We start from the raw sequence: 72089 nt of genomic DNA on the forward strand, positions 1-72089 counted from the left end.
TCTCCCTCATACCTAAGGTATAAGATAGATTTTGGAGATGAGTTTCATAGGACTTATCTTGATTTGAAGTTCTGTCCGAGAGATAGATAAATCCCAATAAAAACTCAGTATGTAAGAAAGGCTCCCCCTAAGTGTGTGCAGGATTATTTGAAGCTGAAGATATAACACACATAATATATCGGAGTTTGATGGAGACTTTCCTACAATCATGGTTATCGAGGCATACAAGAGATGATCCGTAGAGTAAGCGCAGCAATTATAATCACTCCTCGATTAACCACACACAGAGTAATTTGAACTAAAACATAGTTCAACCCACAGAATATTACAGATAATTGTCCACAGACATACGACATAGAGTTAACAGTTCAAGCCAGTTCCAAATGCATAAGACATAAACTAATGCATGCGACATAAAAAGGTAAATATGCATATGCATGATCTTAATGTCCACATAGACCAACAACTCCCCCTGAAAGTGACACCTGACAACTTCTCTTCTCATCACTTCTCTCCCCCTTTGGCATCAATTGCCACAAAGGAGAGGCCTCACTGATCACTGGGCGGAGGATGCATGTTGTAGTAGTGAGTGCTGAATGTGTCAAATAGAGAGGAGAACTGGCCAAAATCATGCTGGAGTTGTTGCTGCCTCTGACTGATATCATGCATGCTGTCATTTGTAGAAAGATTGTCAAATTGGCTGGAGAGAGCGCCCATGTTATCTTGAAAACTCTGCTGCATATTATTCAGCCTGGTCATGATAGGATCAGTGACATTAGTGTGAATGTGATCACGAAACTCAGAAAACTCAGAGTTGAGCGCATCCCAGTTACTGTCAAAGCGAGACTGCATGTCATCTAGGCGGTGATCCACATGTGACATCATGCCCTCAAAGCGAGTATCAATATGAGTCTCAAGCCCCTGCTACATATTGTGAAAATAAGGATCAAAGTAGCCTGGACCAGGCTGCCAATACTGCTGAGGCTGAGGAGGAGGAGGCATCTGCTCGGCCTCAACATCAGGAGCTGCTCCTGCATTATAGCCAGGGTCTTCCTCATCATCTGGGAAGGGAGTGAGTGGCCTGGTGAGAAACCCTATCTCATTCTTAAAGGGTCTGAACGGTGTGTGAACAATCTCGCAGGGCCCCTCAAATCTGGTCTTGGCTTTGATGAGAGCCATAATATAAGGAGCATACGCTAAATTTTGGTTCTTGTTCATCTTCAAATCATTGAGCTGTCTCATCATGAATAGAACAACATTCATTACCTCACCGTTCATGATGTGATGGATAATATTCCAGAATTTGTCCTGTATTTTGCTCTTATCCCCACTCTTGGGAAGAATAGTGACTCTGGCAATTTTGTTGATCACAGCAGGATGATGTCTGAGTCCTGCTGTCTCTCCAATCCTCCTGGGTATTCCCAGCCGTGCTGGCTCATAGAATTGCATAATGTCCTCAAAATTATCCTCAGTGTAGAGATCCAGTCCAGCTGAAATGGTGCCATAATCTAGACTGTCGGCAGTGGCAAAGTCAGCAAAGGAGGCGGAATAGCGCTTGAAGCCAGTCATCCAGGTGATGGATTCTTCTTCTATATCAATCTCTGAGGTGGCCAGGAATTGCTTGACGGCCGTTTCACTAAAGTCTGTTTGTTGCCCCATAAACTGATACAGGCCACACGTCTCAAACTTAGGGATCAGACCCTCCATGACTGATTGACCTAGCATGAAGGACCAATCAATCACTTGATGTTTATGAAAATTTGTATCCACCAAGGTGCCCCAAAAAAACATCAAACTGCAGCTGAGTGTGGAAAAATTGAATATTGGTGTCAGATGGCAGAGTGTATTGGTTCATAGTCCGCCTTGAGCAGTACTTAGCCATAGAAAACCTCCGCTTTGGATATGTCCATCCTGAGGTGTCAATGGGATAATCGGGATGAACATGAGGAAAGTCTTCAGCATCCATAGATTCAGTGCCCCCAGCTGAGGATTGGGCCTCTGAATCAGTGGTTGGTGTATAGTCAGCATCATCTCCTCGAGGGCGCTTTGATTTAAAGCGACCTGCAAGTTTCTTGCGGAGACCACCAAAACCACTGCAATAATGTGACAGACATCCATAGATGAGAAGTTGATACCAAACACCACAATAAAAGCAATAGAACTGCACTGCTCTGCCAGGGTCCGGACGGTCCACGCCAAGGGGCCGGACTGTCCGCGCCAGAGGTCCGGACGGTCCGCGCCCACCATGCGGACGGTCCGCGACCGACCAGGGGCGACTCCAAAGAACCCTAGCCACCACAAATGTTGAATTGATGATTTTGCAGAGAATACCCATCCAAACGAGTTCAAAATTTTGCCAGCATTCATAGTGAGTAATACTAACAATCCCACCAATCAGATTTGTAAAACTACTGCTCAATTTCAGATCGGAGAGGAAACCCAAATAATCTCAAAACTTGAAGAAATTTGATGAAATCCACAAGATTATGAAATACCGTGACGAAGACATGTTGATTGAACGTTGCCACAAGTTGTCGGACTGTCCGTGCGCAACGTCACTTCTCCGTCCGCGCACAATCGACAAAGGAGACTATTTGGCGAGTGGAGAGCAAGAGAGAAGGGGCAAGTAACACAAATGACAAGTCTGCGGCCTCTGCCCGATTTTACTGCCTGTCGCGAACGGTCCGCGCAGGGGCGGCGGACGGTCCGCGCCCTGATGAGTTCAGACGGTCCGCATTGCTGATCGGACTGTCCAGTTCCTGATTCTGCGGACGGTCCGCGGTCCATGGGCGGACGGTCCGCGGCCTGATACTCAGTTTTCCAATGTTTGTCCACTTTCTAATTTTGAATTTCAAATCCAAATTGGTGCTCATATATGAACATTTCGACCAATCCAAGAGTTAGTATGCATGCATATTCATATTATGTAATTTAGTTATGCAAATTTTTGTATTAAACTATCTAGAGCAATTTAGAATGAAAAATGCATCAATAATACCAAATAAATAGCATAAAGAGCATATGTAGAAAGGAGATGCAACACGACACATGCATGATCAACTTCAAGCCACATTTGAGAGATCGATCACATTCATTTCACTTCTTAGAGAACAAAATCTTGTTTCATCCAAAGGCTTTGTAAAAATGTCTGCTAATTGATCGTCCGTGCCAATGGAATAAATAGAGATATCTCCCTTTCCAACATGATCCCTTAAAAAGTGATGTTGTATATCAATATGCTTAGTTCTTGAGTGTTGGACCGGATTGGTAGCCAATTTTACCGCACTCTCATTATCACACATGAGAGGCACATTCTTGAAAATAATTCCATAATCCAATAAAGTTTGTTTCATCCATAATAGTTGAGCACAATAATTTCCGGCCGATATATATTCCGCTTCGGCGGTAGAGAGAGCAACCGAATTTTGTTTTTTAGAAGACCATGAAACAAGAGATCTACCAAGAAATTGACAACAACCGGAGGTGCTTTTTCTATCAACTTTGCACCCCGCATAGTCCGAATCCGAATATCCAATTAATTCAAATTGAGCACCTTTGGGATACCATAGACCAATATTGGGAGTGTACTTCAAATATCTTAGAATTCTTTTAGCGGCTTTCAAGTGAATCTCTCTAGATGAAGCTTGAAATTGAGCACACATGCATACACTAAACATAACATCGGGACTAGATGCGGTAATATAAAGCAAACTACCAATTATTGAACGATAAAGTTTTTGATCAACCATAGTACCTCCTTCATCTAAGTCTAGATGACCATTTGTTGCCATTGGAGTCTTGATAGGCTTTGCATTTTCTAAACCAAACTTCTTGAGCATGTCCTTCAAATATTTTGACTGAATTATAAAAATTCCATCTTTCAATTGTTTGATTTGAAGGCCAAGAAAGAAGCTCAATTCTCCTATCATAGACATTTCAAATTCTTTTGACATCATTTTTCTGAATTCCTCACAAAATATTTCATTAGTAGATCCAAAAATAATATCATCAACATAGATTTGACAAACAAATAAGTCTTTGCCAATTCTTTTAGTGAATAGAGTAGTGTCAACCTTCCCAATTTTGAAGTCTTTGGAAAGCAAGAAATCTCTAAGCCTTTCATACCAAGTGCGTGGAGCTTGCTTAAGCCCATAGAGAGCTTTAGAAAGCTTGAACACATGGTTAGGTCTTTTGGGTCCTCAAAACCGGGAGGTTGTTCAACATACACTAGTTCACTAATCTTACCATTTAGAAAAGCACTCTTTACATCCATTTGGTAGAGCTTGATATTATGTGCACAAGCATAAGCAAGAAGAATCCGGATTGCTTCTAATCTTGCCACGGGAGCAAATGTCTCCCCAAAATCCAATCCCTCAATTTGAGTATATCCTTGTGCAACTAATCTTGCCTTGTTTCTTACTACCACACCATCTTCATTGTGCTTGTTGCGAAACACCCATTTTGTACCAATAACATTGTGGTTCTTTGGTCTCTCAACAAGCTCCCAAACTTCATTTCGAGCGAAGTTATTTAATTCTTCATGCATTGCATTCACCCAATCAACATCAAGTAGAGCTTCATCTACACGGTTAGGTTCCATACAAGATACGAAAGAGAAATGTTCACAAAACGAAGCTATGCGAGAGCGAGTTTGAACACCCTTACTAATATCACCCACAATTTGATCAACCGGGTGATCCTTCACAATGGAATGATGAATTCTTGATACCGTTTGATAATTGCTAGTTGAAGCATTAGGAGGAACCGAAAGTCTTGAAGTACCTTGATCATGAGTATCCATGGTTTCATCATGTTGTTGGCTTTGGTGATCTTCCTCATTTAGAGTTGAGGATGAAGGAATGACAACCACACTATTTTCATCATCATCTTCCTTTGGTTTTATTTCACCAATGGCCATTGTTTTCATTGCATTTATCAATTGAGTTCCCCCAACATCGTCGAGATTATCACTCTCATCTTGAGACCCATTTGTTTCATCGAATTCAACATCATATGTTTCTTCAATAATACCATGAGTTTTGTTGAAGACTCTATAAGCTTTACTATTTGATGAATATCCAAGAAGAAAACCCTCATCACATTTCTTCTCAAATTTAGAAAGTCGGCTTCCCTTTCTCAAAATATAACATTTGCAACCGAATACCCTAAAATATGAGATATTTGGCTTTCTACCAATGAGCAATTCATATGGAGTTTTCTTCAAAAGCTTGTGACAATATAGTCTATTTGATGAATGACAAGCGGTATTTATTGCCTCGGCCCAATAAGAATCCGATATATTATATTCCGCTAACATAGACCTAGCCATATCAATGAGAGTTCTATTCTTTCTTTCAACAATACCGTTTTGTTCTGGGGTATATTTGGAAGAGAATTCATGTTTAATACCCTTGTCATCACAATATTCATCAATTCTAGCATTTTTGAATTCCGACCCATTATCACTTCTAACCTTTTTTATGTCGAAATCAAATTGATTTTGAGCCAATATAGCAAATGACTTGAATGTTTCAAACACATTAGATTTGTCTCGAAGAAAATAAACCCAAGTAAATCTTGAATAGTCATCCACAATCACAAGACAATAAGAATTACCACCAATACTTACAAAAGATGTGGGCCCAAATAAATCCATGTGAAGTAATTCCAAAGGTCGATGAGTGGACATTTGACTTTTATTTGGATGAGTGTTTGCCACTTGCTTCCCGGTTTGACAAGAGCTACACAATTTGTTCTTCTCAAACTTCACATCTTTTAAGCCACGAACTAAGTCATGCTTGGTTAACCGATTGAGTTGCTTCATTCCAGCATGACCAAGTCTTCTATGCCATAACCAACCTAGTGAAGCTTTTGAGAATAGGCAAGTTGTGAGCTTTGCCTCATTAGATGAGAAATCAACAAGATAAAGATTTTCATGTCTAAAACCTTTAAACTTAAGATTGCTACCATCAACACTAGAGATAATAACATCTTCAACCGTGAAATTGCAACAAAATCCTAAATCACATAATTGAGCTACGGAAAGTAAATTAAAATTCAAAGACTCAACCAAGAGCACATTTGATATAGAATGATCATTTGAAATAGCAATTTTACCCAAACCTTTAACCTTTCCTTTGCGATTATCTCCAAATGTGATACTATCATAATTTGAGCAATCTTTCTCACTCATTTGGGTAAACATTTTCATATCTCCGGTCATGTGTTGAGTGCATCCACTATCTAACACCCAATGATTCCCTCCCGCCTTGTAGTTTACCTACAAAAGGAAATCAATCTCTTTTAGGTACCCAAACTTGCTTGGGTCCTTGGATGTTAGTGACCAAGGTCTTTAGCACCCAAATAGCCTTCTTTTTGTTTCCAACAATTGAAGTACCAACAAATTTAGCATGAACACCTTTTGCATTATGAGAAAGAACATAACAATGCTCAAAACAAGTGGAGGATACATTTTTGAACTTGGGACAATTTTTCTTAACATGTCCCTTTTTGTGACACTTGTGACACACTTTGTCACATTCTTTCACAAACAATGTCTTTTGCTTTACAAAAGCATTCTTTCCTTTCTTGGGAACATATCCAAGACCTTCACGGTTAAGAGAGCACCGTTGACTTCCCAATATGAAATTTTTAGCCTTACCACCATATGCCTTTTCTAGGTCATGAGTTAGAGTGTTTACTCTATCTACTAACACTTCATTCTCAACAATAATTTTTGATTCATCAAGAGCAATGTTATCATTGAGAGAAATTTTGCATTTATCACAAATAGAGTTAGTAGGTAGTGGTTCACTTGTAAGACTATCAAGTAAGTCACAAGTGACTCCAACATCCTTAGTGACCACCTCAACTTCATGCACAATAGATGATTTTTGAGCATCCGCAAGCTTCTCACAATTTTCTTTTAGGTCATTGTGAGAGGTCTTGAGCTCCTCAAAAGACACTTGGAGGTTTTTATACAATTCCTTCAAGGTCTTAAATTTTTCTTTTTCTTTGTGCATGTAGTCATCGGCCTCACCTAACATTCTAACAAGATCATCATATGAATAGCCATCATTATCAACATCATCGATATCATCATCATCTTTTATATCATTTAAATCGGTGATGATTTTTACCTTAGCATCTCCCTTTGCCATGAGACAATGGGGGGATGAGAAGAGTGAGGGAGCTTCCTTGATGGCAATTCCGGCATTAAGCTTGGATGAGGTGTCATCATCATCATCATCCGAGCTATCATCCGAGTCCCATTCAACTAAGTAGGCTTTGTCATCTTTCTTCTTGTTATAGTATTTCTTTTTCTTCTTGTCACTTTCATCTTTACCCTTCTTCTTCTTGCTTGGGCAATTCATGGCAATGTGACCGGGTTCCCCACACTCAAAACACTTTCTATCATTGAAAGCATTTCTTCTAGATGTTTGACCTCTTCTAGGTTGACCTCTCTTCATCTTCATGAATTTATTGAATTTCCTTACAAATAGAGTCATGTCACCATCACTCTCACTTTCATTTTCTTCATCATTACTATCTTCCTTTTCAATTGCCTTTGAGGCCTTAGCTTTGAGAGCAATTGATTCATTTTTCACCTTCTTTGCCAAACTTAAAGCATCGGCTTGCGACTTCTTAAATATATCTTGAGTGAGAATTTCTCCCAATACTTCGGTTGGAGAAGTTGTAGATAGATCACTCCTTACTAACATTGTCACAATGGTCTCATATTTCTCCGGAAGTGATCTAAGGAACTTGTGAGTGAAATCCACATCCGGTACATTAAAACCAAGTCCCTTGAGTTCATTTACTATCTCATTTAACCGATTGAACATATCAGATACACTCTCATCTTCTTTCATAATAAATTGCTCAAACTTCCCTTTGCACACATATAGTTTGGCACTCTTCACAATTGTAGTTCCTTCATGAATTTTCATTAGCTTAATCCAAATCTCATGAGCGGTTGTGAGATTCTTGATACGATTGAACTCATTTATATCAAGAGCATCATAAAAGACATTCATGGCTTGATCATTTGTGAGGATATTCTCATTATCACTAATGGATGGTTCATCTTCTTTCAACACAACAAATCCATCCCTGACAATTGGCCAAATTTTTCCACCCATTGCTCTAAGCTGCATTGACATTCTTATTTTCCAATAGTCATAATTATTTCCATCAAAATGCGGTGGCTTCCCAATGTGCACATTGTTGTTACTAGTCATTTTGTCCCACTCCGGGATGATTAGATCCACAAACAATGGAGTCCTCGGCTCTGATACCACTTGTAGGATCTAGGACACCGGCTAGAGGGGGGGTGAATAGGCGGTTTTGACTAAAATCAAAAACACTAGGTAAATTTAATCAATATAACAAGAGGAATAAATTCTCTAGTGACAATAAGTAAACAATGTATGAGAAACAACTACGGTGATTGAATACTTGAGGAACAATATGCAAAACACTAATCACTTGCAAGGCAATAAGTAATGCAAGAAGGTAGAGACACCGAAATTTATCTCGTGGTATCGGTGATTTGCCGATCACCCCTAATCCACGTTGAGGTGGACTTCAAGCTCTCACTTGCTCCTCTATCAAGACACGGCTTGATCTTTGAGCCAAGTGGACGAGAAATCACTCAATACCTCGATTTCACTATTGTCACCTTTGCCGCTCCGGCGAGGTAGGCGCGAACCCCTCACAATCAACACCGTGGCTTCTCCACAATCTTCTTGGAGAGCTCGACGGAGACAATCACCCGAGCCGTCTAGGAGGCGGCAACCTCCAAGAGTAACAAGCCAATGACGCTTGCTCGGTGTACCACCTAGTGCCTCAAGAATCACTGAATGATGCAAATGCACTAGGAACCCTCAATCTCTCACTATAATGCAATCTCAAGCAACGAGTGTGAGAGAGTGAGTTGGAGGATCACAAATGAGCTCAATGTGTGCAAGGAATGGCCAAGAGATCTCTCTCACACGAGCTACCCTTCTATTTATAGTCCCCCATCAAAATCCAACCGTTATGTGCAAAAAGCACCAGTTCTGCGCACACGCGAACGGTCCGCGCCCTAGGGCCGGACGGTCCGTCGTACGTATAACGGCTATAATTCCCGTTTGAAAACTGTCAGAGCTGTCAGAAAAGGTGGATCTGGACAGTCCGCCCTCCAAGGCCGGACCGTCCGCGACCTGGCAGCTTGAGGCACCCGAGCCTCGGACCAAGAATAGTTAACACAAGCGGACCGTCCGCCTATAAAGCCGGACGGTCCGAGACCTGAGACAGTACTGTCCGGACTAGTCCCCCGGACAGTCCGTAGTACAAATCTACAAAATCACACAGTCCCTGTCCAAAACATGTTTGACACTTGCGGACTGTCCGCCCATCACAGCCGGACGGTCCGCGCTATAATTCAGGGACTGGCCCAAAACCAGCCTTCTCTGGTCATGACTGCGGACGGTCCGGCCCTAAGGCCCGGACGGTCCGCAGTGCAATGGAACAATGTGGCTGCCGAAGTGGTCAGACTTCGGACCCCTCTGGTGGATCGCGGACGGTCCGCCCTCAAGGCCCGGACGGTCCGCGCATTCAACACTTTGCAATTTTTCAAACTTGCTTTTGAAAGAACTTTTAACTCAATAAATTTGAAGCGTTGTTAGTCCTCATGCAAATGCAACTACTTGATGCTCTATGAGGCACTAAGTTTTACACAGATCAAAGACATTGACCCCTCTTAATAGTACGGCTATCTAGCCTACTAATCCGGTCAGGTATCTTCTCTAAACTCCTCAAGACCGGCAAAAACGAAACCTATATTATACCTTTGCCTTCATCTGATCCACAACCAATGCTTATGATTCTCCAATATTTCCTGTTCTATGTGGTCCAACCCTGCATTCTTATTTCTCCAAGAATCGTTAGTCCACAAGCAGTTGTCATTAATTACCAAAACATCACCAAAGGGGCCTAGATGATTCACAACCATGTGTCACCTTCGATTCCTGCTGGAACCGCCACTAGCCCACTACCGACTTTTGAGGCCAAACTCGACCGAAAACCCGTCGTCCGTAGCGTTGGGAGGTTTTCAAGGATCAACCACCAAACCACCATGAGTATCGCATCGCGTGAGTGTCCCACATGTCCTTGACATGTGTCCCACCAATCCTCGACCTCGTCAGCAACATGGCCCGCTCTGTCACATCCTCACACAAGTACTTGTCCTAGGTGTCAGCCACCACATCTAGTCACCTGGTGACTCTAGTCCCTCGATCAAGTCACAACGCTCATCCTTCATCGCTCCTGGTCCATCGGCATGAACCTGTATGACCTTCACCTTGGTCGTTGACCACCGTATCTGTGCTCCACACTTGCACACCACAAGCCGAGAGACATGGTTGCACAACATATAACTCATGCCTCGATAGTCCATGACTCAACCCGATATGCTGCCCATTTACAATCACCCATCATCAACCCGAACCACAAGGAACAAATCAACCTTGTGTTCATAGTTTCCCCCTCATACCCTTATCTATTATTGTGTTTACCATCGTCTAATCATCAGTGTGTACACTTAGCAAAGTTTATATTTCGATTCAAGTTTGAGTATGGTTAATCAATCTATAGCCTATCTCTTCCATGTGGAAAATACGATACCTAGAATACTCCTGGTGAAGGGCTACAATTGGTCTCTGTGCGCTTGTGGAGTAAAATCCAATTGGCATAAAGCTGCCAATAAGCCTTTCTAGCGTTGTTGCCAGGGAAGCAATATGCCAAGAGAAAGTTAACCACTCAAATTTTTTAATTTCATTTGTATCTTCGTTAAGTTACTACTAGTTTTTAGTGGGCTTATATTGCTCTATTATTCATGGTGTAACAGAGAGGTGTGTGACAGGTTTTGACCTACAGGCAAACTTCAACCACAACCTTGAGGCGCTACTCTAGAAAGCTCATCAAAAGCTTACTCTGGTAAAGAGCTCTATACCAAACCCGTCCGGATCGAGTGAAGACTCTTTGTCTAGCACAATGGCAGAAAAGATCATTCGTGAATTCTCAACTCCATTTGGCATGAACGTCCCCAAAGGGCTTCATGTGGAGAGAGGCAAGAACTTTGAACTCAAGCTAGGAGTCATTCACATGGTCCAGGTGATTTCCTTTTGTGCAAATACCTCGAAAGATGAGAACAACCATCCCCAGCAATTCCTGGAGATATGCAGCACATTTACTATCATGGGTGCAACTTATGACATTATTCGACTATGTTTATTCCCATTCTCACTAGTAGGCAAGGCCATGCAATGGTTCTACCTCAATCATGCGCGTATGGTGTCATGGGAGGCATGTGCTAGTGCATTCCTTGTGAAGTACTTCCCACTAGAGAAGACTAGCGCACTGAGAAACCGAATATTGAGCTTTCAGCAGCTCGCAAAATGAGACAGTGGTGGAAGCATGGGAGCGACTCCAAGAATATATCACTGATTGTCCCAACCATGGAATGGAGAACTAACTCATTATTCAGAGTTTCTTCCACGACCTCAATCAAATTGCACAAGAACACCTAGATGCTATAGCTAGAGGATCCTTCCTATCTTTACGTGTCACTGTCGTTAAAAAGATGGCAATCAATCAAGGGTGAAAGGAAGAAATGGTTAATACACTAATACCCATACCCCGGGGGTTCATCAACTCGAGAGTAATGACATGCTTGATGTGAAAATGGATCTCCTACAAAAAAATACTAGAAGAGCCACCTGCAAAGGAAGCACAACTCGTCCAGGCTCTGAATACCCATATGACATGTGAGGTCTATGGGAAAACGCATCACTAGGGAATAATTGCCCTCAGACTCACCTAGAAGAGGCGAACTTTGTAAACACTAGAGGCAACTTCAATAATGGCAGCTTCAATAATGAAAGATGAGATTCATGTGATCAGTCAGCGCACTACAGACATTCAACGCTAGGTAGACCACGACCACGATATTCTCTAGGAAGCCAGGGAACTTACATATACGTTGTGCCAACACACCCATCAATACCACAAATTACAAGGTTTTTACCCCCAATAGTAGCTTGTTTCAAGCTTGCGGGAGGGGAAAACCTCCTTATCATGGGTACTTCTGTTGCCTCCTTTCCATACCAGGTTGCTGTACTTTCTATGTTTCCTTTGGACTAGTCTCATCGAGAGAGACAAATAATAATTATAAATAGTAATTAAATAAATAATATATATAATAAAAATATATTTATTAATAGTAAAGTTAGTAGTTTAGTTAACCTCCCAATAATAAATGCTTTGTTCATAAGTTTAGCTTATCCTTGGAAATGATGTATAGTTGCTCTACGATTATGATCATTTTGATAAGTATAAATGGTGTGATTAATATTGTTTTGAATGTGCATATATTAAGTGTAAACCAAGTATTGTACTTTGTGGTTGCCATTCATTCCTATGCCAAGGTTGTTTTCAGAGAGTTTTGATTCTTTTTAAACGAGCTAGTCATCCATGTGTTTTTGAGTGTTTATATGGGTAGCTAGATTTTGTTTCAGGTGCGTTCCTAGTAAAAAAAAAATTTAACCGTTCTTCCATCCTATTTATGTGCCCGGTTCTTAGCAGTAAAAAGACTGACGCATACAGCTAACTGATTTTCCATCTCATTTTACGGGCAAGTCGTTCAGACTCTCATTTTACAGGCAATATTCTCTTATGAGTGACAAACAAGCTGTGACGCGGAATTTGAGCGTATAACCTTAAACACCTTAAACAAGTGTGCTTAAACAAGTGTGGCACAAAAATGTGTAGCAATTTTTAGCAAGTAACCAAACAGGCCAAGTGTCACGGGCGCCAGCGGTGTGTCTCCGTGGATTACCTCTCGACAGTGGCCAAATAGACAATGAATGCCGATAACCTGCCATTGATCCATAAACGCACGGAACATAAGAAACTCGGAAACAAAAGAAATTGCACCAACTAGAGAACAACCAAGCTTCCCAGATCACAGTGCGCACTGCACACTCGCAGGGGCAAAGACTAAACGCTCCGACACCAGTGCGTCCATTGGCCTATGTAAAAGTTGACTAGCAAGTAGTAGTACTGTAGTAGCTTGTTTTGAATCACTGGAATCTATGCATAGAACTTTGGCTGTTTAGCGTCGTACACTCGTACTCATCAAAACAAATTGTATCCCCATCAGACGAATTAGTGAGGCCTACAATACAATAATGTCACAGCTTGTTTACACCGACCGAAGCTCAAGCCAGTTCATCGCCGCGAGGACCCTTCTCTCGTGATGTATCCATTTGCACTCAGTCTACCCATCATCAGAACATATTGCGGAGTATACCAGGAGGAGGAAATTAGGTACCATGGATTTTCCTCACTCTGCCGCTGTGGTTGATTCCTCCATTTGGTCGTCTCCAGGGAGGCCAAATATCCGTAGATTGCGGTCCATAGAACCTACGGCTATGTACTTAGCATCTGCTCCGAACTTTACCGAAGTTACTTTCCCTGTGGAAGGGCAAATGTCACAACACCATGTCAACATATACTCCAAGAAAGAATGGCAACAAGAAGACTACGTCAAAAAGAGGGCCATACCTGTTCCAGATAAATCTGGTAATGTCTTGATGAGATTCCATTCGGCCTTAACATTAGCTACTTGGTAGACCCTAGACACAGTCATGAGTCTTTCAGCTTTACAACATAATGTGATCAATCTTCTGTATTGCATAAGCTTTATACTAGGTATATACTCCCTCCGTTCTTTTTTATTTGTCACGGTTTAGTTCAAAAATAAACTAGCGGACGACAAATATTCAAGAACGGAGGTAGTATAATACTGGCTACATCAATGAAAGATTTTATATATGGACCAAGGAGTTCATATTTTTATGCAACATAATATTATTATGATGCAAGTACAAGAAAGTGTCTATTGAGCTTACAACTGTGCCGGACAAAGCAATCAATGATGCATGCTACTTTTATGTTAAACAACATAAGGAACCATAGCATTTCAAACAGTTTCTTGTGGAATAAGCACAATTATACTATATAAAGCACACCAAAAACAACAAATTCGAAAGTAACACCGTTTAAACAAATAATTTGAAACGGATATTTGAAACAAATGCAGTGCACAGTGTTATTAAAACGTCCTTTAAACCACGTTTGAACGTCAAAACGCTAATCAGAGGTTGAGACTCTGAAACTTTAATAAATATGGCCTAAAACAACATTTTACAACGTTTAAACTCCACGTTTTGGCGTTTAAGCGTTCTAAACTGTAAAACGTAGTGTTTCATACGTTTTAGACCATTAGCTACATTGGACCTAGTCCATTAGTTACTTTTGGACCCAATCTCCACGCGTTTGCCCTACTCCCCTGTCCTGAAGCCCGATGGCTAACAGCACACAGCTTTCCTCGCTGCTCTCTACCATCGCCGCCTGAAGGTGCTACTGATGTTGTACGTCGCGCCTGTGGGTGACGATGGGCTCTAAATTTTACACTATGGGCCCGTTTGTTTCGTTGGAATTGAATTCCATTTTAATAATTATAATTTAGACAAAACTAATTAAGTTTATATATTTATATATGTAATATATTTGTATATTATCCTAAATCATATGAGAGAGATAGTTATATACTACATTTATGTTATAGAGGCGTAAGTAGAAGAATGTGCTATAAGTTGTACATCGGAAAAATAACATGTAAATCTATAGAATCAATTTCCATATCTCACCCCATGAATTTGAGGTAGGCTTATATGATAACTTTGGAAAGTGGTGGAATGTCATATTCTAAAAAAATAGCTTATTCCATTAGTAAGATTCCAATTCCTCGAAATGAAAGGAAACAAACGGGGCCTATAAGATTTGAGAATCGGGTCCTATTTCTATTTATTTTTTAACTAACATTTATTTAGGGCCCTACCATTTTGTGAAGAAGCATTTAGATCGTGATCCATTACCACCCCTAGTCGCGCCGTGTGCGCCATCTCCCTCCACGCGGAGTGCGCCCTCTCCTTCTGAGGTGCATGCAGTCATTTCTCCGCGTCCCGTAACGCTGCGCCACCCCTCTCCGTCCATGCCACCTCTCCCCCCACGTCGCCCCTCTCCCTTCGCGCCTCTGTTTGCTAGCAGCCGGTGGCCAGAATCCAGCAGCTGGCTCCGACCATCCTCTATTTTGGTATTTAACTTTGTTATTGCCTAAAATTATGATATATTAATATTTTCCTATGTTGTTTAAACGTTTAAAAGTCAAAACTTCACCCATGTGTTTCAACGTTTTGTTGTTTCAATAACCTAGGCAGTGCAGCCAAATCATCTAAATATGCTCAGAGGAGATAACGCTAGGCAATCAAGTAATCAGCCTACAAACTGGAGGTCTACATACCCTGTCTAGAACTCTAGATTACACAAAGGAATCCGAGACAACATTGGCAGAAAATTCTTGAACTCTCAAATGCCAGTAATTACAAGTTACTAGAACATACCTTATATCTGAACCACCAATGGCAAGATAGTTTCCACTAAAATCAAATTCCACTGCAGGAAAAAAAATGCCATGCATCATATGATTAAAGTCACTCTTAACTCTTAAGAACCAAAACTTTCCAGTTACAAGAGAACAAATAAATTCTACATGAAACAGGCACATTCAAAATCCAACAAAAAGAACAATACAGTATGAAGACAACAAGTCGATAGTGAATTTCATAAATCAAATGACCCTCTCCCGTTAGCTCTAGCTATGCATATGCAAGCATGTGCACCATTCTTGGTTTTCACAGCCAAGTTACTTACCAGTATTTGTTGGCGTATCTGAATCATAGGGAGAGAAGGTCCTAAAATTTCTTAATTTCCGAAGATCCCAAAGCTTGACACCATCATGAGCAGCAGTCTGCAAAGTGATGGCAAAATATTAGAAGCTAAACAAACTTAACACTGTGCACATAGCTTTTATCTAAATTACATACCGCTAGGAAGTAACCATTTTCAGAGAAGGACATAGCAGTGACTGGTCCTACATGCCCCTCAAACTTCGCGACATTCGACTACAGATAGAAAAGTCATTACCAGTCATGTTTCGAGAGCATGACTGCCTAAAAACGATCTTGAATAAAGTGATACCATAGTACCAAATCATACCTGAGTCTTCACATCCCAAATTTTAACAACAGCATCAGTAGTTCCTGTTCCAAGGATAAGACCATCTGGATGGAAAGACGCGGATGTATATCCCTCTTGTCCTGAAGCCTCGCCAACCTGATCAAAACAATCATACACATTGGAATGCATAGTTGCATACTTATGTGTAGTAAGAAAATGTGTGAATGTCTGATGGAGGTAACCTGTGTCAGGCAAGATCCTGTTGAAATATCATAGAAGCACCACGAATTATCCTTGGAAGCACTCACAAAATACTTCTGAGTCGCATGTACTGTAACAGCTTCAACCTAAGAGATTACAAAACAAAAATTAAGCCTTTTAATAACAAGCTACTAATAGTTAAGACAGAAGGCACCAAGCACTGATATATATTATAAAAGTATGGAAAATCAACAACACTGGAGCATTTCACATTTCTGTAATTAACCGCACACACAAATGAGCCAAAACAGTTAAGAATGCAAAAGTAAAAAATGGTGAAAACTATTTACTAAGTTCTTGATAGAAGCATACTATAGACATCCATCAGAAGATGTTTTGCAAAATTATTTTATAATATAAGTTTCACATCTGATAATTTATTCTTACATAAAAATGAATCCAATTAAATATACAAGTAATAAAAGTAAATTTGTAAGTCATGCCAAAAACTAATTACAGCAATTGCAATCTGAATGCAAAGAAATATAAATCTGTGCATATACTAATAGCTGTCTGACCAAAACATTTGTCTAAAGATAGGAAAATACGTAGAATTAAGAATACAATTGTTATAGGATCCTGGCCACCAAAATACTAACCTCAGCAGTATGATCTTTCAATGTATGGACGCAGTTATAGTTTCCATTCTCGTTCTCTTGCCAAATGCGAACAGTCTGCAATGTTTGCAAAGAAATCAGTAATGTAATTACTATGAACTATTATTCCAGTGGTTACTTGAACCTATGGTAAATGGAAATTGCCTTATCTGCTGATCCAGTTACAAAGAGTTGATCCCGTGGAACAAACTTTAAAGTGGTTATCTGTGTAATGGAAGTTACAATGTTACAACTTGCAGGAAACTATATAAGATACAACAAAATTCAAAATCACATGGGGAAATACCTTCTTTGAGTGACCAGTAAGCGTGCACAAGATTTGACCAGATGACCGATCAAAGATTACTGCATTTGTATCGATACCCCCAGTTGCAACAACATCCTGTGAATCCACAACAAGGTAACTGGATAAATAGAATGAAATTCCAGATCAATTCAACTACATTGAAGTTAAAAAACAAGGTTCCCATTAAAGCTACAGCTACATAAATAATCTTGATGAACTGATGACAACTGAAAACTTGTGAATATAATTTGGCATAACTCTATTTTCTGAGAAGGCTCTTGCATCAAGAACAAACACTGGTTTTCCTGTTCAGACATATACATCATCCAGGCAAATTACACTTGAAACACTAGGCATAAAGTAATGGGACACAAATCATCCTTAACCGCTTAAAGCTAAATATGCCAGCTAAAACAAGGATTTTGTAGCATTTAAACAGCCATGTGTGGGATGCTAATTTGTCCATAATTAAAATGCATCACTGCCAGTTATAAGCGATTTATTTTTGTGCCATTACAGCAAATGGATATACAATATCCAAACAACACATAGTAACAAACTAACCTTTGAAGGATGAACATCCATGGACAAAATGCCTGGTTTGTTTGTCTTATGAAGGGGATGGCTGGAGATTTGAGTGTATCTCTCGAGTGCATCTAATGGTGCCAGAGTTGGAGGAACCTGAGAGAAAACAGAAGCAATTACTCCGTAGCAACTAACTCAACAACATGCAACTAAAGCTTAAACTACAATCGAAGGATATGGAACTAGCTCATTAACATGTAATCTACAATCAAAACAACTCAATGCAGGACGAGCTCATGAAGCAAGTTAACTATAGAGAATTCAGTTTTTTATAAAGTACAGCTACCAGTCTACCACAATGAATGTTTGACCATATTTTACCTTTTAATTTAACAATGAATATGGAACACAACACATACCTGTCTTTTCTTACGCTGTGCTGAAAGCATGGTATTACACTCTGTAAGTTCATCAATCATGACAGGGTTGATACCAGGACGAATCTTCTTTCCGTCAGGGCCAATTTCATCTTCCATTGCTGTATCAAACAAAGAATTGAGATACCTAAAACTTAAAATATCAATTTAGATGGAAAACATCAAACAGCTGGTACCTCTTTTTCCATTGGAAACAACAGCTGCAGGAGCAGCTCCTGCAACTGATGCTGGAATCTGTCTCTCAGCTTGAGCCAAAAGTGCTCTAGCCTCATCTCTTTCCTTCTTCAACCTGGCTATAACACGGCAGGCAGCGTCATGCTGAAAGGGATAAAAAAGCAAAGTAAACAAATCAGTTGACCAGATAATGCCCTTTCTGTTTTTCAAAAAAAAGATATACAACCAGAATATATCAAGGTTACAAAAGGCACTATGTGATCTCTAGGAGTGACCTACCCTCAGCCTAGAGCCTAGACACGCCTAGGCGTTACGTACCGACGCATGCTACAACTAAAAGTCTAAAAGAAAAGAAGAAACAGGATACCAGCCCAAGCCCAAGTCTGGAGCCGTATCCCTAACCTCCCCCACCTTATCCATTAACTGCTCCCAGCTCCACATGGCTCACAACTTGCCATGCTGTTGCCACCTTCTATCCCCGTCTCTGCTGCCTGACATCCATACTTCCCCTGACGCAGCTTACCCCACCACCTCTGCCACTGCCCCCAGTCCCTGTCTCCTCCACACCGCCCACAGCCCCCCGTCCCTGCCTCATCCGCCTGTTGTCCCTGCTTCTCCGCCGCCGCTCAACATGCCCGCCTCCTCTACCATCGCCTGAAGTCCCAACACATCCGCATGTTGTCCCTGCTTCTCCGCCACCGCTCAACATGCCCGCCTCCTCTACCATCGCCTGAAGTCCCAACATCCCTCACGTGTATGGGCCTGGGTGGATCTACATGTAGTGTCCATCAAGGACAGCATGTCCGACCGCCGACGCGCAAGCACCATCTCCCCCTCCCCCCACTTCACAGTACCCCACTGTCTAACACGTAAACCTAAGAGTGCAGAATGGCACCTTTTGGGACACTGAAATATATCGTTTAGTTGAGAAAGAGCTCTATAACATCTAATCTTCAAATATGGGCAAAAGGGCCTCTAGCTGAGTTGGTTAGGTGGTCTAAGTAGCACTCCTTAGGTCCTGGGTTCGACTCCCCGTGGGAACAAATTTCAGGTTGTGGTTAAAAAATCCCCTCGTCTATCCCACGCCAAAGCCCAGGTCTAGGGCCTAGCTATGGTGCCGATGTCTGAGTGGGGGTGGGAGTTCGGGGAGTTTCTCGACTTATGTGAGGTCTTCTTCTTAATACAATGACCGGGGCTATCTTACCCCCCGCAGGTCAAGTTTTTTTAATGAAAATCCTCAAATATGGCAGATAATTCTGCCGGTAATAAGAAAGTGGGCGTAGTTCCTTTTACCGAAAAAATGAAGAAATTAAGGTAAAAATAGTACTCAGTAACTGAAACTTGTTGACCACTAGGCGTGACTTCTTCAGATGCTAATTGGCAGTTTACACTAACAATATTTATCATTCAGTTTATTCCAAGCTTAATATCATTGTTACTGCAGAACCATAATCATCATTCTGTATATCTTATTATGCAAAATAAAACAAGAATAGAATCACACATCAATGGTTCACTTTATAAGAACATAATCAGCAGAACAATTTTATTAAAAGAAACAGTATGTCCAGTGCCATTAAGTCAATAACCATTACATATAGCATCCTCAAACTGTCAAACATATGCACAATTAAAGTATACGGCTATACGCAACAGATTTCGGCAGTCAAAACTATTTTTTCAAGATCAATGACTGAAATGCAAGATGAATAGTTTCTCTTAAGGACAGCCAGCGAAAAACCTAGAGTCCTAGACAAATAACAAATGCAAAAATTGACGCTCCCTCCAGTCGCAAAAGAAAATATATTCTCGGGTTGTGAGCAGTCAAACTATCCATTGTCCATAATGTCATTGAATTCAGAAATGCATATGTTACGATTATATTTGGGGGGGGGGGGGGGGAGAAGATTCATGGTATTATAATTTCATCACATTTGAAAGAAAAATACATTCTGGTAGAAACTACGAGTCAGAGTAAACTTTGGGCTTGCGGCAATGTCCAAACTACACTTTTTCAACAACAGAAGGCCCAGCTTTTACTATCCAAAATATACATTATAATATGGAGCTACCAATCCTGATTCAAAAAAAAAGTCACTTTAAAATAAGCAATGAAACATAGTTCAACTACCCAATGATTCGGAATCCTAGCACACCTAATGTTACAATGAGAACTTAAGGAGGGATACTCAGAATCCTTAAGTAAAGTGGTATATTCAACCTGAATCCACTAGACTACTATTCTCCAGCTACAAAGGCATGGAGAAGATCGAATACAAACCCTTGATATACTGAAATCCAAAATTAAAGACTTCAGCTATGCTATAAAATTAAACATTGATAAAATGTTCCAAGCAAATTGTAATATATAATTAGACAGGATACAGAGATATAAATAAGTGAATGTAAGACCTGGTAGAGTGCATGACTAAGTTCTTGTCTTGCTGTGTGTAGCTGCTGCTCCAAAGCAAAATTAGAAAGCATGAGAGCATCCCACTCCTGCAAAATTCAAGAAAAACAAGTTCGGGTAGAGCTATAGAATCATGATTTGCATCTTTGGACAGGCCACAGTAATAATGATGTGTATCACAGATCTATTGTGTATCATGATGATCAGTGCATCCATGGGTGGTAATGGCAATCAAAGTATTTCAAGTGATTCCCAAATAAGGTCAGTTGTTAGATTCACTTAGTTTATTCTTAAAATAAGGTCAGATATCAGGTTCACTTTCAAATAAAAGCCCAGAAAGGCACTTGAGCTGCAAGGTTATTAATATCCTTAGGAACAAGGCGCAGAAAATGCACGTGACACATTGCACTTACACCCAGAAAGGCACGTGCCTGAGCAAGTGTGCTGCGGTCAGAGTGCATTTAGATAGTTATGCTATGCCATACCTTGGCACATACTTTTTTTGCTTTTACCTACCTCGATAACACCACACTTAATAAAACAAAGAAAGGTTGACAACACCTCATTTAGATATTCTAAAATAAGCTCAGAAAAGATAACTGGACCCCTTACGTTCTGAAAAATCCCAAGGAGTCCTGGAATGCTTGCAGCCTGCAAAGGCCTGGGCTTCACGACCTGCAAAGAATGTAGTTCTTGAGTTTTGGCAGATTGGGACAGCAATAATAAAATACTTTAGGTGTACATGAGACTATCAAGGTAGTTAATGAGTATACAATATATGTTGTTGTCCTAATCAGAAACACTAATCGATGTGGATGCAGAAGTATAAACAGAGTGCACAACATCAAATTCCACCATTGATTCAAAAACATATCAATTTAGTTCTTGAAAGTTTAGCATAGCAATCTAGAATTTTAACTTTTACAGGTGCAGATAAAAATATCGGGTGAAGCTATTTCGTGGATTTCATAAGTTCATTTTTTTAAAAAAAAATGCAAATAGCAAATGAAGCTTGAGCATGTCTTTTCAGCTACTTGGATAGGGTCTTCTAACATCATCAGAAAAGAAAACACTAAAGAACCTAAAATGGATCTAGGATTGACCATGTATATGTCATTATAGTCCCATAAAAGTAAACTACAACTCCGCATCATTTTTTTGACACATGTATCTAGGTAGTTAAAGTGAAAACACTGCCCAACCAATGAAAATATCGATATACAAAAGATTATGCAGTGGAAACAAATTGATCCCTAACCTAACAGCCTTTTATGTGCTTTCTTTTACACAAAAGATTAAGCACTACAAATTGATCCCCTAACCTCGCAATCTTTATGTGCATTCTTTTGAATTTTAGATGCATGATGTATAGGCATAGTATGCTGACATTGTCCATTAGCAGTACCCTATCGTTACTTCCAATTAATCTTATTGTGTAATATCTAATTTGGTTTCATCGTATGATGCCAGGGGATCTCCTTGCCACCTTGCGCCCTTGCTCAAAAAGTATCGAGAGCAACCATAGTTATTAAGGCGAGTTAAGGCGAGCGACCCCCTGTCCCCCTTTTTAGCTTTTAAGCGGAAAGGCGTAAGGCGTGGCGACGCCTTACTCATATATAAAGATAGGAAAATATATATAGTTAAGACTAGGTGTTTATAGAAATATATAATATAATATATATGCATGCAAAATTAGGTCCTGAACACTAAGAGCTGATTTGGTGAGCAGAGATCCATGGGGGAAGAATCCTCTTGCTATTCAAAATTGAATTGCAAGGGGATTCCTCCCCCATGGATCCCCTCGGGAGCCCTAATCACCAAATCAGCCCTAATGGATCTCTAAAATATGATATAAAGACCTAATACAGAACTCAAAGAATACAGCATTTTTAAATTATAAACTGTCAAAAGATGCTAGAAAGAAAAAGAGAATGATATGGACTTTATTTGGTAGCCCATTAACTCAGCACAAACCCAGTTTCCACCACACGGCACCCACACGTTTCTTTACCCTAACCTTTTCACTGCTCCAGCAAAGGACGTAGCCACCACCTAGTCTTCCTCTACCAGCAAAGGACATAGCACCGCCCAGTCTTCCTCGCAGCACCGGCGCTCCATCTTCCGCTCCCTCCCCCACTCACGCTCGACACGCAGGCTCAGGTGCGTGTCGGTGGCTCCCATCCCGCCAGTAGCCTCGCCTCCAGTCCTCCGCACACCGGTCGGCGACCTTTCATGGGTGCCTCCCGCTCTCCTCTCCCCTCTAGTGAACTGTTAACAGCGCCGAGCCCCAGCGGCTGCGCTGCGCGCAGCCGGCGGACAGCGGGAGCCAGTATCCATTGCTCCACTAAGGCAGCTGCACTGCTTTGGGAGCGCTTATGCCCTGGTAAATCCCCTCCTAAACCCTACCATTTGGCCAAGGTGCCACCCCATAGATGCCCCGTGGACACCTTGGAGATGCCCTGCTGCTAAGGCGACGCCTTACGCGTCCAAGCAAGGCGATCGGGATGCCTTGCAGGCCAGGCGCGCCTTACCGCTTAAGCGACGCCTTAACAACTATGAGAGCAACCATACAAGACATAATTTCGCTACCGATGTTCATCGCCTACCTCACTTAGTATCAAGAGCAACGTTGTGAAACACATATTGCCTACTGATACTCTAAAGCCCATACCACATGCTACTGGAAACTTTGACTCAACATATTGATAGCATACCAGAGAAACCATACCTTGTTGGTATTGACCGGCACGATATCATCCATAGTAAGCTCATCCTTGGTGATGGGGCACTTGCCATGGTCCTGCAATGTTGTGGGCATCGCCATCACGACATGAATTTAGCATAAACATTGGGCATCGCCACCATGACATGAATTTAGCACAAACATTTTTCCCAATCCCAATAAAAAAATTGCAGCGCGAGATCTGAGGCCAAGCTACGGACCTCAATGTAGCGCTCGATGAGCCGCCGCTCGAAGAGAAGCCCCGACTTCTTCGACACCACCGGCTCGTCCGGCACCTCACCGGAGACTACAGGGAAGCGACACGGGACGAGTTAGCTCACGAAACGACGGATCAGAGAAGCTAGGGTTAGTAGACAGACATGCGAGGGAGGGAGAGGGGCATTACTCGCGCAGATCATGGCGGCGGCGAGGGCGAAGGTCGCGGCGCGGGAGAGACAGCGCGGCTCCTCGAGCAGCCTCCCCGACGGCGAGCTCCTGGGCGGATGTGGTGGCGGGACGGGAGCAGGCGACGGCGGCGCAGAGCGAAGGTTTTGCCGCTAGGGTTTTAATTCGAGTGGAGTGGGAAATTTTGTCATCCTGGCATCTTTTTCGTTTTAGCCCTCTTCAAGTCTTCATTGGCGCCGGTGCTTCGATGGCGGTCTCGACTCTCGACTTGCAGAAAATTGGAAGCATGCCCCCTCGATAGTTTCGCGGTGCCAGCAGGTGTGGGCTTGGAGATGAGCTGTAAGGTCAGCCTAACTCTTTGGTGAACAACTACTAGTGGCTCGTTAAACACTCTAAGGCCTATGTAACTCCTTGAATGGGACTACCTGCACTTTACGGCCCATGTAACTCCTTGAATTGGACTAACAGATAGGGTGGTAATAGATCACGATCTAAATAATTCTTCACAAAATAGTAAGGTTCTAAATAAATTTTAGCTCTAAATAAATATAAATAAGATCCGATTCTAATCCGATTTGATCATTAAATCTTATAGTATAAAATTTAGAGCTTATTATCACATCTACTGTCGGGACGTTAGATCCCGCGGCAACTCAACTCCGATTTCGCTCGTAAAAAAATAAAGTCGAGCTAAACAGTCTATTATCTCTACTAACTATTAAGAACCTATTGTAGACTGCCCCCGCCTCTACGCCCGCCTACCTACGCCCGCCCGCCATCCTGCCCGCATGCCGCAATCCTGCCGCCGCCGCCGCCGCGAACCGCCCGCCCGCATGCCATACGCCCATCCGCCGCCCGCCTACCTACGCCCACCCGCCATCCAGCCCGCATGCCGCAATCCCGCTGTGGCCGCTGCGAACCGCCCGCACGCCCTACGCCCATCCGCCTGCCCGCACGACGCAAACCCCGCCGCGACCATGGCGAACCGCCCTATAGCTCGCCCTACCGCCCGGTTGGGCCAGTCGGCGTGTCAATCTTCGAGATCCACAGGGACGCAGGACGCTGCCGATGGCGAAGCCGAGGAAAACCTGCACCTCGGCTCCAGATCCGCCCGTAGCCGACGTTCGGCTTCCGGGGTGTGTTGTGGTGGGGACAGCGGCGACGGGGTGGCCGGGTCGGGGTCAGGGGTGATGGTGCGGGCAGGACGGTGGTACAGACGGGGTGGACATCGGCGGCGGGCTTCTCTTCTTGTGGACTTACCGCCGCCTTGACCGCGACTTGAATTGCTGGTTCGGTGTCTGATGTGGGCTCATCTGCTTGTTGCAATCCGCTTTCCCCCGATTGATTCTTACGATTTCCATGTAGTTTTGTGTTATCTTCTCTCTCTCTTTTGGGAAAAAAAGGGGTTTCAATTCTGTTGGGCATCGACTCACCGGGTTTTGAGGTTTTTCGTGGGAGGTTTGATCCTCGGTCGATCCGGTCTGTGGCAGGCTTTCATCAAATGTTGCAAAATCCGCTCGCAACTGTAATCGCAGCGCTATTGTCAGCCACAAACAGTCCTTTTCTTGGTTGTACCGCGCTTTCCCCACTGATGCATCTATTCGATCTAACCGGCCTTCGCTTCACCTTGGGCTGCCGCAGATCAGCGACCATGGGAACTGGCAGCGGAGCTGCTCCAGGCGCTCCTCCCCGCGTCGTCGGAGGGCCTGGTGCGGGTCACGCTGAAGAAACAGCCCGTCGGAGGGCCCAAGGAGAGGTAACGCCTCCTCCTCCGCGGCGCCAACGCCCTGGGCTCAGGCGGCGACGACGACTCCGACGTCATCGCGCTCAAGAACTACATGAACGCGCAATACTTTGGGGAGATCGGCATCGGCTCGCCGCAGCAGAAGTTCACCGTCATCTTCGACACCGGCAGTTCCAACCTCTGGGTGCCGTCCTCCAAGTGCTACTTCTCGGTGCGTCCTGGTTCCTCCCCTAGCCTGGCCGAGGTTTTCCTTTTTCAGGACTTGGATGTGTTTTGTGCTAAGACTAGAGTGTGCTTTTGTGCTGATGTGATGCAGATCGCTTGCTACTTCCACTCGCGCTACAAGTCAGGGCAGTCAAGCACTTACAAGAAGAACGGCTTGACTCTTCCTTTCTTGTCTTGTTACTGTATTGTTTTCCCGATTTGCTCGTTGTGGACTAAGATTTGCATCACTTTCGTCATACGTTTGTATTTCCCAGCTGGATTTTGATTGTTAGGTACGCAGTACTGCACATCCTCCTTGATGTGACGTCGACGGGATCTCATCTATCTTCCCGTCATTAGAAGGCGCTACAACAGTCCATGTGTTATCAGGGGAAATGTGAAAGAGACTGTCATTTGAAGTTGGGATATGTCGTTTCAGCAATGTACAGATTTTAAGGCTTCCAAGCCTCAAGCTTACAGTTACCCCCTCAATGTAACTGAGCATTTGTTCATTTTCTTGGCAAATTTAGTGCTTCTGTGATCAGGATTTACTTGTATAACACTACTTCATGCAAGCAAGCTTAGCCTTCTGTAAAGTGACCATTCAATTTTAGGCAATAATGCAGTAGTATGGTAACTATGGTTGGTGGTATTTGAGACATTGGGGGTATGACAAGACTTGTCATCTTCTTTTCCTTTTTTGCATGGCCGGTAACACATGGGTGAAGCAGTTTAACTTATCCTTTTAAAGCTATGTACAGATTTAAGGTCTCCCTAATCCCAAGCTTACAGTACGCCTTCAATGTAACAACATATATTTCATTTGCTTGGTAACTTGGCTGCTTACCGCGGTCAGGGTTACTTGTACTGTTGCATTACTCCATATCAGCAGACTTTTTTTGGTAAAGCTGACCATTCAAAACTAGGCACCAATGCAATATATCATGATTGAACAATTTAAGTTATCCAGTTTTATTTGCTTTCAACGCCATACTTAAACTACGTGCTTTCCTGGAAATCTGGTGTATGGCCTTTGGATCCAACAACCAATTGTCCTAAAATATAATGCATGGTCTTTGGAGTATCATTTTCGTTGTTTCTTAGTGGTAACTTGGCTGCTTACCGCGGTCAGGGTTACTTGTACTGTTGCACTACTCCATATCAGCAGACTTTTTTTGGTAAAGCTGACCATTCAAACTAGGCACCAATGCAATATATCATGATTGACCAATTTAAGTTATCCAGATTTATTTGCTTTCAACGCCATACTTAAACTACGTGCTTTCCTAAAAATCTGGTGTATGGCCTTTGGATCCAGCAACCAATTGTCCTAAAATCTAATGCATAGTCTTTGGAGTATCATTTTCGTTGTTTCTTAGTGGTTCCTTCAATATTGCTAGGCCTGCTTGTGTACTTGCTATGCATTGTTTCTGTACCTTCACCTTAAAAAACAAAACACCATGTATTGCCAGGCTGATAGGGTTGAAATGCAAATGATAAGGTTGCGGTCGGGTCAGTAGACATATATAGTACTTTGTTCATCTATTGCCAAACTGGAAAGTTTGAACATTTTTATCCATGTACCCAGACTCTGACCGGGATAGGTGACCTGTTCACTGATTCGTCCCAAGTGTGCTTGAAACTCTGGTGGATTTTGCCCATCAAATTGAAACAACGTATTGAGACGACAAAACATATGTCAAATTTGAATTTTATCGGAGTCTACTGCTCAAAGAAGCACATACAACGTCGAAAATAGAAACACATAGTATTATTGTTCTAAAATCTGATACATGGTCTTCGGAGTATTATTTTCGTTGTTTTTAACGGTGGTTCATTCAATATTGCTAGGCATACTTGTGTACTTGCTAGGCATACTTGTGTACCATACACAGGCGGTAATCCAAGTACTCCTTCCGTTTCGTTTTAGTTGTCGCTCAATAGTGCAAAATTGAACTATCCAGCGACAACTAAAAAGAAATGGAGGGAGTATTATTCACAGAGCATAAGGACAATGGCCACTGACCACAGAACATTGTTGAATGATAATATCTCTGCAAATCCACCAGTGCAAACAAAGACTAGACCATACAGGTAGGTAAAAATGAAATACTTGTCGCAGCACAAGCCAGTTGCTACACCATTGTCAGTTTGTCACTAAACTTGGAACGACAAAGAAACTTAAGCAGGCACTGTAGCCACTAACTCCATATTACCTTGCAGTGGCCTCGAACTAACGGTTGCCTTTGTAGCACCTAACAGAAACCAAAAAAATAATAATATCAGTAAGTGGTTGCAAACACGAGAAAGAACTTTTCAAATAAAGGGGGTGGGATAAATGATCCCCATATAAATTATAACTGTGTAGCAAATTTGCAACAACAAAAAAAAACACTAAAAAACCAACATCATATTCTCATTTACTATATAATGAAACCATATAAACTTTTAGTATCAATTTATTATAATTCTAATTTCTAAACACAGAGCAAGAGGAAATCTGCCCCAGCTAAAGATTATCCTGGTTATCTACCAATTCCAACCAGGACAAAAAAATCTCTACTACTTATTAAGGCAGTAAGGGGTAGGCTGTCATTCCGTGTTCTGCCATTCTCATTCCCTCCTCCCCACAGAGTCTATTCTCATTCTTGGCTACCATTCCGTGTTCTGTCATTCCCATTCCCCTCTCCCCGCAGAGTCTATTCCCATTCTCGGCTGCCATTCCGTGTTCTGTCATTCCCATTCCCCTCTCCCCACAGAGTCTATTCCCATTCTCGGCTGCAATTTCGTATTCTGCCATTCTCATTCCCCTCTCTCTGCACTGTCTTTCTCATTCCCCCTCCCCGCAAAGCTCATTCTCATTCCCACGTGCATCTCACGTCTAGCTAAAATTAAATTAAAAAACACAAATGTGGTCCCAATAGAATTCGAACTCGTGACCCCTCAAGCAAATATGCTCTTAGCTACCACTACACCACATGTGTGTTTATGTCAATATCTGTTACAGTAAAAATATCTACTACATCTCTCCCAAAGCCCACCTGCTACCCTTGCACAATGTGTAGTAGTAGATAATTATCAATGAGATTCCTGAATTATATTTTTGGATGGAGAGAGTAGTATTTAAAGAAGAGCCTTGCATGCAACTTCTTTTGTTTGAATAATGTTTTCAACTTAAATTCCTTTTTTATATGTGTGACATTTATTCTCAGTAATATTTTTTTCATGGATCGGACTTGTGAGTCATTTTCATAAACCAACGCCAAAGATGAATCCATGTTTCTTACTTGGAAACCCCGAACAAACACCACTGGCAGGAGGCGCTCGTGTTGGCGTCGCTCATCGTCGATGAGAAGAAGCTTGGCGACTGCCAGTTCGACCTCTGGAAGCAGTCCTATGTGGCCGCATGTGCCTCTATGTTCGGCAAGCTCCGGCGCAGCCACCGCTTGGACGCGATCTAGAGCGGCTGCACCGCACTGTCCATCTTCAAACAGGGGACCTCATGGTCGTCGCCAACGCCGCCGACTCCCGGGTTGTTCTGGACACCGCATCCGACGACGGCGCCGTCACGCCGTCTAGCTCATCATCGCCCTGAAGCTCAACCTGCCACGTAAGTCGCTACTGACCGGCCATGAATTCTTGTGCGCTGGGACGACGGTCGTTGCTGACGTTATGTGAGTGTCCTCGAACAAGATGTATGTAGAGGCGGTGGTGCAACATCTAGGTGTACTACCTCGCTGATGAGCCCGAGATGCACTTTGTTTGGCAGCCCAGCCAAAAGTCATCGGTACTCGTCATGTCTCGCGCGTTCGACGACTACTATATCAAGGACTGTGGCGTCATCTTGGCGCCAGAGGTGACGCAGAGGAGGACCGACAGTAATGACCACTCGCCATCGTCGGGGTAGCTTTTGTACCGGTCTGCCTTTAATTCACTTAGCAAACACATACACTTGCCTTTTTGTTTAAGCAAACGTGTATGGTGGTGTGTGCCAGATGACTAACGATGTACGAGGGAACTTTTACCAGCACACGTGCTCTCCAATGATGAGACCATGCAAATCATGACATATATCGAAGTTACATGATACTGATGACTGCAATGTAGTAGTGAAACAACTAAATTAAAATAACAAAATTTATGTATGACCAGAATCACGAATAGATTATGAAACATTTTTTATAACAATATAAGACACATTTTGTATATAAATTATCATGATTTTATATGTTCTCGTTGCAACACACGGGCACTTATCTAGTATATATAGAAGCATCAGTTTTTATGGTGATACCACAATCAACAATCCATAAAAAGTCCCACCACTTCTTTCTAATCTAAGTCGCGGTCCCTCCCTCTTTTATAGCAACGCAATTTTCGTAGTTCAACGATTCCACGGTCAACTATTTGCAAAAGGCCCTATCACTTCTTTCTAATATAACATGTGGTCCCTCTCCTCCCACACAATCACGGCTGCCAACAAGACTGAGCATTCGGATATACCCAAAAATTCAGATCGGATTGTTCGATTTTTAAAAGTTTCGAGTATTGAACGGTGGAATCCGAACTTGACTCGAATTTTCGACGACCCGAGATTCCGGATACCTGACAAACTCGTGTTCGGTTTAGATACTAATAACTACCCAATATTTTCAAGCACTGGCAGTCGGGCGTATGCAGTGCAGGCCGCAGCCCACTCGCCCAGCACGGTGAACTGTAGCACTTGTGCAGTACTGCAGTCTGCAGGCGCCAGCCTAACGGCTGAACAGCAAGTCAGCAAGGCCAGGTCCGCATCAAAGCATCAAGCAAACAGCAAGGCATCAGCCATCAAGGCTCAAGGCATTGCGGAGGTGTACGCAGACTGCTGGCACAAATCAGCCAGTTAGCCACTCACGGTCACAAGTGCTCACTAGTGCTCGGCGTCGACGGAGGTGGACGCAGACTGTTGATATTGGAGGCGGACATTGCGGCGCGGCGGCGGACCACGTACCGGTCACCGGTGCTCGACGAGAGTTAGCGCTCGTGGCTCGGCGGCGGCGGCTGCCGGCCTGCCGCTAGGGTTGGATGTGAAGAGAACTAGAGATGTTGACTTGGGCTGGAGATGGAGCGTTGGAGGCTTGGAGCCTTGGCCCGTTGGTCGTTCGACTGACACTGACACGCTAGGTCGCTGGCCGGTGACTGACGCGTGAGCCCGTGAGCGCACCCGACGGCCGACACCATGAGGCCGCGGGCCGCCCCTTCCGAAGACCGCAGTTCCGCTTGGGTTATTAGGTTCGGGTACCGCACTGTTAAACCCGAAGTTCGCTGTAAAAATTCGGGTACCGGGAGGCTCTATCCAAATAGTTTTTTTTTTTGGCTTTTCGGGTTTAGATTCGGGTTTTCGGGTTCGGGATTAGGGTAACGGGTTTTCTATCTAGCCCTAGGTGCCAAGCCAATGCGCAACAGTGCACTGGCGTTGGACACAAACCTATACAGCGTCCGCCGCCCACCGCCTACACGGCTACACCTTCCTCTCTCCGGCGACCTCCCGAAACAGAACTGACTCGCATGGTCTTCGCTCCGTCGCGAGGCCCACGTTAGCGGAGCCTCCCACTCTCTGGCTCAACTGCCTACGTCTGGACCAGATCCTCCATGAGCTCGCGGGAGTGCATTGGTGGCGCGACGCGACCAACGTCGTCTCGACCCTCCTTAGCGGCAACCGAAGACCTGAATCCTACAAAGGCACATGCATGTGGTAAGCAACCATGCCTAATAAAACTTGCATTTTTTACTTTGATTTAGTTGGTGGCGTTTTTTTATGTAAATGATATGTTGGATAAAAGGTGGCCAGGAGGAGGCTCAGATCTGGAATCCAGTCCGAATGTTCCTGACAAGCCAACTGCAACAACGATTATTGCTTCAATTTTAGCGATCTATTTTTTCTAACTTGCAAACCAACATGCTCAAAATTGCAGTCAAATTAGCAATGTTGTCAGATACCAATCCTCCAACTCTGAAATTCGTGAGGTTGCTGCAACGACCAGACTGAACATTATTCATTTTGTTTAAAAGTATGTACTACAAGAGAATAATCGGTTGTCATATGAATGTCATAAACAGGGTATGTGCTTCTAACACTTGCATATTTGGATGGATGATGTTTATGGACGGATAGAGATGTTCCCCTAATACTTTGTACCGTCAAAAGATGCTATGGACACTATAATGGTCTATTAACAAGTAAGAATAATTTGGATAGTCCTCCAAGGTGATGTTTGTGGTGAATCTGTAGTAGATGCATGCAACACGAGAGGACACACATTAAAAATTTCCTTGCTCGTGATTTTTTTCAACTTTTATGGTGCACACAAATGATATCTTTCTATAGCAAAAAATTTTGTCGTGTGTTTCAGTTTGATACATCATGAAAACCTATTGCATATGTAAGACCGTGTCCAGCAGTTCACTCATACACTACAAGAAACTGATAAATGTTCGTGGGTTTTTGTTAAGAACGTGGGTACCGACGTTCTTACATTAGTTAAGTTCATGAGGTTTTTAAGAATGTGGGTACCCACGTTCTTAAATTAAGTCCGTGGGCCTTAGCCAAAACCGTCGAACTTAACCTATTAGGAATGTGGGTACCTACGTTCTTAAATCAAATACGTGGGCCACGTGGACACCGTCGAACTTAACCCAAAAACCTAAATCCCTAACCCCGCACGTCTCTCTTCCTCTCTTTTCCCGCTTCCCACCAGCTCGCAAACGCCGCCGGCCGCCAGCTCGCGCGCCCCGCGCCTCCACTCCCGCATCGTCCCCGCATCGCCTGGTATGGTATAAAAGAGGAGCCTCTTCTCCTCATCGTCCCCGCATCGCCGCATCTTTCCCCCTTCCCTCCCCTCCACTCCCGCAATCTCGTCTCCGCCGTCCGTCGCCGCGCCGTAGCAAGGTGAGTCCCCCAGTGCAGTTTCAGATTTCAGTACTAGTTCGACGCACTGCTCTGTATGTTCACCAAGGAATCTAGTCCCCCCCGCCCCCCCAAGATAATCCGTGTACATATAGGGAGCCTGTTCTTGTTCTCCTGTAGGTATACGACCATCAATTTGGTCTAGACGGACGGACACCGGTAGGTATACGGCCATCCAGTGCAGTCTTATTTCGTCGAGGAGGCGTTTATATGTTTTGTATAGAGGGCGCGAGATTTTTGCTGGATTAGTGTGCCCTCCCTCCCTTGATAAAGCGCTTCGCCGCCACTTGCGTCCTATGAAGTTCTTGACAGATGTGAAATGGTTGGACTCACGGCTGTCGTGGATGGATTCACTCTTTTTAGAATGCCATATGCAGATGTGCTAGGGATATGCCCTCGCTATTGTTTCTGCCTTATCTTCTTTGTATGTAGCCCACTTGTGTTTCTTTTTCTACGGATGCATGATGCTGTTGGAATTTTCTGATTCATTCCAGTAGGGAAACATTGTATCTTCTACTATTGATAACCCACATAGTCGTGTTCATGTTTACTGTAACATGATTCGCCGTTTCACCTCTCATTTTCTGATATGTCTAGGTTAATACATGATTTGCCTACTGTCAGCCTTCTATGGTAGGGCCTAAAAGCTGGGAACAAAAAACAAAAGTATGAAAAGATCAACGAAAGGAAAATTGCTACTTCAACTGAGGTCACACATTGTTCTCTACTAACTGTGTTGCCTTCCTTCTTTGGTGTATCTGTTCTTATTGTGTTTCCCCAACTGTAGGCTCTCTGCCATGGATATCCTACCGAATTTGCTTCTTACTTCCATTATTGTCGCTCACTGCGTTTCGAAGATGCACCGGACTATCAGTACCTGAAGAGACTGTTCAGAGACCTTTTTATTCGGGAAGGTTGGTTTAATACACCCAATATTTCATTTAATGACTAAACCATGTCTGCATTTCTCAGTGTAGCAAAAATGCTAACTCGGAATTATGTTATTGTCTGTAGAAGGAATAAACTTACCCTCCTACCTTAAGTAGTAGTAGAGATTGTATTGGGTATAGAAATGTACTTCTTTTGTTATGTTATATTTTATTGCCCCCTCTCTATTTTGGTTCCTGACCTTGATTTTTGTTTCTTGTATTTTTTTCTGGTCGTCTAGCTGCATGATGAAGTATAATTCCGGATGTATCCTTGAAGTGTAAACATTTAAGGATTGTGTAATTCTTTGGGTACCAAGACCCATTTTTTAAATTTTAAACAATCCAGTTTCTGCTTATTTTCTGAATGACCTGAAAGCTAGCGATATGCCCATATATATAACTACTTTTGATCAACCTGAACACTTTCTCAAGTCATTGCATACAGAGCAAAAATCTTGATATTTGCACCCACTAACAAGATTTATTTCTGTGTCTCAGTCCCTCTGCATGGTCCACAATGATCTGATTCCTTTGGTAACTGTTGTTTATCTGCAGTCGAGGATTCCAGTGTTGACGTATCAGCAGCGACAGAAAATTTCCAGAGCTTAAGCCTACATAATGATGAGTTAGCTGCAAAAAAGACTGCTGAAGATAACCCTGTAGTGTTAATTCCTGGTCATTTGCAAGTTACCAATACAGAATGTGTTAGTTTGAGCTTTGGCAGTTTTGGATCTGGTGCATTTTCTAGGCTACTCCCACAAAAGACCACTGATAGCAATGTGGAATTCCTTGTTTGAGAGGATTCTGCAACAGTAGATCCAATAGATGCCAGGTGAAGCATTTTACTTTTTTGTGGCACTTTCCTTGCCCCTTTGTGCCGGGAATGTTGACATCGTGGAATTGTCTGTTGCAGGAATCAAGATTACTATGAAAGTGGTGCAATAACTTCACCAGCAGAAGAAAATCTTGAGGCCATGCTAGGAACTAACATGGAGAAGTCGATGCACCTTCTGTTTCACAGGCTAATGAGCTCAGTCAGGACGTACTTGATCCTTTTGTACTTAAATATGACGTGCCATCAGTTTCAAGTCATGCTTATTCAAACATGAACACTCCACAACCTAGCACAATAGAGGACCCACAAGGAAACAACCAAGCACATACTCTTTCCCATTTGTCTAACATGATGGTATGTTGTCTCTTCTTTCTGTATTTTTTCTACACATCCTTGGTAATTGATCTTTTGTTGCCATCGATATTTGTGTCTAGTTGGTGTAATTCCTCTTTAATCATTGTTCGCTCCAAACACATAGCTGGTGCTGTCTAGACCTGATAGGTGGGTTTCTTTAAGCATTAGGAACATTTTGAAGCATTAGGAACCTGATAGGTGGTGATGTCTAGACCTGCATGTTCAATTTTAATTATGCAGTGAAGTAAATCATGTTTTCTGTAAAAGTGTTATATAGAAAAGTCATAGCTAACTCCTTTATCTTGCTTGTGCTAAAATTTCATGACCATCGGTCTAGTAGTTTAAAAGTTATGATTTTTCAAAGTCCAATCTCAGAATCTGCCCAGATTCTGTACTGATTTCGAAAATAACCTTGTTTGCCCAAGTTAAACTTAGCATCCGCTCTTAGTAGTTATAGGAGAATTGTAGTACTTTTCTTAAGATTTCCAACAAATTTTGGAGCACACTTTTTGGTGGTCTAGAAGTCAAGTTATGACTGTTTGAAATGTGATGTTTGAATCTGTCAAAAGTCTGGACAATAATATTTGTTTGTATTAACTGACTTTGATACACATTGAATCACCTTGACATTATTATAAATGAGTTGTAGACAATTTTATTAGCTTTCTAAAAAGTCTATGATCACTTGATTTGGATGCCTAAGACTCCAGTTATAGATTTTTGAAGTGAGTAGTCGAATTCTGTCCAAATCTAGACAGAATTTACGTTTAGCACTGTTTGATCTTTCTAAAGGTCGAATCTTGTTATTATGATAATACAAAATTGTAGAAGACTTTATAAGCTTTCTAGAAAGTTCTAGTTTACTATTTTTGGATGCATATCTTATGAGTTATGAGCTAAACAAGTAGTTGTTGTCCTGCTGTCCAAAAATCAGCAAATATTAAAATGATTGCTTGGAGTCTCTTTTGTGTGGGTAACTAGATTTGGTTAGTTCTTGTCTTGATTAATGAAGTCTTGTGATATGAACATACATACTATGGTGGCGCGAGTGCTTTTTAGCTCTGTCTTTCTTCTGTGTCTATCAACCACTCTAATCCTACACGTTCCAATGCCAACTGAATTTGGTTGGGATCATGTCAGCCTACAACAACCCAAGTTGCCGACCTGCTTTGCTGTCTGTTAGAGGACATATTCTTCCTCCCCCACAACCAGGTATGGCATATTGGCCGCCACCACCATGGGGATATCCTACACATCCAATGAGGCCTTGGGGACGCCCCCCATGGCCAACACAACCACTTCCATCACCAGCGGTACGTTCATGATTCATGCTGCTTGCTACTTGTTCATGCTGCAACAAATTGGCCTTCTTTTTTTGGGACTACTCCACTGCTGCTTGTTTCTTGTGATGCCAGCACTTTAGGCTAGGATAGATGTTTATCATGCTTTCCTATATCTTGGTGTACATGTCATTTTGTGATCTTCTTGGAAGCCACATTTTGTGTTTATCATGCTTTCCTATATCTTTGTGTACATGTGATTTAATGCCAGCATTTTGTGATCTTCTTGAAAGCCACATTTTGTGTTTATCATGCTTTCCTATATCTTTGTGTACATGTGATTTAATGCCAGTTGTATATTTATGAGAATTTTGGTTTATTTTATAGGATTATGGCTCTCATCAAGTGACTCCTCCCCCTCACGATGACTTTGCGGACAGATGTCTCAATTCTAGTGGTGCAGCTACGAACAACAATCTGATGTCCTGATCGAGAGCGATGGAGCTAATGTTCAAACTTGTGTGTTTGAACTTGTGAACTAAAAATGTGAACTGTGGATGTGAACTTATGTGAATTTGTGAACTTATGTATTTGGACTTGTGTGAAATTGTGATATGAACATATATCCATGTGTTTGAAATCTGTATTGTATGTGATATTCTGTGTTGCATGTGATTTTATGTTTGTCTAATTTTTCATTTCTGTAATTTTTATTTTTTTCTGGAAAAGGGATAAGAACATAGGTACCCACGTTCTTAATGTTAAGAACGTGGGTACCGTCGAACTTAATGTGCAGCCCACGCAGACCCACGCAGGCCACATAAGTTCGACGGCCACGTTGCACCGTCGAACTTAACAATAAGAACGTGGGTACCGTCAAACTTATGAGAACAATTTTGACGGCCCCGTCGAACTTAAAAACGCACGTTCTTAATGTTAAGTTCGACAGTACCCACGTTCTTAATGTTAAGTTCGTCGGGGCCGTCGAACTTACTTCTCTAAGTTCGTCCAAAAATCATCGTCGGCTATATTCGTCGGTAAATCCACGTTCTTACTGTAAGTTCGTCGGCTTATTACATTAAGTTCAACGGTTTGTCACCCACGTTCTTTAACCAGTTTCCTGTAGTGATATAATCACTCAAAACACTATTTTGCATGCACCGTTTGCAGAGTGGAGTTTGAATATGGCGATGGAGATGGGTAAACTTCGAGAGATAGTCTAACTAGACAAGTGAAAAGTCATTTGAACTAGTGTAGGTTGCATGCACGTGTGCCGTAATCTCATTCTGCACTCTGCAAAATGTATCGGTTAAGTTAAACAGAGAGTCCCTGAGAGTCCTTATATGATTGAATCTATGTCGTCTGAAGAGTAGGGAGACCCAAATTAAGGCCATTAATTAGTTAAGGCTTTCCTTAATTCTGAAGAGAAGAGGGACCCAAATTAAGCGAAGATGTTGAGCATATGGTGGAATCAATATTAGATACATATATGATTGAATTTAATGTAAGTGCAAGATAATTGTATAAATGACTTATGTCTATGAGTGTTGGGTAAACTGTTATTTAGTCCCTTGAATCATCATTATTACGTTGATTGACGAGTACATGGCGTGTTTGTGAAATGTTTCATATTGCTATTCAAAATGTCCCTAGTCTTATGTCATTACGTGGGACAATAGCGATTTTATAGACTAACACATGTATTGGTTGATGATCATGTTCATGGATCATTGATATAGAGATATCAAATCAATAATGTGGAACACATTATAAAGTTTATGGTGTTAGATTGATCCACTGTGAAACGTTGCTAGAATGGTTATGTTAAAAATGTGCCATCAAGTGTTCTCGAGTGGTATACCAGCTAGATCTTTAGACTCGAGGTCGCCGTTGTTTCTCACTATGTGTGTTGATGTATTTTGGGGCTATCAAATGATATTTTGTAACTGGGTAATTATAAAAAGAAGCTTTCGGGTGTACCATGAGACATATGATGGAATGTGAGCAGATCAAGGTGGAATTTATCTCTGTTACATAACAGGAGAGATATCTCTAAGCCCCTTGATTTTCTTGGATTAAGAAAGTGCATGACCATGCTGATATGATTAAAGAGTCAACCATAATGTGACTAAAGAGTTAGTCACAAATTGTAATCCACTACAAGATCGGGTGAAATGTTAAGATATTGCAATGGTGGCACAAATCTCACCTTGAGTTCGATATATATTGTGTCATAAAAAGATCAATACATGTGTATATCAAGGTTCAACCAATATGATCTTTTATATGTGCACAAGGTTCAATATATGCTGATAGGCACCACTATTTACTGATGGCTTGAAAACGGGTTTTGATCATGGTCATCTACATATGAACCTAATTGGTCACACACGCAAGGGATTGGAATAATTGCATACATGATTAACTCCAATGCAAGTGGAAGATTGTTGAATGTATATACTTAAGAGGTAATCATGGTCCATGCACTACCGGAATCCGGGCCTTTGCCGAGTGCCGGCGGCTTTGCCGAGTGCTTTTTATCAGGCACTCGGCAAAGAAGACTTTGCCGAGCGCCGCACTCGGCAAAGTCCTGCGCTCGGTAAAAAGCTTATTTACCGAGTGCAGGACACTCGACATAGCCAAGCACTCGACAAAGACTGCTTTGCCGAGAGTCAAACACTCGGCAAAGATGGCTCTCGGCAAAGGGCCGTTAGCGGCCGTCTACAGCTGACGGCCGTCAGTCTTTGCCGAGTGTCTTCTATAGACACTCGGCAAAGCATATTTTTATTTTTTTTATTTTGGTCACCAAACTTTTTGTGGTATGTTCCTACACTATGTAGACCTACATGTACCATTTTGGGACAATTATAACAGTGTTTTCTATAGCTAGTAGATTTAGTTTGTTTATTTGAATTTCTTCGGAAAATTCAGATTTGAACTGCAGGTCACTCGAAACTTGGAAAACCGTGCATGCAAAAATGATATCCATGCTACTTAGCACAAGTTACGACCGATTTCAGGAGCGGGCCGGAAACTTCGAGCACCATGCTCACTCAACATGACCGTGAACTTGCCATCCAGGTGTTTAAAAATTGTATAAAACACAAACAAAGTCAGAAAATCATGAAACCTGTCCATGTGTCATGATATCATATGTAAAGGCTGTGATAAAAATTTAAAAAAGTTTCGAGAAAGTTGTAACGCACTATGTGTACAAACCTAAGAGATCCACATTGAAACTCTATGATTTCATGTGTAGTTCTCTTAGGTTTCTACACATAATGTCTCATAACTTTCTCCAAACATTCTAAATTTTTTATCACAGACTCTACATATGATATCATGACACGTGGACAAGTTTCATGATTTTCTAAGTTTGTTTGTGTTTTATAAAATTTTTAAACAGCTGTATGGTAAGTTCACGGCCATGTTGAGTGAGCATGGTGCTCGAAGTTTCCGGTCCGCTCCTGAAATCGGTCGTAACTTGTGCTAACTAGCATGAATATCATTTTTGCATGCACGGTTTTCCAAGTTTCGAGTGACCTGCAGTTCAAATGTGATTTTTTCGAAGAAATTCAAATAAACGAACTAAATCTACTAGCTATAGAAAACAATTTTCTAATTGTCTCAAAATGGTACATGTAGGTCTATATAGTATAGGAACATACCACAAAAATTTTGGTTGGGAAAATAAAAAAAAATAAAAATGTACTTTGCCGAGTGTCAAGAAATGACACTCGGCAAAGCAGCCTTTGCCGAGTGCCAGCTCGTTGACACTCGGCAAAGAATTGTAAAAGTATATTTGCCGAGTGCCGCCTAGGGGACACTCGGCAAAGGAGACTTTGCCGAGTGTCAGCGATCTGGCACTCGGCAAAGAATATTTTAAAATTTTAAAAAAAATCTTTGCCGAGTGCCAGATCACGGGCACTCGGCAAAGAAGAGAAATAAACCGCCCGCGGGTTCTCCTTTCTGAAAGGGAAATGTGCCCTTGGGCCATTTCTAAGTATTTTGGTGATTTAGTGTCCAACACAAGTGCCTAATTGTAAAAAGGTGGACAAAGTACAAATCAAGGATAAAGGTATGTTTCTCAGACTTAGTACATTGTTTTATGGACTAATGTATTGTGTCTAAGTGCTGGAAACAGAAAAAATCGAGTTGGAGAAGAGATAGCTCGAGCAGCCAAAGTCTGCTCAGTCTGGGTGCACCGGACTGTCCGGTGGTGCACCGAACAGTGTCCGGTGCGCCAGGCTGGCTCGAGGGAAAAGGCTGCTCTCGGGACTTCGACGACGTTGTACGGCTATAATTCACCGGACTGTCCGGTGTGCACCGGACTGTCCGGTGAGCCAACGGTCGGCAGGGCCAACGGTCGGCCGCGAGATCTGCGCGGGACACGTGGCCGAGCCAACGGCTAGAAGGGGGCACCAGTCTGTCCGGTGTGCACCGGACATGTCCGGTGCGCCAACGGCTCTCAGTCTGCCAACGGTCGACTGTGCCATTTATGGAAGGAAATCGGGCACCGGACAGTGTCCGGTGTGCACCGGACTGTCCGGTGCGCCAGTCGACAGAAGGCAAGATCAGCCTTCCTAGACTGCTCTCAACGGCTCCTAGCTGCCTTGGGGCTATAAAAGGGACCCCTAGGCGCATGGAGGAGGCAACCAAGCATTCCTACAACATTCCTAGGCACCAAGACATCGATTTCGCACATTCTTTTCATTGTGATAGCATATAGAGCTCTAGTGGAGTTGTGAACTCACTGAGTTGTGTTGCGAGCTCTTGTTGCGACTTGTGTGCGTGTTGACACTCTGATTCTTGTGTCTTATGTGCGTTGCTAATCCCTCCCTTGCTCCGTGTTCTTTGTGAATTTCAAGTGTAAGGGCGAGAGGCTCCAAGTTGTGGAGATTCCTCGCAAACGGGATTGAGAAAAAGCAAGCAAAACACCGTGGTACTCAAGTGGGTCTTTGGACCGCTTGAGAGGGGTTGATTGCAACCCTCGTCCGTTGGGACGCCACAACGTGGAGTAGGCAAGCGTTGGTCTTGGCCGAACCACGGGATAACCCACATGCCATCTCTGTGATTGATCCTTGTTGGTTTTTTGTGTTTTGTTGAGGATTCCTCTCTAGCCACTTGGCAATTATTGTGCTAACGATTAACCAAGTTTTGTGGCTTAAGTTTTCAAGTTTCACAGGATCACCTATTCACCCCCCCTCTAGGTGCTCTCAATTGGTATCAGAGCCGTTCTCTTCACAAAGGGACTAACCGCCCGAAGAGATGGATCCTAAGGGGAAGGGTATCGTGATCAACGACAAAGAGAAGGAATCCTTCGTCAACGAGCCGAAGGACGACAAGCCTACCGACTCCGGCTCGGGCCATAGACGGAAAGAAGGGAAGAAGAAGAAGACGAGGCGCATCAAGGAGATCGTCTACTACGACGACAGCGATGAGTCTACTTCTTCCCAAAAGGACGACGACCACAACGACTACGAGAGAAGGAAACCGGTTAATTCGAACTTTTCTTTTGACTACTCTCGTATTCCGCAAAGTTCAAATTCACATTTGCTCTCCATTCCACTCGGCAAGCCTCCACACTTTGATGGAGAGGACTACGGATTTTGGAGCCATAAAATGCGTAGTCACCTATTCTCTCTCCATCCTAGTATATGGGAGATTGTAGAGAGTGGAATGCACTTTGATAGTACGGATAGTCCTGTGTTCATTAATGAGCAAATACATAAGAATGCACAAGCTACTACTGTTCTTCTAGCTTCTTTGTGCAGGGATGAATACCACAAAGTGAGCGGCTTGGATAACGCCAAGCAAATATGGGACACCCTTAAGATTTCTCACGAGGGGAACGACGTCACCTTGCTCACCAAAATGGAGTTGGTGGAGGGCGAGCTTGGACGGTTCGCGATGATAAGGGGCGAGGAGCCAACTCAAACCTACAACCGGCTCAAGACCCTTATCAACAAAATAAGGAGCTACGGAAGCACGCGATGGACGGACCACGACGTCGTCCGACTGTTGCTAAGGTCCTTTACCGTTCTTGATCCTCATTTGGTGAATAATATTCGTGAGAATCCCAGGTACACCAAAATGTCGCCCGAAGAAGTCCTTGGAAAATTCGTTAGCGGGCGAATGATGATCAAGGAGGCGAGGTACGTGGACGACGCCTTGAATGGTCCTATCAACGAGCCGCAACCCCTTGCTCTCAAGGCAACAAGAAGCAAGGAGGCGCTACCTAGAAAGGTGGCACAAATTGAGGCAGTCGGACTTAATGATGAAGAGATGGCCCTCATCATCAAAAGATTCAAGACGGCACTTAAGGGTCGCAAGGGACAGCCAAGCAAGACCAAAGCCAAGAGGAAGCGCTCATGCTTCAAATGCGGTAAGCTTGGTCATTTTATTGCTAACTGTCCCGACAATGATAGTGATCAGGATCAAGGGAACAAGAGGGAGAAAAGGAAGAACTATAAGAAGGCAAAGGGCGAGGCACATCTTGGCAAGGAGTGGGATTCGGATTGCTCCTCGTCCGACTCCGACAATGAAGGACTCGCCGCCACCGCCTTCAACAAGTCATCCCTCTTCCCCAACGAGCGTCACACATGCCTTATGGCAAGGGAGAAGAAGGTATGTACTCGAGACTCTACTTATGCTTCTTCAAGTGAGGATGAATCTAGTGATGATGATGAAATAGATTATTCATGTCTATTTAAGGGCCTAGATAGAACCAAGGTAGATAAAATTAATGAATTAATTGATGCCTTGAATGATAAGAATAGGCTTCTAGAAAAACAAGAAGATTTGTTGTATGAAGAACATGACAAATTTGTAGAAGCACAAAAATCTCATGCTTTAGAAGTTAAAAGAAATGAAATGCTTTCTTGTGAATTATCTTCTTGCCATGAGACAATTTCTAGCTTAAGGAGCATTAATGATGATTTGAATGCTAAGTTAGAAATAGCTAGGAAATCAACAACTTGTGTAGAAAATGTTGGTATTTGCAATAGATGTAAAGATTTTGGTATTGATGCTTGTAGTGAACACATAGCTTCTATTGCAAAGTTAAATGATGAAATGGCTAGTCTTAATGCCCAACTTAAGGCTAGCAAAAGCGATTTTGATAAACTAAAATTTGTTAGGGATGCCTACACGATTGGTAGACACCCCTCAATTAAGGATGGGCTTGGCTTCAAGAGGGAAGCCAAGAACTTAACAAGTCATAAGGCTCCCATCTCCGCCAAGGAGAAAGGGAAGGCCCCTATGGCAAGTAGTACTAAAAAGAACCATGCTTTTATGTACAATAATAGAAGACAGTCTCATAGGAGTTGTAATGCTTTTGATTCACATGCCTATGATTCTTATGCTATGTATGCTTCTAGTTCTTCCTATATGCATTATAGAGATATGCCTAGAAAAAATATTCATCATGTGCCTAGAAAGAATTTTGTTCATGCTCCTAGGAAAGTTATGAATGGTCCCTCTACAATTTATCATGCTTTGAATGCTTCCTTTGCTATTTGTAGAAAGGATAGGAAGATAGTTGCTAGGAAATTAGGGGCAAAATGCAAGGGCGATAAAACTTGCATTTGGGTCCCTAAGAAAATTGTGACTAACCTTGTAGGACCCAACAAGAGTTGGGTACCTAAGACCCAAGCCTAAATTTGCCTTGCAGGTTTATGCATCCGGGGGTTCAAGCTGGATTATCGACAGCGGATGCACAAACCATATGACGGGGGAGAAGAAGATGTTCACCTCCTACGTCAAGAATGAGGATTCCCAAGATTAAATCATATTCGGTGATGGGAACCAAGGCAAGGTGAAAGGTTTAGGCAAGATTGCAATATCCAATGAGCACTCTATCTCTAATGTGTTTTTAGTTGAGTCTCTTGGATATAATTTACTATCTGTTAGTCAATTATGTAATATGGGATATAACTATTTATTTACAAATGTAGATGTGTCTGTCTTTAGAAGATGTGATGGTTCACTAGCTTTTAAGGGTGTACTAGACGGCAAACTTTATTTGGTTGATTTTGCAAAAGAAGAGGCCGGTCTAGATGCATGCTTAATGGCTAAGACTTGCATGGGCTGGTTGTGGCATCGCCGCTTAGCACATGTGGGGATGAAGAACCTCCACAAGCTTCTAAAGGGAGAACACGTGATAGGTCTAACCAATGTTCATTTCGAAAAAGATAGACCTTGTGCAGCTTGTCAAGCAGGTAAACAGGTGGGAGGCTCTCATCACACCAAAAATGTGATGACAACATCAAGACCCCTGGAGCTGCTACATATGGACCTCTTCGGACCCGTCGCCTATCTGAGCATAGGAGGAAGTAAGTATGGTCTAGTTATTGTTGATGACTTTTCCCGCTTCACTTGGGTGTTCTGTTTGCAGGATAAGTCTGAAACCCAAGGGACCCTCAAGCGCTTCCTCAGGAGAGCTCAAAATGAGTTTGAGCTCAAGGTGAAGAAGATAAGGAGCGACAACGGGTCTGAATTCAAGAATCTTCAAGTGGAGGAGTTCCTTGAGGAGGAGGGGATCAAGCACGAGTTCTCCGCTCCCTACACACCTCAGCAAAATGGTGTGGTAGAGAGGAAGAACAGGACACTCATAGATATGGCGAGGACTATGCTTGGAGAGTTCAAGACCCCCGAGTGCTTTTGGTCGGAAGCCGTGAACACGGCTTGCCACGCCATCAACAGGGTTTACCTTCACCGCCTCCTCAAGAAGACTTCATATGAGCTGCTGACTGGTAACAAACCCAATGTATCGTACTTTCGTGTATTTGGGAGTAAATGCTACATTCTAGTGAAGAAGGGTAGGAATTCCAAATTTGCTCCCAATGCCGTAGAAGGGTTTTTATTAGGTTATGATTCAAATACAAAGGCGTATAGGGTCTTCAACAAATCATCGGGTTTGGTTGAAGTCTCTAGCAACGTTGTATTTGATGAGACTAATGGCTCTCCAAGAGAGCAAGTTGTTGATCTTGATGATGTAGATGAAGAAGACGTTCCAACGGCCGCGATACGCACCATGGCGATTGGAGATGTACGGCTTCAGGAACAATTGGAGCAAGATCAACCGTCTTCCTCAACTATGGTGCAACCCCCAACTCAAGATGACGAACAGGTACCTCAAGTGGAGGCGCATGATCAAGGGGAGCACAGGATGTTCAAATTGAAGAGGAAGAAGCACCTCAGGCACCTCCAACCCAAGTTCGAGTGACGATTCAAAGGGATCATCCTGTCGACCAGATATTGGGTGATATTAGCAAGGGAGTAACTACTCGTTCAAGATTAGTTAATTTTTGTGAGCATTACTCTTTTGTCTATTCTATTGAGCCTTTCAGGGTAGAAGAGGCCTTGCTAGATCCGAACTGGGTGTTGGCCATGCAGGAGGAACTCAACAATTTCAAGCGCAATGAAGTTTGGACACTGGTGCCTCGCCTCAAGCAAAATGTTGTGGGAACCAAGTGGGTGTTCCGCAACAAACAGGACGAGCACGGGGTGGTGACAAGGAACAAGGCTCGGCTTGTGGCAAAAGGTTATGCCCAAGTCGCAGGTTTGGACTTTGAGGAGACTTTTGCTCCTGTGGCTAGGCTAGAGTCAATTCGTATCTTGCTAGCATATGCCGCTCACCATTCTTTCAGGTTGTACCAAATGGATGTGAAGAGCGCTTTCCTCAACGGGCCAATCAAGGAGGAGGTGTACGTGGAGCAACCCCCTGGCTTCGAGGATGAACGGTACCCTGACCACGTGTGTAAGCTCTCTAAGGCGCTCTATGGACTTAAGCAAGCCCCAATAGCATGGTATGAATGCCTTAGAGACTTTTTAATTGCTAATGCTTTCAAGGTCGGGAAAGCCGATCCAACTCTTTTTACTAAGACTTGCGATGGTGATCTTTTTGTATGCCAAATTTATGTCGATGACATAATATTTGGTTCTACTAATCAAAAGTCTTGTGAAGAGTTTAGCAGGGTGATGACACAGAAGTTCGAGATGTCGATGATGGGCGAGTTGAACTACTTCCTTGGGTTCCAAGTGAAGCAACTCAAGGACGGCACTTTCATCTCCCAAACGAAGTACACGCAAGACTTGCTAAAGCGGTTTGGGATGAAGGATGCCAAGCCCGCAAAGACACCGATGGGAACTGACGGACACACCGACCTCAATAAAGGAGGTAAGTCCGTTGATCAAAAAGCATACCGGTCTATGATAGGGTCTTTACTTTATTTGTGTGCTAGCAGACCGGATATTATGCTTAGCGTATGCATGTGTGCTAGATTTCAATCCGATCCTAAGGAGTGTCACTTAGTGGCTGTGAAGCGAATTCTTCGATATTTAGTCGCTACGCCTTGCTTCGGGATCTGGTATCCAAAGGGGTCTAACTTTGACTTGATTGGATATTCAGATTCCGACTATGCTGGATGTAAGGTCGATAGGAAGAGTACATCGGGGACGTGCCAATTCTTAGGAAGGTCTCTGGTGTCGTGGAACTCTAAGAAACAAACCTCCGTTGCCCTATCCACCGCTGAGGCCGAGTACGTTGCCGCAGGACAGTGTTGCGCGCAACTACTTTGGATGAGGCAAACCCTCCGGGACTTTGGCTACAATCTGAGCAAAGTCCCACTCCTATGTGATAATGAGAGTGCTATCCAAATAGCGGAAAATCCTGTTGAGCACAGCCGCACAAAGCACATTGACATCCGGCATCACTTTTTGAGAGACCACCAGCAAAAGGGAGATATCGAAGTGTTTCATGTTAGCACCGAGAACCAGCTAGCCGATATCTTCACTAAGCCTTTAGATGAAAAGACCTTTTGCAGGCTGCGTAGTGAGCTAAATGTCCTAGATTCGCGGAACTTGGATTGAATTATAGCATACATGTGTTTATGCCTTTGATCATGTTCATTCTGCATATTGTTGCTTATTGTGGTGCTCAAGTTGTACAAACACTCCCTGGACCTCACAAGTCCTTTTTGCAAGTGATGCACATATTTAGGGGGAGCTGTGCTACAACTTGACTCTTTGAGACTAACCATGTACTTGAGTTTGAATGTTTTAGTCTTCAAGGAGGATTGAAAGGGAAAAGGTGGACTTGGACCATGCAAGACTTCCACTGCACTCCGATGAAAAGAGTAACTTTTCCAAGTTCATCTTCATACTCTTATTGCCTTTGTGTTCTCATTTGAAGATTTTGGTGAGGCAATGGGGTTAGAAGGCCAAGATTGATCCCGTTTTGGTGCTTGATGCCAAAGGGGGAGAAAATAAAGGCCAAAGCAATAGATGGATCAGCTACCACTTGAGAAATTTTGAAAATAGTAGATTAGAGCTTTTGGTTTGTCAAAACTCTTTTATTGTCTCTTATGTCAAAAGTTGGCCTCTTGTGGGGAGAAGTGTTGATTATGGGAAAAAGGGGGAGTTTTTGAAATCCTTGATCAAATTTCTTTGGAAAACCTCTCTTTATGTCTCTCCAAGTGGATTTGACTTAGAGATAGGAATTTGAGTTTGATTTGCAAAAACAAACCAAGTGGTGGCAAAGAGTGATCCATATGTCAAATTTGAATCAAAACAATTTGAGTTCTTATTTGAAGTGATTTTGTACTTGTTCTACTTGCTTTATGTTGTGTTGGCATAAATCGCCAAAAAGGGGGAGATTGAAAGGGAAATGTGCCCTTGGGCCATTTCTAAGTATTTTGGTGATTTAGTGTCCAACACAAGTGCCTAATTGTAAAAAGGTGGACAAAGTACAAATCAAGAATAAAGGTATGTTTCTCAGACTTAGTACATTGTTTTATGGACTAATGTATTGTGTCTAAGTGCTGGAAACAGAAAAAATCGAGTTGGAGAAGAGATAGCTCGAGCAGCCAAAGTCTGCTCAGTCTGGGTGCACCGGACAGTGTCCGGTGCGCCAGGCTGGCTCGAGGGAAAAGGCTGCTCTCGGGACTTCGACGGCGTTGTACGGCTATAATTCACCGGACTGTCCGGTGTGCACCGGACTGTCCGGTGAGCCAACGGTCGGCAGGGCCAACGGTCGGCCGCGCGATCTGCGCGGGACACGTGGCCGAGCCAACGGCTAGAAGGGGGCACCGGTCTGTCCGGTGTGCACCGGACATGTCCGGTGCGCCAACGGCTCTCAGTCTGCCAACGGTCGACTGTGCCATTTATGGAAGGAAATCGGGCACCGGACAGTGTCCGGTGTGCACCGGACTGTCCGGTGCGCCAGTCGACAGAAGGCAAGATCAGCCTTCCTAGACTGCTCTCAACGGCTCCTAGCTGCCTTGGGGCTATAAAAGGGACCCCTAGGCGCATGGAGGAGGCAACCAAGCATTCCTACAACATTCCTAGGCACCAAGACATCGATTTCGCGCATTCTTTTCATTGTGATAGCATATAGAGCTCTAGTGGAGTTGTGAACTCACTGAGTTGTGTTGCGAGCTCTTGTTGCGACTTGTGTGCGTGTTGACACTCTGATTCTTGTGTCTTATGTGTGTTGCTAATCCCTCCCTTGCTCCGTGTTCTTTGTGAATTTCAAGTGTAAGGGCGAGAGGCTCCAAGTTGTGGAGATTCCTCGCAAACGGGATTGAGAAAAAGCAAGCAAAACACCGTGGTACTCAAGTGGGTCTTTGGACCGCTTGAGAGGGGTTGATTGCAACCCTCGTCCGTTGGGACGCCACAACGTGGAGTAGGCAAGCGTTGGTCTTGGCCGAACCACGGGATAACCCATGTGCCATCTCTGTGATTGATCCTTGTTGGTTATTGTGTTTTGTTGAGGATTCCTCTCTAGCCACTTGGCAATTATTGTGCTAACGATTAACCAAGTTTTGTGGCTTAAGTTTTCAAGTTTCACAGGATCACCTATTCACCCCCCCTCTAGGTGCTCTCACTTTCTCCTTCTTTCTCTCATCTCACTCTCTCTCACCCCGCCATCCGCGCACCGCCATCCGCTCGCTGCCGCGCCCGCCCCTCGCCGCGCCGTCCAGCCGCCCGCCCCTCGCCACGGCCGTGCCGGCCGCCCGTCGCGCCCACCCACTCACACGCGCGCCGCCGCGCCCTCACCGCCGCCGCGCCGTGCTCGCCCTCACCACCGTCGTGCTCGCCGCGTCCACGCCCGCCGCGCTCGCCGTGCTCGCCGTGCCCGCAGCCGCGCCTGCCGTGCCCCTCACCCGCGCCCGCCGCGCTCGCCGTGCCCGCGCCCGCGCTGCCGTGCCCCTCACCCGCGCCCGCCGCGCTCGCCGTGCCCGCGCCCGCGCCGTCGTGCCCCTCGCCACCGCCGCCCGGCCACGCCACGCGTACCATCGTCGCCCCCACACGAGGTATAAACTTTTTATGCGTCAATTCACCATGTAGTTGTGGATCTACCAAGTTATTCGCATCTCCATCATGAAGCATTGTGATGGCTTGCAATGGGAAATAAGAAATGTGACAACTGCTAGTAGTGTATACTTTAGGTGAATTTCTTCTTACTGTGTGCATGTCAGCCATCGTGCTGTTAGTTTTATTTGCAGGTTTTAAAAACCTCAACGTACATGGGAGGTGTTGTCGATTTTTTTTGTATTAACATACTTGTGTTTCTTTTTTACAGAGAAGATACTTGTCTTCCTAGCCGCTGCGGGTCTGCCTGCACCGCGTCGCGTCGCCACTGCACCGACCCGCCACAGCCCCACTAGCCTGACTCCACCACCACCCTAGGTATAACCTCTATTTCCGCATCATGGTCGTAGATCACGTAACCCAGTTAGGCGTCTCCCATTCGAAAGAGATACGGTGTAGAACCTCTATTTCCGCATCCTTGGCCTTCTATGCAGGGAACACTTCCCTGGACTTGTCGAGTACGCCGGAGTGACGAGCCCAGCCTACACCTTCGACCACTACGTCGTTGCCCCCGATGCAGTAGATCGGGACGACAGAGAATTCAACAACAAGGCGGAGCGGGTGAAGCAAGAGCTGTGGGTAAGTCTTCCTCGCACTATATTGTTTAATAAGTCGCATTTGTTGCATATTCTTGAAATAATGTATGGATACATCGTCTTTGTATGTAGGATTTCTTCAGATGCGAGGCTGGATATGAGGCCAGGGCGGATGTGGTGGCTACCACGAGCTGTAAGAAGCTCGTCGTGGACATGCACTATGAGGCGCGCATCCAGGCCATCGTCACTTACCACGGCTCCGTCCTTGGGGAGAAGGTGAGCAAGAAGGACGCCCGAACCATGTCGTTGACTCCGGACCAGTACTTGCAGGTAAATACAAAACTTTATTATTGGTATTAAATATGCTTAATTTTATCTTCTGATATGCCGTGTACTTGTATTTTTAGATGATTCCTTATTGGTGCGCCCTGCATCCTGAGTGCTGGGAGCAGATGGTGCAGAGGTGGTGCTCGGCTGAGTGGGATGAGGCGCACAACGCTAGCTGGGAACAACGTTTGATGATGCAAGGTCCCTCCCACCATCAAGGCAGCCGCAGCCTGAGCAAATACGCGGAAACATGGGTACGCGCTCTTTTTTATTTAGGTATATAACTTTCGATTAGACATGATTTCTAACCATCTCGTTGGTTTTCTCGCAGTCAGCGGCACATGGTGGCGCGCCTTGCTCCATCTTCTCGGCATATGCTATGGCCCACAAGGGGAAGGCGACGTCCGACATCACCTACAACCCGGATGACGGGCCCGAGGTGTACACCAACCCCGCCGTCCACAGCCGCCTCAGTGAGTACACCGCCATGGCCAAGGAGGTCCATGGGCCAGATTACGATCCGAGGACCGAGGACATCGACGGAGATGTCCTCATGAGGGTCGGAGGAGGCAAGAGGCATGGGCGGTACTGGATTGCCGACGGGGCAATCGACTCGTCCTCCACTCCCACTCTATCTCAGGTGCGAGCAAGGAGCACGAGCGCGAGCCCAGCCATACGACCTCGGCAGGACACCTCACAGCATCGTATCCAGCAACTCCAGGTTATTCCTTATCTATTCATCGTTCATTGATTATTATATATCTTCTCTTTGCATTATCGTAACATTAGGGCGAAATATTACAGACTCAGCTAGATGATGAGAGGAGGCAACGTGAGGAGCTGGAGAAGAGGATGGCGGAGATGTTCGCGTACATGCAGAGCCTTGGCGCCGCACAGGGTCATGCTCCACCACCTCCGTTGTTCCCTGCAACTGACCCTGCTGAGTTCACTACTCTTGTGAGTATCAAAATTTTAGTACTGCATGATATATATTCATATGTTCTCACACATGCAATCTCTTCTCTGTGCAGGGTCAATCGGCGGCGTCGAACAACCCTCACGGCTCACGCTTCGTCCAGCCCTTCGCCGAACCAGTCCAGATGCCCACCTCGTTGATGACCTGTTTTGTGATGATCCAGACTTATATTTGTGAGTGTTGGTGATGTTAGTTATACTTGGTCTTGTGAGATACTTAGTGAGACTTATGTGCTGTGAAACCTGATTTTATGTGGTGATATTTGTGATATATATGGTGTTGATGATAAATATGTTGATTCTGTGATGCGAATGATATATAATGTGATGTGAATGATATATATCTTTTGTTTGTTTGGATGGAACAACAAAAACAAATAAAAAAGGGACTTCTTGGTCACTTTGCCGAGTGTAACACTCGGTAAAGGGTATCTTTGCTGAGTGCTATGACCATGGCACTCGGCAAAGAAGGACACCTGGGAACCGGTAAAGCCTTCTTTCCCGAGTGCTGTGGTCAAGGCACTCGGCAAAGAAGCTACCTTTACCGAGTGCCGCCCAGCGCACTCGGCAAAGGGACTGGCAAAGGGGCCCACTGGAGGACTCTTTGTCGAGAGCCAGTCCACTAGACACTCGGCAAAGAAGCCTCCTTTGCCGAGTGCCTACGAGAGCTCTCGGCACAGGGACTGGCGGTGGGGCCCACTGGAGCTGTCTTTGCTGAGGGCCATGATAGCAGACACTCGGCAAAATTGGCCTCTTTGCCGAGTGCCAAAGAAGATACTCGGCAAAGGATCCGTCACCGTCACTTGGCGCCGTGACGGCGACTTTTCTTTGCCGAGTACCAAATGGCACTCAGCAAATTCTTTGCCGAGTGCCTGACAAAAAGTACTCGGCAAAGAGGCCGTTGCCGATGTACAGTTCGCCGAGCGTTCTTTGCCGAGTGTTACACTCGGCAAAGTGTTTGCCGAGTGCCTAAGGCACTCGGCAAAGGAGCTGTGTCCGGTAGTGATGAGAACACTAATGCACCTTTAGAGCAAAAGACTATTAGCAAATGTTTATATATATGACGGGGTTGGCGTGCTCGAGAAGATCATCTTAGCTGCAGCTATCGCTACTCTCCATAGGGTTGTAGATGCTCAAGACACCACCATCGTTTCTCTTGCTGCATGCTCGGTGCTAGCGTACCGATGTTACAATCTTTCATCCCCTTATGTGTGGAACTCCGGAGACATTGCTATAGTTGATGCAGCGTTGTTCAATAACAAACTTATGGAGCGCAAGTGAATATGTTACTGACGTTGGCACGTGAGGATGTTCGACTACTTCCACTATATTGACGCGTTATTTTTTCGCTGTGCTACACGGCTATTGATAATTAATGATCTGTAATCCTCGTCTCGCATGTCGTTGTTTTGGTTTAACATTGTAGATATACCGGTACGTAGCATATACATTTTCTATCAGGTATATGTCGAGTCCAGAAAAGATAGACGTTAATTAGTTCAATTATTGTGTTTCATGGGTGTGCACTTCATTCGTCTAAAAAAATGCAAAAAAAAAGGGTACAATTCCATAGGTGTGCACTTCATCCAACGGGAAAATTAGCTTATTTTCATGTAGATACTTTAACTTTTGTTGGCTTATGGACGACGGAAGTTAACGCGAATCTTGTAGCGTGCCCTTGAACTCTTAAGAACAAAGATAGACGTTAGTTTTAATTATTGTGTTCCATAGGTCTGCACTCCATCCGTCTCAAAAGAAGAAGAAAAGCAATTCAATGTGTACATTAATCAACGTCAAAGCTGAGAGTATGTTAAGGCCCGGTTTTACGTCTCTATAAATTGTTAGCTATTTAGTTTGGTTGAGGCAACTTACAACTGATGACTATTTGAGAAATATGACTAATAATTAGTTAGAGATGTTTGAATGCACTAGAGTTAGTGGTTAAAATTAGCTGGAGACATCCAAACATACTAGCAGATAGTTCAACTATAAGCTATTTTTAGTAAATTAGTTAAAAGTTAGGCAACTATTTGTTAGCTAGCTAATTGTACTAGTGATTTTTTTAGCCAACTAAATTCAACGACGAAAGTACCATTGCTGGTTGCTGCCGGCTGCCCTGCACTGGCACTGCACTTGCACCAGTAGTGGGCATGAAGCGGTGCACGGTGCAGCTGCTAGCGCCTCTTTGCACGGACCAGCGGCAGAGGCCTGCTCCCGTATGCTTCTCTCATCCCTCACCTCAATCTCGACAGGCCTGCTCCCGATCGATCAAGCTAAAGCTTGTAACGTGCAGGTCACTGATCTTACTCTCGAAGTAAAGACGACGACAAAGGTGACCGCGCTAGCTTTGAACATGTCCCTGGGGCTAGACCGTGAGGATTTGGCCTAGTGACGCAGACGCCGGATTCCGCGAGCGCGGAGCTAGTAGCTAACAGGGGTTTGATCGATTGAGACGTCCTCTGAGTGATGGATACGTACGTTACGTACGTACAAGGACACAAGGTGCATGATGAATGTGACACTGGACATCTATCGTGGCGGTACGCGTGCCAACTTCGTCTCTCCGATCCAATCCTTGTCTTCTCGGCGTTCGATTTGTGAGCACAAGACTCTGAGATAGATCCAGCTAGGAACCGCATCCGATGTCCTGGAATCTTATTGCATGACCCATACGAAAACCTGTCTCCTCACTATCCCATGCTTCCCATGTGTCTGTCAGCGATCTCGCGGCCGCGCGCTCCGGCCACTGGCAGCCCAATCCAACGAACCCAAAGCTTGCGCGTGTCTAAGCTGCTTACGTGGCATGGTGATCTGGCCAAAGAACACACGGTTTGTTGGATCTTTTATGGGCTTGGCCCATTTATTGAATAAACTCTATGGTGTGTAATGGTGGAGAATACCAATAGTACCACATTGGAAGTCCAAGGGTCTTTTGCCTTGACTTATATGGTGGGATTTATTCCACTTAACTTGAGAAGTCAAGAAATGGACAAGGGCGTGCCACACGCGCGCGCGCCGCCGCCGCCCGGGCGTGGCGTGGCGTGGCGGGCGGGCGGGCGTGGTTGTGTTAATTTTTAGCACTCACTAACCGCGTCAGCCGAGTGACCCTGTCTCTTCGTCAGCCAGCCGAGTGACCCTTCTCCTTCAGCTGCCGACTTATGGCGTGACTCGGCAAGAGCTGGCCGACTCATGACATAACTCGGCTAGAGCTGGCCGACTCTTGGCGTGACTCGGCGACCTTTCTCCTTCAGCTTCCCTCTGCGAGAGGTTAAATAGAGGAGCACCCCTGTCACTCGGTACACGCGAGAAACACTTTCAGTCTCACAGTCCAGCAGCCGAGTGAGGGTATTTCCATCTCGTGACTCTGCGCGCACGGAGAAGCGAGAGGGCAGGTGCCTCCGAAGCCGGTGCCGTTCGAGACCTTGCACGGGGGATCGGCAATTAGGTTTTTGGGGAGCGTCTACGCGACTGCCCAAAACATCACCAACATGACAAAAGAAGCTGGCCAAGGATCTGGATCATCAGAGCGCATCGGAGGGTATGATCGTTTTATTTACTTACTGTTTTGTGTTCTGGATATTATATATGTTTCGTATATTCATCTATGCTGTTTCATATTTAGAAATGATTTTATCTTATCTGTTCTGTCTTATTGTAATATGATAGATCTGTCTGTTTTAATTTTACAGTCATGCTGTTTGTGTTTCTATCTGTTTATTTTCAATTGTTCAGTCAGTTTACATGTTTATCGTATTTATATGATTTATATAATTCATATGCTTTATGCTCTCACGATCCATATTGTTATGGATATATTTGATGTCATGGTTAATTATCTTTTATATGTCATCATCATAATATTAATTTATGGAATTAAAATGATACGGAAAATGCCTATTTTTCTAACATTCCAAAAACCTAATGTTAGGCATTTTTCTGTCAGAGGTTTTGCTGCTGTGCTAAAGCCTGATCCTTTTGATGGTAAAAACTTCTTGATATGGAAAGCTAAGATGGAATTGTGGCTAACTGCAATGTCTTGTTTTCATGCCGCTGAGGGCAAGCCTGCAAACTTACCTCCTGAGGATGAGGCTAAGTTTAAGGCTGAAGACAACCTCTTTCGAGGTGCAGTGATTAGCGCACTTGACACTAAATTCCAGAAAAGCTATATCATCCTTCCCACAGGGAAAGAGCTGTGGGATGCTCTTGTTGGAAAGTTTGGAGTTACTGATGCTGGTAGCGAGCTGTATCTCATGGAGCAGCTGTATGACTACAAGATGGTTGAGAACCGATCTGTAGTGGAACAGGCTCATGAGTTTCAGGCACTAGCTAAGGAACTCGAACTTTTTCCTTGTCCTTTGCCTGACAAGTTTGTGGCTGGCGGTATAATCGCCAAGTTGCCACCTTCTTGGAAGGACTTTGCTACCTCTCTCAAACATAAGAGACAAGAGTTCAATGTGGAAGAGCTCATTGGTACTCTTGATGTTGAGGAAAGGGCTAGAACAAAGGACAGTGGAAAAGGTGTTGAGACCTCTACTGCTAATGTGGTGCAGAAGAGAAACTTCCGCAAGTTTAACAAGAAGAAAAACCAGAACAAACAAGAGAATGCAAATAAGCCTGTTCATACAGCACAGTTTAAAAAGAAGAACAACAATAACAAGGGAAAGGGAGGTTGCTTTGTCTGTGGCAGTGATCAACACTGGGCAAGAGAGTGCCCTGATCGCAAGTTCACTCAAGACAAGAAATCAGCTAATGTTGTAACCACTGAAACTGAAGAAGGAACATCTGGGTATGGTAATTCTTTACCATTTGTTCTTTCAGTCTGTAATTCACCTGAGTGGTGGATGGACAGTGGTGCAAACATTCATGTGTGTGCTGATGCCTCTATGTTTACTTCCTATCAGGTCGGGAGGTCTGGCGCCTTGTTGATGGGAAATGGGTCGCGTGCTCATGTTCTTGGTGTTGGTACGGTCATTCTGAAGTTTACTTCGGGAAAGACGGTGCCATTGAAGAGCGTGCAGCATGTGCCCTCTATCAAGAAAAATCTCGTTAGCGCTTCTATGCTATGTCGAGATGGATATAAAATTGTTCTTGAGTCTAATAAATGTGTTGTGTCGAAACATGGTACCTTTGTTGGTAAAGGATATGATTGCGGAGGCTTGTTCCGCTTATCACTGCATGATGTGTGTAATAAACTGGTGAATTCTGTTAATTTTTCTGATGAGTCAGATTTATGGCATTCACGGTTTTGTCATGCAAGCTTTGGCTGTCTTATGCGGTTAGCAAATATAAATTTAATTCCTAAATTTAACTTGGTCAAAAAGTCTAAGTGCCATGTGTGTTGAATCAAAACAACCCCGCAAGCCACACAAGGCTGCTGAGGCGAGGAGTTTGGCACCTCTTGAACTTGTTCATTCTGATCTGTGCGAGATGAATGGAATTTTGACCAAAGGTGGTAAAAGATACTTTCTCACTTTTATAGATGACTCCACTAGATTTTGCTATGTGTATCTCTTAAAAACAAAAGATGAAGCGTTCAATTATTTTAAGGCCTATCTATACTACTCTATTAAGAGAGTAGTGTCAGCGTCCACATGTGCCCCCGCCTTCCCCGCGCCCCCGCTCCCACGATCCTCGCCCCCGTCCCGTGTATCCCCTTCCTTCGTTGTCGCGATGCCCTGCCCCCGCTCGCGTCCGCCGCCGCGTCACCCCCGCCTCCCACCCCCCCCCCCCCGCTCAGCCCCTCTGTGCCCTCGCCCGCGCGTCCCCTCCCCCTCCCTCGCAGCCCTAGCCCCCTCGCGTAGCCGGGCGGTTATGAGAAATTTCCTTTTTCCTTCGTCTCGCGCGCCCAAATCCCCCCTGCGGCCGCCAGCCCGGGGAACCTCCGCCTGTGGCCGTCCGTCTGCAGCCGCCCGACGCCCGATGCGGTTCCTGTCGTCGTCCACGGTCCACCTGTCGTCTTCCACCCCTGCTGCCCGACGCCCTCCGCCAGACGGCCTCCGCCTGTCGCCATCCACACCTGCGGCCCGACGCCCTCCGCCTGTCGTCGTCCACCCCTGCAGGCTGCAGGCCGACGCCCTACGCCGGACGGCCTCCGACTGAGCTCTGGGCAAACTGAGCTCTCGGCAGTTGGTATTCCTCTCGCGTTCTCTGTGAAGCTAACAAGGTGGGCGGCGATATGCACTTTTGTGAGCTTATTTCAGTTACGACACAGACTTCACTTTGATTCATTTGTGTGCTTGTTTATGTCTGTGAGCTCATTTCTATTTTCCTAAAATATAATACTTTTAGTTGATCTGTGCTGAAAAATTGAAAATGTGATCAAACAACTGAAAACAGTTTCAGTTCAATGCTGAAAATCTAAACAAACAATTAATCTGTGTTCAAAATCTAAACAACTGTTTCAGTTCAACTCTGCTGCGAATCCTATGAGGAGGTGGAGCAGATCCACATGGCCGCGCTGGAATTTTTTGTGAGCTTATTTCAGTTAGGACACAGACTTCACTTTGATTCATTTGTGTGCTTGTTTATGTCTGTGAGCTTATTTATATTTGCCTAAAATATAATACTTTTAGTTGATATGTGCTGGAAACATGAAAATGTGATCAAACAACCGAAAACAGTTTCAGTTCAATGCTGAAAATCTAAACAAACAATTGATCTGTGCTCAAAATCTAAACAACCTGTTTCGGTTCAACTCTGTTGCAAATTCTGATTAGAGTGTGTTTGTAATTGTTTCAGTTACGTTATTACTTAGTTCTCTGTTTCTTATTTGTTAGTGAGATGAAAATGTTGGTTTGTAATTCCATTTTTTTCTATTAGACCCTTACTATTCTGAAGACAACTAGCTATATATTATTTCAAAGTTTTCTGTGTTCTTTGAGAACTTCTATTAATACATCTATATATACTAATGGATCTTTAAAGTTTCATAGTTCTGTTAGTGTGACTGTGCTCCCTTGTAATTGTGGACTGCACCTTATATGAGCGGGGGAAGAGGGGGGCGAGGGGAGTAGCGATGGCGCAGGAAATTGACCCAGACAAATTTATATCTTGTTCCTGCCTTGGCTCACTAGAGTTTTGTAGCATTGTGGTGCCTTGGCATGACTTGTACTTAGGTTGGGGGTCCTTTACTCCTTTATTCACCAGGATGGATCTTCTGAAATTAGTGCTGAAGGAACTAGAAATTGGCACACATGACATATTGCCTTCTAACTCGTACAATCTGCCAACCAGATGTCTCACAGTTTTGGTGTCGATCGGCTTCCTGCAATGGAGAATGTGAAAATCGAACCTGGAATGTAGGGCAGAAAACCACTACTGAGGCAGGCGGGGATAAAGATGGAGTCACATAGGCTGGGAGTATGTGTTGGATCCCAATGTTCTGTAGTTAGTGTTGAGGCTTGAGGTTTTAGAGCTGTAGTTTTGGGGAAAATGTGAGTTGTGACACTGATTTTTAACAACTGATGTGCTGCTCCAGTGCTCCGGGCAAATTCAGTCGGGCATTATGCTAATGAAGATTATGTCAAAGGAAAATATGACCAAGGGTGAAAGGAGATTTATGTAGTTCCCTTTTAGTTACATATCTGATTTTATTTTAAACAGGTACGGATGAGGGATATCCGTGGTCAAGTTTGATGCTTTAGGACCAATATCGTTGTGTGTCGATGCTGGTGGTATCTACATTTTCATAGTTACAGAACAGGCTTCTGATTTGTTGTTTCTGCATTAGATGCTACTATAGTCGATCATGATGATTCAAAATGTTCTTTTCACTCATCCCATTTTATTTTCCAATTTGGTTAGTAAACACATAGTTTTAGTGCTTGTAGTGTCACATGAACCAACTTGTATGATGGTTACTATCGCTCAAAAAACTACATCATTGTATGACATTCCTATGTGGTAAATCCTAGGATAGTGTAGTGTCTTACATCATGTAAACTGTTATTTACGAAACTATGTAATACAGAACTGGCTAAAGAACTACTAACTAAACATACATGTGTAGTTGCAAAAATACAGAACTACCCAGGAAACAAATATATATTGGGATGGAAAAATCAGATAGATAAATTTGAAAAAGCTAGCTGAAAACACCATGCAGCAGCTGTTGTTGCATAATGCATTAGTCTTGTTTTCCCCCTCTCCAATGCATAATGTATAAGTCCTGATATCAGATTTGCTTCTTCCTTTCGACATATGAGGTTAGGCTTGATTGTATAGGCTTCTCCAGCTGGTAAGCTTCCCTTCTCTCCCAGATTCATAGTCTGGTTATCTGGTGCAACCTCAAGCATTTTTTAGCCACGTGTATGTTACAGGTGAACGGCAGAAGTGTTGATCTGGATAAAGGAAAAGCCACGAATGAGTTGGTGTGTTACACAGCAGAGAATCCATTTCATGTAAGGCTTATTGGTCCCAACCGGAGGCCAGAAATGGAGGCACGCTTTGCTCGGAAGAGAGTCAAGTTCCCACTGCAAAATGCAGGCAAAGATGGTGAGTCCTCCCTGGCACAACATGAGTGTCCCAACAAGCCGTTGCGTAAAAATGGCAAGATTACAGTCACGACAGCAACCAAGCTGATGCCAGATGGGAAACGAAGGCGAAGGTCATCTGCTCACCTAATGCAGCCGATCAATCTGGAATCCAGCGGATGAACGCCAGTGCACACTGATTCTTCTAATTATTGTAACGTCAGTGGAGGCTTCATGGGCAGGATGATCCTGTAAGTTATGACATAGGCGTAGCTAGCGGGTGTATATGTACAGTTCAACTGTAATGCTGACAGGGCAAGATTTATTCGACGGAATTGCCCTTTTATAGCATTTGCCATTGTTAGATTCATTTCTAATCCAATAAACTAACACGACGCCAAGTTTGTTGTAAACTGGTGCCTAGCTGTATCGATGCCTTCCGCAATTTGAGATTTATATATTACACAAAAAAAACTATTTCAGAAAATCCATTTATGTAAGTTCATGAATAGGATGATACTGGGTGACATTTTCACTCGTTTTTCTGTTTGGTACTGGTATGTGATACTAACAAGAGCTGATGATTTGTTAGAACATAAAAGGCAGTTAATCCAAGACATGTGAGGACGTTTAAGGTTTGGGGTTAACTCAGCGACTTCACTCTTATGTCTAATCCAATACATCAAGCCGATGATTCTCACACCTACCACACAAAACAATCACAAACCAACTGCAGCAACAGAACTTAGAAGATCCTGGTTACCTAGGAAGGTTTTCGACAAACCAACTCCAGTTACATGAAAACCTTCTTAGACTAAATTATTGTACAACAAAACGTCAGATTAGCCTTTCTAGCTATGCTGCCGACGCGTTAAGTACCACTGGTGAGGATATGATAGAGTGTGGCGGCCTCCCGAAGCCGCCGCAGGTTGGTCGAGTCAATTGGAATTGTGCCCAGTTGATAGTTTTAGTTGATCCAATTCTCATGTCTACAGAACATTCGACTAGCAAAAGACCCAGTGATCTATCAAAATATTTAATTGTTTTACTAAGTCATATGATCAATAACACTTACAAATACATCTGGATGTGAATAATTTGTAGGTATCATTGGAATTCAATCTTCAGTTTGACAAATAACGGCTTAGTAGCACCAGAAAAAGAGGGGGTTATGATTCCACAGTCTGTGTAGTGTGCTGGTTCAGGGACATGGAACCACCATGCGGTTGCTCTGGACAGTTTGAAGACTAAATATCTCCAGTCATGTATATAATAATCTTACAGTCACTGAGAGGAATCACCACATGGATTTTACATATCATAGTGATATTTGTCGTTCCGTTTATATATTTCATACAAATTTTTTACTTCCGTCGCAACGCACGGGCACTCAGCATTGTATTCACGCCGCCCGTTGCCAGGGCTCTAAGTCCATTGGAGGCTCGCAATTTATGTTTCGTGGCATCGCACGGGCACCTACCTAGTAAAGCTGAAGTTGAGAACCAACTTGAGAGGAAAATAAAACGTTTAAGGTCCGACCGAGGTGGAGAATATTTCTCTAATGTGTTCGATGAGTTCTGCATGGAACATGGTATTATTCATGAGAGGACACCGCCATTCTCACCACAATCCAATGGGATTGCTGAAAGGAAAAACCGCACTCTAACAGATTTGGTGAATGCCATGTTGAGTACAGCGGGATTATCCAAGGCATGGTGGGGTGAGGCGATTTTGACAGCATGTCATGTCCTGAATAGAGTTCCAACAAAGAACAAAGAGATCACTCCATTTGAGGAATGGGAAAAGAGAAGAGTAAATCTCTCGTATTTGCGCACTTGGGGTTGCTTGGCTAAAGTAAATGTGCCAATCAACAAAAAGCGTAAACTTGGGCCTAAAACTGTTGATTGTGTATTCCTTGGGTACTCTTTTCACAGCACTGGGTATAGGTTCTTAATTATAAAATCTGATGTGCCTGATATGTATGTTGATACTATCATGGAATCAAGAGACGCAACATTTTTTGAGAATGAGTTTCCCATGAAGAATACACCTAGTGATATAAGTCATGAGACTATAATTCCCCATGAGCACGAACTGTCGATTCCTATAGATCATGCTGAGGATTCTCACGTGCACATCCCTGAGGAGGATGACACTATAGTCACCCGAAAGAGCAAGAGACAGAGGGTTGCAAAATCCTTTGGTAATGACTTTATAGTGTACCTTGTGGAAGACACACCAACTACCATTAGTGAGGCATATTCCTCTCCTGATGCTGACTTATGGAAGGAAGCAGTAAGGAGTGAGATGGAGTCTATTATGTCTAATGGAACTTGGGAGGTCGTTGACCGTCCTTATGGTTGTCAACCTATAGGTTGCAAATGGATCTTCAAGAAAAAGCTTAGGCCTGATGGTACAATTGAGAGGTACAAGGCAAGGCTTGTGGCCAAAGGATATACCCAAAAGGAGGGTGAAGATTTCTTTGATACCTACTCACCAGTGGCTCGATTGACTACAATTCGCACATTAATAGCCGTGGCAGCCTCTTATGGTCTTATCATTCATCAGATGGATGTTAAGACAGCTTTCCTAAATGGAGAGTTGGATGAGGAGATCTATATGGATCAGCCGGAAGGGTTTATTGCGGATGGTCAAGAGAACAAGGTGTGCAGGTTGATAAAATCATTATATGGCCTAAAACAAGCACCTAAGCAATGGCATGAAAAATTTGATAATACTCTTACAGCAGCTGGCTTTGTTGTAAATGAATCTGACACGTGTGTATACTATCGGTATGGTGGGGGTGAGTCTGTTATGCTGTGCCTTTATGTTGATGACATTTTGATCTTTGGATCAAATCTCAATGTGATTGAGGAAGTTAAAAATCTTCTATCGAGCAATTTCGAGATGAAAGATTTGGGAGAGGCTGATGTCATTCTAAACATCAAGCTTGTTAGAGAAGCTGATGGTGGGGTAACTTTGTTACAATCCCATTATGTGGAAAAGGTATTGAGTCGCTTTGGTTTTAGTGACTGTGATCCTGCTCCAACACCTTATGACCCCAGTGTGCTATTAAGAAAGAATCGGAGAATAGCAAGGGATCAATTGACATACTCCCAGATCATTGGCTCGCTCATGTACCTTGCAAGTGCAACAAGGCCAGACATCTCTTATGCTGTGAGTAAGCTAAGTCGGTTTGTGTCGAAACCAGGAGATGATCACAGGCGTGCTCTTGAGAGAGTGTTGCGATATTTGAAAGGTACTATGACATACGGTATTCATTATACCGGAAACCCAAAAGTGCTGGAAGGCTATTGTGATGCCAACTGGATTTCTGATGCTGATGAGCTTTATGCCACAAGCAGATATGTGTTTCTGTTTGGAGGTGGCGCTGTTTCCTGGAAGTCTTGCAAGCAGACTATCTTAACGAAGTCTACAATGGAAGCAGAACTCGCAGCATTAGACACTGCTGGGGCTGAGGCCGAATGGCTTCGTGATTTCCTATTGGACTTACCGGTAGTTGAAAAACCGATACCGGCTATTTCCATGAACTGTGACAACCAAACGGTGATTACAAAGGTTAACAGTTCTAGGAATAACATGAAGTCTACAAGGCATGTTAAGAGGAGATTGAAATCTGTCAGAAAGTTGAAAAACTCCGGAGTTATAACTGTGGATTATGTCCACACATCAAATAATCTGGCAGATCAATTTACTAAGGGTCTATCACGCAATGTGATAGAAAGTGCATCGAGGGAAATGGGTATGAGACCCATGTGAGATCTACTCTAGTGGTAACCTGCTCTATGTGATCGGAGATCCCGTGAAGTAGAGTGGAGAAACAAGCTAGGAGTAGATTGTGAGGAAAGATCCCTTCTTTAACTCATTTCTGATGCACATCTTTCCTATCTGTAAGGCAGGATGGTTTTTACCTTAATGTATTCCAAGAGTCTTATAAAGGTGAGATGTTGTCCTACAGAACATCTTCTGAGGAATACACCTATATGAGTCAGACTGCTAGTCACAGTCTATGGGATTTGGGTAATCCCTAAATACTCATGAAAGGCACTGAAGTGAGACTTATATGCTTCTAAACAGCGGGAATACCCTTCTGCAGCCTAGTATCAGCAAAGGATTTGAGTGAATCTTACTTCGCACAAAACTGTCAATTCAAGGCATAGTCCATTGTTCAGTTGTGAATGAGTGAAACTCTTATTCTAGATGGATGTTCAACTTAACAGTCTCCATCGAAACACTGGTATATCAAAGGATTGTGATTTTGATACTTCATCATTACAAACCCTAGAGTTTGGTGGGGATTGTTGGATCTTTTATGGGCTTGGCCCATTTATTGAATAAACTCTATGGTGTGTAATGGTGGAGAATACCAATAGTACCACATTGGAAGTCCAAGGGTCTTTTGCCTTGACTTATATGGTGGGATTTATTCCACTTAACTTGAGAAGTCAAGAAATGGACAAGGGCGTGCCACACGCGCGCGCGCGCGCCGCCGCCGCCGCCGCCGGCCGGGCCGGGCGTGGCGTGGCGTGGCGTGGCGTGGCGAGGCAGGCAGGCAGGCAGGCGAGCGGGCGTGGTGTGGTTGTGTTAATTTTTAGCACTCACTAACCGCGTCAGCCGAGTGACCCTGTCTCTTCGTCTGCCGAGTGACCCTGTCTCTTCGTCAGCCAGCCGAGTGACCCTTCTCCTTCAGCTACCGACTTATGGCGTGACTCGGCAAGAGCTGGCCGACTCATGACATAACTCGGCTAGAGCTGGCCGACTCTTGGCATGACTCGGCGACCTTTCTCCTTCAGCTTCCCTCTGCGAGAGGTTAAATAGAGGAGCACCCCTGTCACTCGGTACACGCGAGAAACACTTTCAGTCTCACAGTCCAGCAGCCGAGTGAGGGTATTTCCATCTCGTGACTCTGCGCGCACGGAGAAGCGAGAGGGCAGGTGCCTCCGAAGCCGGTGCCGTTCGAGACCTTGCACGGGGGATCGGCAATTAGGTTTTTGGGGAGCGTCTACGCGACTGCCCAAAACATCACCAACATGACAAAAGAAGCTGGCCAAGGATCTGGATCATCAGAGCGCATCGGAGGGTATGATCGTTTTATTTACTTACTGTTTTGTGTTCTGGATATTATATATGTTTCGTATATTCATCTATGCTGTTTCATATTTAGAAATGATTTTATCTTATCTGTTCTGTCTTATTGTAATATGATAGATCTGTCTGTTTTAATTTTACAGTCATGCTGTTTGTGTTTCTATCTGTTTATTTTCAATTGTTCAGTCAGTTTACATGTTTATCGTATTTATATGATTTATATAATTCATATGCTTTATGCTCTCACGATCCATATTGTTATGGATATATTTGATGTCATGGTTAATTATCTTTTATATGTCATCATCATAATATTAATTTATGGAATTAAAATGATACGGAAAATGCCTATTTTTCTAACACGGTTCGCGTGTTCTTTTGTATTTAGCCCCTCCCACATATGTAGTACCTGCTTTGGTGTCGAAAGGGCGACATAAGCGAGGTAGACGAGTCGAGGAGGACACCGATGATGTACAATTTGCACTGACGTTGAATAGTTACACCGATGGCCCTTGCACTACCGGAATCTAACTCTTTACCGAGTGCATTTTGTTGGACACTCAGCAAAATATTCTTTATAAATACTTGATTAAATTTTTTACAAAAAATCTCATTAGCAATGTTTTTGCTCACGGACATTGAATGTGTCCTCGTGCAATTTTAGTCAAATCTCATTTGCAGTTTTTAATGTAAAGACTTCATTGAAAATTTCCATGCTAAGAGATTCATACAAGTAATTTTTGCCTCTAACATTCAAATGTATTTCTTTTTTCTCGTTCACGGTGGGGTTCTCATGATTTTAAGGCGGTTTCATCCCGTCACGAGTGACTCTTCAAACACCTAGATCAACCGCCTCTAGGTAACAAGCCATTCTAGCACTATAATATGAGAAGTTAGTGTCGTCGAAGTGTGATAGCCTATGCGTATCCACCCCCTTTCTATAAAAAGCATCGGCTCGATTAGCGGTGAGGCTAAAACGTTTCAAATGAGCCAAACCAGGCTCTGATACCAATTGTAGAAAACGGTGACGCCTAAGAGGGGGTGAATTAGGACTTCTAAAAACTGTTTCTAAACTAGGTCATAAATAAATTCCTAAAGCAAAACCTATGCAAATAAATAATCTAGAATATGCAAACTAGGTTTTATCTAAGTGTTGTTATCTCTACCACAAATGCTAAGTTTCAATATAAATATTCTAACTAGAAAGACAAGATTGAAACTTAAATTCTTAATGTGAATATGGAAGGTAAGAGCAAGGTATAGATGAAAACTCTCGTGGATGACGCCGGTATTTTTACCGAGGTATCCAGAACCACGTATGGTTCCGACTAATCCTCGTTGGTGCCCCTACGCAAAGGGAAGCCCATGCGAGGCCCAACACCTCGGTCGAGTAACTCCCGTAGAGAGTCACAGGCTTTCTACACACGCAAGTGGTGCTCCGCTTCCGGCTCCTCTCGGACGCTACCTGCCGTATCCATTATCGAGCTTCCGACCGAAAACGTCGTGGGCCTCGTTTCCTCCTGTACACGGTGGCGGCCGTGACAACAAACACGGTTGTCACGGTCTCGCAAGACTCTCATCCCACTTTGTACAATTACAACGGCTTGCGCAAGAGCTGAGGAGTTGTGTGGTTTTTCTAAACTCACTCAACTAACTAGGATTCACCTAGAGCAAGCGCTAATGCCTAATGCGATCTAACTAACCTAAGCACTTCGCAGAACACCTACGCTAATCACCGATTGATTATATTAAGCACTTGGGTGTTTGAGCACTTTGAAATAGACAATATGCCTTGGTATGTTGCTTGAGCTCCCACACCTTCAAATGACCGGTTGGTAGGTATTTATAGCCTCCCCCTACATTATACCCGTTAGACGGAAGCAGCAACTTTCTGTCGACGGGTGCACCGGACAGTCTGGTGCACACCGGACATGCACTGTTCACTGTCCGGTGCCCTACCATGTCAGGTGACCGTTGGAGTATGTAGTAGTCGACCATTGGATCTGACCGTAACCCGGACAGTCCAGTGCTACAACCCGAGGGCGTCCGTTGTGGCCTTCTCTGCGCAGACTGTCCGATGTCCCACCGAACAGTCCGGTGCACATCAGACATGTTACTGTTCACTACCCGGTACGCCACCAGTGCGCTGGCTGGCTGCCCACTTCATGGATTTCTTTGTTGTTTACTTGGGCTTCTTTTGTTCTCGAGTCTTGGACTTTTATGTCTCCTTTTGAGGTGTTGCATCTTCAGTGCCTTAGTCTAATCCTCTTCGCGCCATGTGAACTATAAACAAAACACTATTACACTAACAAACATATTAGTACACATATTATATTAATTATTAAACACCAAAATCTCTTTAGTCAAATAACCCGGGTTCCATTTTCCTTACACCTAGCTTGTACTCTAATCGTCGGCGCAGCCGAGTAACTTCGAGGCCTCATTCTCCTCTCGCAGTGATGCCCTGCTCCTCTCGATTCACCGCTGCGGCGGTGGTTCTAGAACCTGGCGACGAAAGCTCCTAAGCCCTCTTTGGCTCAACGAGGGTGCGGCCGGCTTATACACCCCTAGCTCGAGAATCCCGGCCGAGTCTTACGGCCGACGAATCTGTTTGATCCGAGACGGTTGGAGCAAAGCTTTGGGCCCACATGTCGGTGACTAATAACGGGACCACGAGAGCGGTGTGAGCTAGCCGCTGGCCCTGCCTGTCAGAGGTGCTGGAGTCATGGACCGTGCAGGTCGACTGGGTCGCTACTCCGCTAGTGAAGAATGGACACAAGGTAAGGTTTTTCTCTTCTTTTCTTTGTTTTGTTTTTCTAGTTCCCTTTTAAATTCCTATTTTTAATTTACGAATTCAAACGTAGGTTTGTCTAGCAAATTAAATGTAAATGCAATAGCAAAGATCTAGCATGATGCAAGTTTTATTTACCTCTTTATTTATTGATTACTTTACTAAATAAATGTTTGTAAGTATATAATTTAATAAACAAGTAATTCACACAATCATATAAATTAATACGAGAACACCCTTTATTCTTTCTGTAATTTATTTATTTTTTTTCTAGCGTGCAATTGGTAACAGTACAACATGCATGTACAGTGGACACGAGCGCGGCTGGCAGCTTCGTCTTCGTCTCCGATCCCATCCTCATCTGTGCTAACTAAGTTGCCAGCACAAAACACATCCAGCAATAATGATAATAATATATCTCACGAAATCCATCTCCAATCCATCATGGCGATGAGCGAGAGGAATCGCATCCGATGTGCATCTCTCGGTGACGCCTACGAAGATCTATGTCTCCCTCCCACCTGTTTCCGAGCGATCGACCGAAGCTGCAACTGCAACGCATGGCGCCCAACGCTGCACGAGCTCTTCTTATCCCTTTCTTCAACTGCAGCGCATGGCAATTGGCCGTGTGTCACACACATCAGTCACGACGCGCGGTGGGCGACCGGAGGCCGGTCCGATCCGTCGGCCGGCCGACCAGGTTCCATTGGCGTTGGGGCTTGTCGCGTGCTGGTTGGCCCGTGTTCCTCACACCGTGCAGTGTAGTACGTAGTGGCCTCCGGTCTTGGGAGATGATGGCGGCTAGCTGAACAGCATCATCGGGTTCTGTTCTCTGCTTGTGCAAAGATATGGATGGATCGTGACGCCGCGCGTCATTCTACCTGGCCTATCAGTCTCCATCTGTTTACCTAGGAACCCTGAGCCCTCTTCTCACGTCGATGCGATCGCGAATGCGAATGTGAATGCGAGCGCGTGTTCTGTTGGAACAGCGCCAACGCCTGGACGTACACCCTGGTGTTCGCTACGTCGGTCGAGCACATGACACCAGATAAGGGCGACGTGTGTCGTCATACAATACAAACATGGAGTATCAAAAAGTCTTATATATATATATATATATATATATATATACACACACATATATATATAACAAAAAATAATATTTACTCTGTTCTTCTCTATTCATCACGTTTTAATTCAAAAATAAACCAGCAGACAACAAAATATTCAAAAACGGGACAACACTACTTATTCTGTACACACCATCTAGTCATCTCACATTGGATGTACGTACGTTAGAGATACAATCGAAGTCTTATTTGGTATCTTTATGTAAACAACGCACCAAAGTTATTCTTCAACTGAACTACTATATATACTTCTTCTTGCGTTCTTAGCATATATACTCGGGTTTCCAAAACTTTTCTCTTGTCACTCACTGGGAACTATAGCTATAGCTCATTCCACTGATCCCATTATTCCACACAGCAACGTTGAGTGAAGATGATGTCCATGATGAGTTGGATCAAGACATCTTCCATTGAATTATATAGCGTAACTTCCTCTAACTTCTCTTTTACATTGACTTCTGATCCATTTGTTGATTGCCACTAAAACATGAGAATAATTTGTTTTTTTTGTACTAAAACTGGTAGGATACAAATTAGCTGTGTGTTTGTAGCTTTGTATAGTGAAGTACCTACCATGTTTTTTGTTTAATTTTTTTGGGGTTCTTTTAGACTACTAGTAAGTACTATAAACATAATTAATAATTTTGCAGAGAGTCGCCATTAAACTTTGTTTCTCTCGTCCTAAAAGATTGCATGTATATCTTTTTTTTTGTCTAGTTTATGTGTGCCCCTCCTTCGTAATTCTACTACCATCTTTGTAGCAAATGAATGCTCGATTCACACTACGTGCGTTTCGAATCGAATTATCATATCCAACGCCGAAGGCTTACCAAAAGAACTGGATTAGTGCATATATAAAAAGAAAATTATAGATGGTTTTCTCTCCTACGGTTTGCTGCATAATCGTAATCATGTACTACGCATCTTGCATGCATGCACTTTATTACTTTCTATGACATCTGGCATCTAGTTCTTCAGAAGCATCTGAGAGAACTGATGGTTGGCTTGATATGTCACCAGGTTGTTGATGCTCATGCTAAAGAATGTCTTTTTCCTTTCCTACTACTCATAGCTAGTTATGTATCCATGCACACGTTTTTTTTGACACGCATGGTTTGTATCTTACTATACAGAAGATAGTAACAAACAAAGAAAAAATGTTTTGCAAAATTGTATACATAGTTTTAGAAGGAGTTATACACGTTTTTATATTAAGGAAATGTACATGTGAAATTTCATGATTGGAAGGTGGGCTCTCTAAGTATCAGTGTACATGAACAAGCTTCGAATTTGCGACAATCATGGTTCAGAGGTTGTGGTTAACTAAACTAAGTATTTCTTTTAAATGACCACAAACAGTAAGTTCTCCTTCTCCTTTTCCCTTACTCGCGAAGGGATCGGAGAAAGGGACTTAAAACGACGTCTCGGTCAAAGGTGAGCTAGTAGTAAGGGGTAACTAATCTCGGAGAGGGAGACGCGCGGAGGCGGCCGGTTAAGTAGTTGCTCATGAGCTAAATCACAACACATATAGCATGCACAAAAATAGCTGGTTTGCCCATCTATGTCTTAGCTAAGACATCACGGCAAATTAAGATTTTAACAAAAACATGGCATGTATATGTAAACCCCAATCCTAAATAAGCAACTAGTGTTGTTTGCTCGTTGAATCCAAAGTTCTTGCCGGCTCTTATGGGCTATAAATAGCCTATAAACTTCTTTCGGTTCCGTCTTTCATCGTTATAAATAGGAGTTCGTTGTTTGCCATTGGCATGATCTACAGGTTTTCTGTAACCTATGTCGTCTCCAATTCGATAATAACAAACGGAAGAGGGAGGAACAGATTTCTCCTTGCTATCCATAATTGCGGAGTTCGTCGTGATCCGCCATGCTCGACGACCATCCCTTTGCTGTAAATCTCTTTGCACTAACATTATTTGGCCATTGTTTGTGTCCCTAGAATTGTTTGAGAGTTCCAAGCCTTTGCGGAGGACCTTTGCATTGTTTTGCCCATGCCTCTTTTCTCGATCAAGATTCCTTTTATTGGTTTGCATGCATGCTTTGATCTTGCTAGCTAGACCGATGTGTATGTGGTGCAAGCAATTATTGTTTGGTGCCTATCCTACAAAAGCAAGGGGAAAAAAAAGACACAAGATCAAGAAGACATCTTGCAGCTTTTGGACCCCTGCAGTACCAAGAGAATATATTCCTCGAATTGGTTGTTTCCTCTCTTCTTGGTCTCGATGGACTTTATATCCATTTGGCTGGCGATTTTGATTATTGGGGCTGTTTTCTTTCTAAATTCTCTAATCCTAACAGTGACATTCGCCAGCATACATACCAGTGTCCTGTTCTGCCATGCTTATACAACTGTACGGCATTTGATTCCCTAAGAAGAAAAGACTATAAAAGAGTCACTGAAACATTTTCACACAGATTATCAGCAGCCGTTTTCATTTTAAGATCGGCGCAAATAAAATTGTACGACAGTTTTTAGAACTATACGATGATTAGAATTTTTATCCTGGAGGTTTGCAATACACAGTTCTTTTTCTTGATGAAAGCTCCTTTTGTTTTGTTTTTTCGTTTGAAATGGATGTTGCATGCTGACAAGTTAGTTTGCTTCTGAATTTTAGCAGGATGGCATCTCGAGCCCCATAGCAGCGCACATCTTTGACTTCTGCGACAATGGCAGCGGCGGCGACCTCTTCACGGCCGTGAACGTGGCCTCAGACCTGTTCACGGCGCCATCAGAGGATGCCTCGTCGTCGTCCGTAGTGACGACGCCTCCCGCGCCCTGCGGCCACGGCGACGACATGCCGTTGGGCACCGCCGCGGCGCCTGCTGCCTCGGCCTTCTCCCCCATGCCGTCCTTCGACTCCACCCTCTCCGCTCTCCTCGAAGAAGAAGACCCATCGGTTCCAAACCCAGAACTCCTCCTACCCATCGACTACCCGTTCGCGGCGGCGGCGGCTGGAGACGAGCCTCACCCCGAACAGCAGCAGCAGCAGTTCGCGCAGGTGCCAGTAATGCTTCCACTGGCCGGTGCGGCCCAGCACCCGGGTCTGCAGACGCACAGCACGGCGTCCGAGCTGATGCAGCTAGACGAGTGCTTCGCGGCGGCAATG

General features: G+C 43.7%; 3 protein-coding genes, 1 long non-coding RNA gene and 2 other non-coding genes across 11 annotated transcripts in view; 3 read left to right on the top strand and 3 right to left on the bottom strand.

The window, feature by feature from the left end:
• Positions 1-11397: 11397 nt before the first annotated feature.
• On the bottom strand, positions 11398-11505 carry LOC111590683 (small nucleolar RNA R71). The gene has a single exon (XR_004855725.1). It is a non-coding gene; the product is annotated as a small nucleolar RNA R71 (small nucleolar RNA).
• A 1135-nt stretch (positions 11506-12640) lies between these two features.
• LOC100284255 (pre-mRNA-splicing factor 19) lies at positions 12641-24240 on the bottom strand. 2 transcript variants are annotated; one of them, NM_001412987.1, is made up of 19 exons: positions 23961-24240; positions 23776-23861; positions 23561-23632; positions 21445-21507; positions 20835-20921; positions 18425-18566; positions 18231-18349; positions 17851-17967; positions 17287-17382; positions 17145-17204; positions 16983-17057; positions 16365-16469; positions 16162-16278; positions 15990-16067; positions 15817-15913; positions 15507-15558; positions 13606-13676; positions 13373-13515; positions 12641-12916 (listed from the first exon to the last, which is right to left on the bottom strand). In NM_001412987.1, exons 1-18 carry the CDS (start codon positions 23971-23973, stop codon positions 13385-13387), a joined length of 1581 nt encoding a protein of 526 aa, NP_001399916.1. In that variant the 5' UTR covers positions 23974-24240; the 3' UTR covers positions 12641-12916; positions 13373-13384. The 2 variants fall into 2 exon arrangements, with proteins under 2 accessions (NP_001399916.1, NP_001150622.1); NM_001157150.2 differs by lacking the exon at positions 12641-12916 and having other exon boundaries at positions 12957-13515.
• A 1468-nt stretch (positions 24241-25708) lies between these two features.
• Positions 25709-26081, top strand: LOC103645370 (uncharacterized). Its single transcript, XR_002266836.3, has 2 exons — positions 25709-25914; positions 26020-26081. It is a non-coding gene; the product is annotated as an uncharacterized protein (transcript).
• A 5108-nt stretch (positions 26082-31189) lies between these two features.
• LOC103643488 (uncharacterized) lies at positions 31190-36954 on the top strand. 2 transcript variants are annotated; one of them, XR_004855508.1, is made up of 7 exons: positions 31190-31641; positions 31730-32126; positions 33451-33562; positions 33641-33767; positions 34338-34614; positions 34696-34971; positions 36639-36954. It is a non-coding gene; the product is annotated as an uncharacterized lncRNA (long non-coding RNA). The 2 variants fall into 2 exon arrangements; XR_561044.4 differs by having other exon boundaries at positions 31206-31641; positions 31730-32007.
• Positions 32591-33028, bottom strand: LOC103643487 (uncharacterized). Its single transcript, XM_035964275.1, has one exon. It carries the CDS (start codon positions 33026-33028, stop codon positions 32591-32593), a length of 438 nt encoding a protein of 145 aa, XP_035820168.1.
• A 32249-nt stretch (positions 36955-69203) lies between the features above and the next one.
• LOC100283743 (uncharacterized) overlaps positions 69204-72089 on the top strand; it is a 4589-nt gene continuing 1703 nt past the window's right edge. Inside the window, exons 1-2 of one of the 4 annotated variants that reach the window (XM_020552249.1) lie at positions 69204-69388; positions 71598-72089. The exon at positions 71598-72089 is cut by the window's right edge and continues 339 nt beyond it. In XM_020552249.1, the coding sequence (XP_020407838.1) occupies positions 69338-69388; positions 71598-72089 (543 nt within the window). In that variant the 5' untranslated portion in view covers positions 69204-69337. The other 3 variants (XM_008679490.3, NM_001156642.1, XM_008679493.2) reach the window with 3 other exon arrangements.

This window comes from Zea mays, chromosome 1 (assembly GCF_902167145.1).
Source record: "Zea mays cultivar B73 chromosome 1, Zm-B73-REFERENCE-NAM-5.0, whole genome shotgun sequence".
Lineage (NCBI taxonomy): Eukaryota > Viridiplantae > Streptophyta > Magnoliopsida > Poales > Poaceae > Zea > Zea mays.

Excerpts from the sequence above, each read along its gene's own strand:
- LOC100284255 (NM_001412987.1), bottom strand. Across the intron at positions 23,633-23,775 it reads TCATCGAGCGCTACATTGAG|GACCATGGCAAGTGCCCCAT; the intron begins GTCCGTAGCTTG and ends ACAACATTGCAG. Across the intron at positions 17,968-18,230 it reads CACAGCGTAAGAAAAGACAG|GTTCCTCCAACTCTGGCACC; the intron begins GTATGTGTTGTG and ends GTTTTCTCTCAG.
- LOC103643487 (XM_035964275.1), bottom strand. The coding sequence starts at position 33,028 with ATGGCCGTATACCTACCGGTGTCCGTCCGTCTAGACCAAATTGATGGT.